At 39.3% G+C, this 72,089-nt stretch overlaps 1 protein-coding gene across 1 annotated transcript; it reads right to left on the reverse strand.

Moving 5' to 3' along the window:
* Positions 1-5,474: 5,474 nt before the first annotated feature.
* Positions 5,475-38,978, reverse strand: LOC115433198 (dual specificity protein kinase CLK2-like). Its single transcript, XM_030154482.1, has 12 exons — positions 38,957-38,978; positions 37,649-37,725; positions 35,027-35,108; positions 32,818-32,884; positions 31,450-31,563; positions 25,804-25,970; positions 22,885-22,979; positions 21,810-21,939; positions 21,048-21,130; positions 10,123-10,202; positions 5,721-5,811; positions 5,475-5,630 (listed from the first exon to the last, which is right to left on the reverse strand). Exons 2-12 carry the CDS (start codon positions 37,694-37,696, stop codon positions 5,475-5,477), a joined length of 1,113 nt encoding a protein of 370 aa, XP_030010342.1. The 5' UTR covers positions 37,697-37,725; positions 38,957-38,978.
* Positions 38,979-72,089: the final 33,111 nt, after the last annotated feature.

Raw genomic sequence — 72,089 nt, forward strand, 5'->3', positions numbered from 1 at the left:
AGAACTCGTTTATTGCAAGAAATATGGAAGAATTTTGTATCATATGATGTGAAAATGCCCATAAATGTAAGCACAAATGTTCAAAAGCCAATATGTAGCATAGTTCAGAAAGTTGACCTGATTGAACAAAATTAATGTGATTTTTGGATTCAGCACCAAAATGATCCTAAATCAGCTCAAAAAACTTCAACAATACATTTGTTGTTGACCAGTGTTATTAGACTTTAATTAAAAGTTTTCTTAATCAAAAAGGTTTGTTTTTTGCATTTTATCTCCATGAAGTGAGTAAGAACTAGTATTATAGATAGATAGATAGATTATTATTATACATGTTATTACTTTGCCTCTTGTTTCTTCTAGTTCTTTCTAATGTGCTATTGTAGTTTTTCCCTCCTGTTTTTTTTTTTTTTTTTTTTTCATTATTGTTTTGTTATTTTCTTGTGGTATTTCTTGTGAATATTCAGTGTTTGTGCTGCTTTTGGAACCTCCTCCATTTCCTGAGGACTCTGCCCTGTTCTATCTAATCTAATCTAAAATGTATGTTAGGTGTAACACTACTTTATAACAAGTGCAGTTTATGCTAGTTCAGACACCATGTAAGACACCAAACTGCAAAACATTTATTGACAAACTGCTCATATATACAAACAAAACTGCAAGTGAACAGATTTAAGTGTGGCTTTCACACAAACAGATGGACTGTTGGATGATGGGATGAAAACTGCAGATAATCAGGAATGTTCTCTGCAAATGCAAACACAAACCCTCCAGTCCGATGATGTCCAGTCTGAGGTAGATGTCAAACGTACACAGGAGTGAAGGATCAGCAGAGGAGGCAGCAGTACAGCCACAAGTACTGACACAGGGAACAGGAAACAGTAGTACTCCAACTAAAATACTGCAGGAGAACCCAAAGAATACAAGCTCTGACATGGACTCAAAGAGGAGAAGTACGAAGTAGGACAGTCAAAAGTACAGAGTCATTTTCATCCTAGTTCACCTTTACATGTTTTTTCTGTTCCTCTGTCCAGTGTGCCTTTTATGGGTCTTCATTATGTTGAACATGGTCGTCGTTAGGACTTCAAAACATCTGGGGCAAATGTCCACTGGTGACTAAAAACCAGCTACTGATCTAAACTGTTTAATTCCTGTTGATTCACTAATCCTATCACTCCATGTCAATAACTGGTGTCAAATACAGTTCTTCATCTTTTCATGGTCATCAGATATGACCATATTTGGACGTTCAGAGGCTCCGTAGTTACCGTGGAAACACTTTCATCTTCTACAACATTGATTCTCCAGTCAAACCCATGCAGTTGGATCAGTGCCAGTGGATGGACACACTGGGTTTAGGTTCAGTTCAGGATATCTTTGCTGAAAAAGCCTCTTTTTCTACAGTTTTATCTGTGTTTCATTTAATAACCTTTGAATTTACTCTGAGGTTTTATGAACATCTACATGATCAGTGAATTAAACATAGGAAAATACAAGGTTTACACTGAAAAACACAATATACAGAAGATAATATTACAATAAATGGTGACAAATTACTCAAGGAAGGCTAATTATAGAGAAAAAAAATATTTGGGAAGTGTTATAAAGGTAGCACTGGGTGTTTATGGGTTAATGTAGGTTTGTATTCCCCCTGCAGAGGCTGTAATATGAGGGGCCAGCGTGTCTGTCAATCACCTTTATGTATCCAAAGCAATACTGCAGAAGCATTCAGATGGGTTTCTCTGAACTCCTTTTATCTGGGGATATTTTCGTATTCTTCCAGTTAACAGCTTGTCTTCTATGTGTCAATGAGCCAGCTCAAACATGCGGCCCACGGCTCAAAACTGACCCACCAAAGGGTCCAGTCCAGCCCATGGGGTGAATGTGAAAAGTAAGAATTACACTGAAGATATTAAGGGTCAGTGGTGTGAAAATCCTTTTAGTCCAGGGGTCACATAGAACCCAAATCAACCTCAAAGAGTCAGACCAGTGAAATAATAAGTCAGTGCAAAAATTTTAAATTTACATGAAAATGTTTACATTTACAAACTATACTTTCACAAAAAAAATGCAAACAGCTTGAACAAATATGAGAAATGTCTAAAGAGAAGTAAGTTCAATTTGACCAGTTATTAAATGTTTGTGTGTTTGTAGATCCACTGTGATCTGTAGGTTATGAATGTAAATGAGAAGACGATGAAACTGCATTCATTTTTCTTAATAGATTTCAGGTTGTTTGTGGTTGTTCATGTTATTCACGTTTTTTGAAAGATACTTTGCAGATGTAAATCTTTTCTTCATATAATTTTACTTTTTTCACCCCTAAAAATTAGGCCTGTAACGGTCCACATACCGAACCGAACCGTTCCTGTTCAGTTCGGTCCACAGCTGAACCCACAGCATGATGAGAAAAAGAAAAAGGAACGAAAGACGATGTTCGATGTGGAACTTTAAATCCGTGCAAGTTCCACACAGACATTTTGAAGGAGCACACATTGACCTGAAATATGAAATAGCAGCTGATATAAGACAAAAAAAGAAAACACAAATCTGATGTGAACCTGGATGGAACAGACTGCAGACCCTCCAGCATCAGTCCAGTCCAGTTTGGATCACTGCAGGTTCAGGTGAAAGACAACCGCCCATGTCCGCTAGTTCTAAAACACTTACACTAACTCTGTCTGTCTCACAAACAAACACACACGCACGCACGCACGCATGCACGCACGCACACACACGCACACACACACACACACACACACGCACACACACACACACACACACGCACACACACACACACGCTGGATAATACAGGAATAGAACCCAGAGTTGGACGTTGAAAGTGTGTAAAGTTTCCCTTTTGTTTCACACCAGCGTTAGTTATGGACCGCACCCTCACGTATATTGATGTGCCCCCCCCCGCCCCCCACTCCGACCAAAAAAAAAAATTGCTTTTGACAAATTGCACCCTGCACACACACACCCTGCACACACACACGAGGGTGGTCCAAAAATGTTTTTCAGATTCTCTGGATTCGAACCCTGCCTTTGGTTCCATATCTGGCCAAATTACTTCGGTCCAAATTTGATGCAAATTAATTAATATTCAGAGGTGTCCCAGACAGGTGCAGATGTCTATATACTGTAACAACTGTCCAAATGAATAAGGCAGATTAGAAGAATCTGTCATTTTATTCTCCAAATCAAACTGACACTCACATAAAAATGTTCCTCAGAAAGTCCTCAACCACGTTTGGTTTACTGAAATGACCAAAAATGTTCCTGTGTTCTTTGACAACTTGTTGCCAGTACTGTTTGTGATCTGCATTTGTTGTTCGGCTCCAGATGAAGTCTGGAATAAGCTCCGCCCCTCTGTCAGTGACATCACTGACAGCTTTAGTGGAATGCCCAGTGTTCTCCTCCTTCTGAAAGTCTGCATCATCAGCCCAGTCTACTGGAGGAACTGTTCAGAATGTTTGTGGCAGATCCAAAGGTTCAAACAGACGCATGGTGCTGGTGGGGACAAAAGCCCTGATCTGCTTCCCTTCACAATCTGATGGATGAAGGACATCCCAACGCTTTAGAGGAACCAAAGAACCTGCATTTAACATCATGGTGTCCACCATCAGCTGCTTCTGCTCTGGTGTCACACTGGAGTCACAGAATGGACCACAACCAGTTCTACACTCCAGTACCACAGATGTGGGCGGAGTTACTTCATCCATATATTTACTCCAGTACCACAGATGTGGGCGGAGTTACTTCATCCATATAGTTCTAGCTGAATCCCTCAAACCTTGGTTTTGATAGTGCTGCTCTTCTCTTACAGGTCAGCTTGGCTCTGCTGAAAATGAACAATTAGTCCATTTACAGGAAACTTCAGAAACTTGTGCAACCTCTAAAACATCTCCTGTTTCTTCCAAATTTTTTCCCAAATCATCTTTTGAATGACAAAACCTAATGCAGGGTTTGAACTGAGGTGATCTGAAACTGTATTTTTTACCAGGATTGTTGGACCAGCCTAATACACACACACACACACGCACGCACACACACACACACACACACACACACACACACACACACACACACACACACACACACACACACACACACACACACACACACACACACACACACATACAAATACATATACACACAGTGTCCTAAACAGTTTGTTCTCTGTCCTAAAATAAATAATTTGGTTCATTTTGTTGTCAGTGTTTCTCTTCAGTTTGTTTCAACAGAATACCAGTTTACCCTCTTGTCAATGTTGCACTTCATGTGGAATTTTTTTGTTGTTATTTTTCTGTAAAATGTGAACTGACAGAACTGGGATTAGATTTGTGTTGTTTGTTTAAAACTACCTCTCAGGAAAGGGTGCAATACTAATGTTTAAAATACATTTAGTAATATTAATAATTTATTTTATTTTCTATTTGATTTATAGCCACAGAATTACATTACTCCTGTTTTTCTATATTCTATTGTCTCCAAAAACTGGGGGAAAAATGTTCAAAAATTCATAAGAAATGCAGTAACGCTTTCATGCATGAATTATGAGAACCTTAATCAAGATGTTTTTTTGTTCCTGAATGTTTTTATTCCTCTTTAGACATGAAAAAAAAAATGCAATTGAAATTTTTTTTATGAACCTATTTTTCATGGAGTTCCAAAAATGTCCACTCAGCTGGACAGACACCATGTGTTTAATTTTTGAAGCAAAGAAATACGTATTCACTCATATATTGTGTGAAAACTATGAAATAAAAACATTTGAATGCTGCCAATCTGCTGTTTTCTCACATTTTAACCTACTCTAATACTATACTCATGGAAATAATATGCAAAATAATAATAATAATAATAATAATAATAATAATAATAATAATAATAATGATAAAACTTTAAATTGCAGTTTAATAACAATAACAAGCTATTAATGTAGACTCAAACATGTCAGTGCAGATCAGGTTTATCTAGAACAGCAAAGTTACAGTACTGGTCTGAACGTCAGTGTATAGGATGGGGTAGAAGTGTCCACTGTGTTGGCTGATCTGGAACTAAAACAACAAATCCATGAATATACAAGAGAACAGCTGGAGAAGAACTGTCCACTGGACTGACTGCTGTGCATGAAAGGGTTAAAGACATTTTGAGGGGTGTTCGTTCTTCCCGTATCGAACTGAAAAAAAACGAACCGTGGCTTTCGCAACCGAAAACAAACCAAACCGGAAAATTTTGTGTACCGTTACAGGCCTACTAAACGTAGAGAAAAGTTTGGAGTTGACATTATTTATGTGTTATTATTTGACTGGTCCGGCCCACTTCAGATCATATTGGGCTGAATGTGGAGGTGAAATGACTTTAACGGCCTTTAAATCAGCTACCATCACTAACTAGTCCCCCTTTTGGATGTACTTTGGATGTGCCGTCCTCGTCGGTCGCCAGTCCGCACATGCGTCCGCACATGTGTCCTAGCTCCGCTGCTGTTTCTGGTTCCTCATGGGGCTGAAGAACGGGTGCCACAGCGCCTCCTCCATGGTGATGCGTTTGCACACGTCGTACTCCAACATGCAGCTGAGCAGGTGGAACAGCTGGCTCTCCTCCTCGCTCCTCGTCTCCATTAACTGCTGAGAGACATGTGGGTACTGTCACTTTCACCTGCTGCACCACCTGACCCGCTCGGCTGCAGCTGATTGGCTGATCTGAGTGCAGTTTACCTTCAGGGGTTTACAGTGTTTCCTGACGTGTTCGTTGGAGGGGCTCTGGTCTTCCCAGTTCAGACGGCCGTTGTGCACGTACTGCTGCTTTCTACACAGTCACACATTGTGTAATACACATACACACACACACACACACACACACGGGCTATAGTAGTACAGGGCTGTCAAACTCATTTTAGTTCAGGGGTCATATCCTCCCAGTCTGATCTGCAGTGGGCCGGACCAGTAAAATAATAACATAATAATATAGAAATAATGACAACTCCAAACATTTCAATGTGTTTTATAGAGAAAAAAGTAAAATTATATTATGGAAACGTTTATATCTCTCTAAACTGTCCTTTTAAAAATGTGAATAACATGAACAACCATGAAAAAGCTAAACTTTATTAAGAAAAATAAGTGCAGTTTTAACTCTATTCTGCCTCTGCTTATCATTTGTAAATGTGCATTACAACTTACAGATCACAGTGGATCTGCAAATACACCAAATATTTGAGTAACTGGCAGAATATTAGTAAAATTGCACTTACTTCTCTTCGGACATTTCTAGTTTTTCATATTTTTTGTGAAAGGCTAGTTTGTAAATTTACACATTTCCATGTAATTTTACTTTTTTACACTAAACAGAGGAAACATTTGCAATTGTCATTTTTTGTAGGTTTTTATGATAGTATTTTACTGACCTGACCCACTTGAGACTAAAGTAGGGCTTTATGTGGGTCCTGAAGTAAAACAATTGATTGTTAATATCTTTAGAGTAATTTCTGCATTTCATAAATTCATCCTACAGGCCGGATTGGACCCTTTGGTGGGCCAGATTTGGCCCCTGGGCCGCATGTTTGACACCTGTGTACTAGTAAAACACCTTTTATGTAGAGAGGAATTATCTGACAATGTGCAAAATCTGACTCACCAAAAAGTTTAGGACATCTCTGCCTTCAAGGTTTTTGTAATATACAGTGTTCACAAACTGTCAACTACACATAGACCAGCGGTTCCAGCCTTTTTTTACTCCTGACCCCATTTTAACATCACAAAACTCTGGCGACCCCAGACATTCAAAACAGAGACTTTTTTTTTTTTGCTAAAATTAATTTGTTTTTGCTCTACTATGTTTCAAATACAGGTTAATGTTAGAGGACATTTAGTCTGTTTATAATGTCTATTATTGTGGACAGAGGCAGTAAATCCAGGTGTAGATTACTGCACAAAGGCTCAGGATCTGTCCAGTCAGTCCAGCTGGGATTTACAAGGAGGACAATGAATACTGAACAAACTAGAACTGAAACTATGAATTATGAAAGAGCTGCAGCATCTGAAACTGACCACAATGAACATCTGACACAGAAACAGAACCACAGGTAAACAGAACCACACATAAACAGAACCACAGAGAAACAGAACCACAGATGAACAGAACCACAGACAAACAGAACCACAGATAAACAGAACCACAGGCAAACAGAACCACAGAGAAACAGAACCACACATAAACAGAACCACAGATAAACAGAACCACAGATAAACAGAACCACAGGCAAACAGAACCACAGAGAAACAGAACCACACATAAACAGAACCACAGATAAACAGAACCACAGATGAACAGAACCACAGATAAACAGAACCACAGATAAACAGAACCACACATAAACAGAACCACACATGAACAGAACCACAGATAAACAGAACCACAGATAAACAGAACCACACATAAACAGAACCACACATAAACAGAACCACACATAAACAGAACCACAGTACTGCAGTTTCAGCTTCACAGTTTGTCTGATATGGATTGAGATTGTCTCTGTCTACTCACCATATATGTTTATTAGTAAGTTTTTTTGTTTTGTTTTGTTTTGTTTTATCAATTACTAGAAATGTCAGGCGATCCCATTTGAATTTCAGGTGAAAGGTTGAAAAACGCTGACATGTAAAAAGTGAATGGGCATCTGTGGTGCACCCAAATATGTGCAACCACATTTGGTATAATATTTATTATATTGGAGGTAAAACCTTTTTATTTTCACTGTTTGTGTAAATCTACTCTCATAATTAAAAGCATTATTATTTTACATTTACAAAATGTAGCCCTGTGTTAATATTTGTGAGTGAAGGAGAGGAATGGTGAGTGGAACCTTTGGCGCTGTAGTCGTCCACCCCAGCTGCCTACTGCGGACCCATTTCCTGTTCCGCTTCAGACGCAATCTGGAGAAAGATCCAGGTGTTTCTGTTTTTCTTCCACTCAGACTCCACCTTTAGGTCAGTACTCAGTTAAAATTACCATGGATGAAAGCCTTAAGCTTTGTATTACCTTTATATTTGCTGGAAGTAATGTTGTGATGATTTATGTGAGTGTAAGGTCAGTTTTCTGGAAGTTTATTGAACTGTGGGAAAGCTGAGTCACATGGCGCCGTAGTCTCGCAGGAGTTCGTGTAGTTATCACAACAGTTGGCCAGTTGGTGCTTCATACATTTATTTCACTGTGATCCGTGTATAATAGGAATTATATACTGAGTGTATCTTGCTCCAGTTCATTTCTGAAGGCTCCTGATATGACTGTATAATGTTTTGAGAACCCAGAATGCACTATTTCTTTATTTAATGTTGAATATGTCATGTTAGATGCCTTAATGCGAATATATATGTTTCTTATATTGTAATATTGTTTAATGCAGTAACCTACAGTAACTTAATATACATTCTAAGGTGCTGTGTCCATTTTTGAATAAGTCTTATTCACTTATATGTATAGAAGCCTGGATGAGTAATCCTGAGTTTTGCTTCAATAGAAGCCAATGCAATATTAAAGAGGTCCTGTATGTCGTCTGTACCGCTATTATCCAGAGTCAGCTGAAAGTGTGGTTAGCTATAATAGGTGGTTTTGATGATGCATATTGGAAGAAATGTACGTCATTTATATTTTCATTGGTGTAATTTGACAAATGACATATGAATGTACTGAATGTAAACTGTATGTGAAAAAAATTTAATAGATACAATCTGGAGAAAGATACAGGTGATATTCAGAGATCTGAATATCTCATATTATTTATTTTTCACACTATTTATCCCACGATATTTATCTTTCATGTTATTTGCACTACTGAAATTCTATGTTTTACAAACATCTTAGTTTGCAATACTTTTTACTTTTTAGTGTAAATAACTGAGCCTTTCACTGGTATTTGTTGTCTGTCTGTAAATTCTTGCTCTGAACCTGAGAGCTTTGCCTCAATTTCGTTGTACTTGGTACAGTGACAATAAAGAGATTCTGATTCTGATTCTGATTCTGATCTGGTCAAACACATGTATGGTCACCATGGAAACTGCAGACAAACCCACATGGGACCCTCATATACAGCCCAGTCGTAACCCCTCTGGGGCCCACATGGACATGCTGGTTGGGATGTCTTCCCTCACGGACGACTTCAAAGTGCACTGCACCATAAACAGTCCGTTTGTTTACATACCAAACCATCACTTTGGCCTTTTCAGAATTCCACTCAGCTGCAGCAGCAAGAAGCAATGAAGCTGTTTTCGTGTTTGTTGCTGCTGCTGCCGTACTGCGGCTGCGTGGACCTCCAATTCCCATAATGCACTTCACCACAAAACAGGGGATTCCCACTAACTCCGCCCACAGCTGACTGCCGCAGTTTGTCATACTTATGTATTTTTGGTCAATGAACAGACTAGTGAAAACAGCACGTTGATAGAACCAATATTTTGGGAGATATTAGTCATTTTGAATACAGTCGCCTTACAATCATGTTGGTGTACCCAGAACACTTTGGCGGTGACTGCTGGACAAATGCGGTACAGGATGTATGAATACACACCAGCATAAAAACGACCACATCTACAACCTGTGGATCCACACGGGACAACGCACCAGTGATATTTAAAGGAAAAGTGAAGAAAAAAAAATACAGCTGTCACACATATGCTCCTTTGATTCACCTTTATATTTTAGTTCTACTGAAGTTCAAAATTAACTTTACTGTTATCGTATGATGCACAGATTGGATGGCATTCTGAGTTTGACTGGACTTGTTACAAAGACACTCATTCTATTCTATTCTATTCTATTCTATTCTATTCTATTCTATTCTATTCTATTCTATTCTGTTCTGTTCTGTTCTGTTCAGTTGTTTTCATGACCCTTACCGTTAGTTGGACTCAGTTTTCTCCCACAGATGTTTAAATTACCTCAAAAACACCTCAAAACAGAGTCATTCTTTCCCAAACCATGTGAATTTTTATGCATTTAACTCATCTTGACATTCGTTCTGTATTTTTTGTATTTGTATTAAAGCCACACATGTAACTGAAGTCCAGCCCAAAACGGACCAGTCCACTTTAGGTGATGGTTCTGGTTCCTGTGGGGACTCACCTGGTCTGCTTCAGCAGGTGGGACGGTATCGGTCCCAGAACTTTCTCCATCATGGCAAGATGTTCATGACTGTTATGTGTCTGAAATTACAGGCAGAGACAGGAACCGTATTAATTATACTAAGGGTTAGATTAGCTGTATGAAAAGAACCAACAGCTGATTTAACGAAAACAAAACAACTCCAACCGTGCACTAGTTTCACCACAGGGTTCCACTCATTAAGTTTTTCATTAGGTTTTCTGAACCATCTATATACATGTCATTATCCTCCTGTCAAAACTGTCTAACTCATACACAAATTGACAAAAGTATGTGGACACGTTGAATTCAGGTATTTCTTTTCTAACAGGGGTCTGGGATACAAAACAATAAGGACTAATGTCAGAATAGAGTTTTATATTATGGGATGAATATCAGTGCATTGGAAAGTTTGGGTTAAATTGTTATTTTTGTTTCTAAAATGAGTCAAATATGGTTTTGACTTCATTTAGATAGATAGATAGATGGTCCACGTTAAAAAATAAACAGATAAATACAAACACAACAAAAAACACACAAAAAACCCTCTATACTCTATACATTTCCCTCAACATTGATTTTTTTGTTTTGTTTTATCCCTGACTGTGATTTTAAATGTTCTTCCTCTAAATTTCTATAATATTTTTCCTGCTCTGAGTGTAAATAATAATTTTCTTTCTCATCTAACCATCTACTGTCATCATATCTGATTGAGGAAGAAAAATCTACCATTAAACTTTAACCCTTTCATGCATGAATTTAAAAAAAAATTTTTTTTTTAGTGGTTTTATTCCTCCTTAGGCATGAAAAAAAACAATACAATTGAGTTGTTTTTTTTTTTTCATGGATTTACAAAAATGTCCACTCAGCTACACCATGCATTATATTCTTGAAGTAAAGAAACAAGTATTTAAAACCCAATATCAGAAAATGACATGAAAACAATTGAATAAAAACATGTTTAATGCAGCTAATCTGATATTTTCTCACATTTGAACATATTCTAAGACTAGTTATTACTCACTTCATGGAGATAATATGCAAAAAATAACAATTAACAATTGATTTCCACTCAAGAACCAATCAAGAACAGCAAAGTTACTGTAATGGTATGAATGTCAGTTTATGAGATGATGCATAAGTGTCCACTGTGTCGGCTGATATGGAACTAAAATAACAAAACCCATGAATATATAAGAGAACAGCTGGAGAAGAACTGACCACTGGAGTGACCACTGTGCATGAAAGGGTTAAGGAAATATTGATGTTTGTAAACTACATGGACATAAATATGTGGACACATCATGTCTCCAGCTGTCAGATGTCCTGTTCATGAGGATCAGACACAGAAACATCAATATTAATAATCAATATGATATTTATCCCATAATATAAAACTCTATTCTGACATTAGTCATTATTGTTTTGGATCCCAGACCCCTGTTAGAAAAGAAACACCTGGATTCAACATGTCCACATACTTTTGTCCACTTTTGTATGAGTTAGGTCATTATGCTATGACAATAACGATAAATAAACATATACAGTAGGTTTAGACAGGGGTAAAAGTGGAGGCAGTTCCACCAGATGACCGATCACAAACACATACATGGTCAGTAGTATCACTGTACGTCAGGGGTGTCAAACATACGGCCCATGGACCAAAGCCAACCCACCAAAGGGTCCAGTCTGGCCCATGGGATGACTGGATGAAATACAAAAATACTGAAGATATGAACAATTATTAACCCTTTCATGCACAGCGCTCACTCCGGTGGACAGCTGTTCTCTTGTGTGTTCATGGGTTTTTGTCATATCAGTACTTGGACTCTTGTATGTTTTGTCTGTCTTGTGTGTCATTTCCTGTTTTATTTTGTTAATCCTCCTCTTGTGTCATGTCTGGTGTCTTTGCTTCCTCTCCCTGATTGTTTCACCTGTGTTGATTACCTGTCTCCGCCCTGATTTGTTCCACCTGTGTCTCATTGTCTTCCCTCCCTTCTGTGTATATAAGCCCTGTGTTTTCCCCTGTCCTGTGCCAGTTCGTATTCCTTCCTTGTGTTGTGTCTACTTACCAGCGTTTCTCTGAACCTGTTCGTCTGCCTGTCTGTTCGTTCCTGACCCGGATTGTTCCTCGTTGTTCTGAGCCTGCCTGATCCCCTCATCGGTACTTCTGCCTGTTTCTGCCACACTGGTATTCGACCTTTTGCCTGGACTCAGGGTTAGTGCTTTTGCATTTCCCCATGTACCGTTGCCTGTTTTTTGGACTTCCCGTGTATGACCTGGTCTGCCCCCTGACACTTCTCTGCTTGTTCCTAGTCGGGTTCCCCTCGTGTGCTCCCGACCCGGGCAGAGAGCTCCCTTTACTGGATTCGGACGTCGTGACGAATCCACACAGACTAACCAGCGAGGATTCATTCAAAAAGCCTTTTTGTGAACTGTTTTTCCTGTCCGTGTTTAATAAACACTCATTAACTGTATTCCTGTCTGTGGGTTGTGCATTTGGGTCCAAGTCTTGTGTCTCTGGTTCTAACAGTACGAACTGGCCAAGCATGGACCCAGCCAACCTAGACCAGGTCAGGGAGGCCCTTCGCTCTCAGGGGCAACAGTTAGGGGGGCATGAGCAAGTACTACACTCGCTTATGGACAAAATGAACCAATTATCAGTCCAGATGTCCCAAATTTCCAACACCCGGGCCCCTGAGCCTATTCAACCTGTCAAACCAGTGGCTTCGGCTTCATCGGGTCGTTCCGCCGATGAACCTAACATTCCCCCGCCTAATAAGTACGCTGGTGACCCAGAGACCTGTAGGAATTTTTTTACCCAGCTCCAGGTGATTTTTGAGGCTCAGCCTCGCCGTTTCTCCTGTGACGCAGCAAAAATAGCTTATGTTGCTAGCTTATTGGAAGGCCCCCCTTTAAGCTATTTCAACGCTCTGTTTGAGAGTGATTCTCCGGTTACACGCTCTTTTGATAGCTTATGCTCTGAATTAAAACGTGTGTACGATCACCCTGTTCGGGGCCAGCAGGCGGGTCAGCAACTCATGAGATTTAAACAAGGAAGTATGTCTATCAGACAATATGTGTGTCGGTTCCGGTCTCTGGCTGTCGAGGCCGGGTGGAACGAACAATCATTAATCAGTGCTTTTCAGTCGGGCCTTGACCGCACCATCGGCCGGGAGATGGCTCTCCGGCGGGAGCTGAGGTCGCTGGATGAGGTCATCGCTGCGGCCATCCACACCTCGGACCAGATGTCGGTTTGGCAGGCGGAACCAGCAGAGGAGCGACCGGCTGCCAGTTCATCCTATCCCCAACTCCCTCTGCCGGCGGCCAAGGCGGGTGACGGCGCTAGAGGGGAGGCCATGCAGTTAGGTCGCACCCGGCTTTTGGCGGAGGAACATCGGCGCCGGCTGGCGGCGGGTCTCTGTCTCTACTGTGGTCAGGAGGGTCATCGTGTGAATACCTGTCCCAATAAGAAAAGATCCGCTCCAGGTGAGGAAAAGCTGCTTAGTCGGACTGTGTGTATGTCTAGCCTGTCCCGTCAGCTTCCCCTGGTCTGCCTCTGCTCTGAATCTCTGTCCCTACAGCATCCGGTATTGATAGACTCCGGCTCGGACGCCAATCTGATGGACGATCAACTCGCCCTTAAGCTGGGACTCTCCCTGTCTTCTCTCGAGCGACCACTAGAGGCACGAGCTTTGGATGACCATATCATCTGCAGGATCACCCATCAGACCCAACCTGTGACGGTCCGGTTTGCTGACAGACATACAGAGGCTCTTCCTTTTCATATTTATCACTCTGAGGCTCACCCGCTCATCCTGGGTTTCCCTTGGCTCCAACGCCACAATCCTCAGCTAGACTGGAGTACGGGGGAGATTCGGTCCTGGGGTAAAGACTGTTTTTCTTGTGGTGTTGGACACAGTGACTCTGATTTTTTGTCCCCAGCTGATTCAGCTTCGGTGGCCCCGGTTCATATGGTCTCTGAAGAGGTGGCGGATTTTCCTGCTCTGAATAAAGTACCTGTACACTATCACGATCTGAAACAGGTTTTCAGTAAGTCCAGAGCCACCTCTTTACCTCCGCACAGACCCTATGACTGTGCAATAGACCTTCGCCCTGGTTCCTGTCCCCCTAGGGGAAGGTTATATTCCCTGTCTGGTCCTGAGACAGTTGCTATGCAAAAGTACATTGATGAATCTTTAGCAGCAGGTCTTATTCGGCCTTCCTCGTCCCCGGCGGGGGCGGGGTTCTTTTTTGTGGATAAGAAAGACAAGACCCTGAGACCCTGTATTGACTCTAGGGGTCTCAATGATATCACTATTCGGAACCGTTATCCACTTCCCCTGATGTCATCGGCCTTCGAGCTCTTACATGGAGCTCGAATTTTCACTAAATTGGATCTCAGAAACGCTTATCACCTGGTTAGAATTAGGGAAGGGGATGAGTGGAAGACCGCATTTAACACTCCTAGCGGTCACTATGAGTATTTAGTGATGCCTTTTGGTCTGACAAATGCTCCAGCCGTTTTTCAGGCTTTGGTTAATGATGTCCTCCGAGACATGTTGAATCAGTTTGTTTTTGTATATCTGGACGACGTCTTGATATTTTCTCCAGACGAAGAGAAACATGTCCAGCACGTTCGATAGGTTCTACAGAAGCTTTTGCAAAACCAGCTTTATGTCAAAGCTGAAAAGTGCGAGTTCCATCAGACATCGGTGTCCTTCCTTGGCTTCATCATCAGTGAGGGGAGCGTCCAGATGGATCCGGACAAAATCAGTGCGGTCAGGGATTGGCCAACCCCTTCGTCTCGTAAGGAGGTACAAGGATTCTTAGGATTTGCCAATTTTTACCGCAAATTTATTCGGGGTTTCAGCAATGTTGCTGCCCCTTTACATGCCCTCACCTCTCTCAAGACTACTTTCAGGTGGAGTCCGGAGGCGGAGGAGGCGTTCATTCGTCTTAAGAGGGCTTTCACTACGGCTCCCATCCTGTCCGTTCCTGACCCATCATTACAGTTTGTTGTTGAGGTTGATGCCTCTGATGTGGGGGTGGGGGCTGTTATTTCCCAGAGGTCCCCGAGTGATGGCAGGCTTCACCCCTGTGCCTTCCTGTCACGGAAATTATCTAAACCGGAGAGGAATTATGACATCGGTAACCGGGAGTTGCTGGCCATCAAGGTGGCGCTGGAGGAGTGGAGGCACTGGCTGGAGGGAACGGAGATTCCGTTTTTGGTTTGGACCGATCACAAGAACTTAGAATATCTGCGGTCAGCTAAACGGCTGAATTCTAGACAGGCCAGGTGGGCTCTTTTTTTTACCCGGTTCAACTTTTCTCTGTCCTATCGGCCGGGCTCTAAGAACGGCAAACCGGACGCTCTGTCCAGGAGATTTTCCCCTGCTAAATCTGTTTCTGAACCAGTCACTATTCTTCCTGATTCCTGTGTGGTGGGGGCTTTTCAGTGGTCTATAGAGAAGTCTGTTATAGACGCACTTAAGGACTGTGATGTGCCGGTGGGGGTACCGCCTGGTCGGTTGTTTGTTCCTGTGTCTGTCCGTTCTCAGGTTATTCACTGGGCCCATACCTCCAGGATGTCGTGCCACCCAGGAGTTCAGTGCACCATGTTTGTCATCAAGCAACGGTTCTGGTGGCCCAATATGGATAAGGAGGTAGCTGAATATGTGGCGGCATGTCCTACCTGTGCTTCTTGCAAGGCTTTGCATGCGGCACCTGCGGGCCTGTTACGCCCACTGCCGGTCCCCAAGAGACCCTGGTCAGACATTTCTCTGGACTTTGTAACTGGTCTCCCATCCTCTGACGGTAACACTACTGTACTCACTATAGTAGATAGATTCTCTAAGATGGCTCATTTTGTGGCTATGCCCAAACTCCCCTCCGCCAAGGAGACAGCGGAGGCGGTCATGTACAACGTCTGTAGACTCCATGGATTTCCCAGAGATGTGGTTTCTGATAGAGGACCTCAGTTTGTTGCCCGCTTCTGGCGAGCCTTTTGCGCCGTCATTGGGGCTTCTGTTAGTTTGTCTTCTGGTTATCATCCCCAGACCAACGGCCAGACGGAGCGGGTCAACCAGGTGCTGGAGGCCGGCTTGCGGATTCTGGCCTCTCACAATCTGGCGTCCTGGAGTCGCCAGCTCATGTGGGTGGAGGTCGCTCACAACACCCTTCCATGCGCCTCCTCAGGACTCTCTCCGTTCCATGTGGTTTACGGATATCAGCCACCCCTGTTCTCCTCTTCTGAGAGGGAGGTCAGCGTTCCTTCGGCCCAAGCCCTCATCCGCCGCTGTAGGAGGACCTGGTTGCGGGCCAGACAGGCCCTGTTAAGATCGACCGGTTACTACAAGACCATGGCTGACCGCCACAGAACCCCAGCACCGGCCTACCAGCGAGACCAGCGGGTGTGGCTTTCCACACGCCATCTGCCTCTGAGGGTGGAAAGCCGTAAGCTGGCCCCCAGGTTTGTGGGACCGTTTCCTGTCTCTAAGGTCATTAACCCTGTGTCTGTCCGCCTAAGGCTACCTAGGACCATGAAAATCCACCCCACGTTCCACGTCAGCCAGGTCAAACCTGTAAAGGAGAGCCGACTGGTACCCCCCCACCCAGCCCCCACCACCACCCCGGATCGTCGATGGAGGACCAGCATACACCGTTCGTCGTCTCCTGGCGGCCCGTCGCCGTGGTCGCGGCTTCCAGTACCTGGTGGACTGGGAGGGCTACGGTCCAGAGGAACGGTCCTGGGTCCCAGCGTCCTTCATCTTGGACCCGGACCTCATCAGGGACTTCCGTCAGCGCCATCCGGAGGTTCCTGGGCCGTCTGGAGCCGTCCCCTAAGGGGGGGGGGTACTGTCATATCAGTACTTGGACTCTTGTATGTTTTGTCTGTCTTGTGTGTCATTTCCTGTTTTATTTTGTTAATCCTCCTCTTGTGTCATGTCTGGTGTCTTTGCTTCCTCTCCCTGATTGTTTCACCTGTGTTGATTACCTGTCTCCGCCCTGATTTGTTCCACCTGTGTCTCATTGTCTTCCCTCCCTTCTGTGTATATAAGCCCTGTGTTTTCCCCTATCCTGTGCCAGTTCATATTCCTTCCTTGTGTTGTGTCTACTTACCAGCGTTTCTCTGAACCTGTTCGTCTGCCTGTCTGTTCGTTCCTGACCCGGATTGTTCCTCGTTGTTCTGAGCCTGCCTGATCCCCTCATCGGTACTTCTGCCTGTTTCTGCCACACTGGTATTCGACCTTTTGCCTGGACTCACGGTTAGTGCTTTTGCTTTTCCCCATGTACCGTTGCCTGTTTTTTGGACTTCCCGTGTATGACCTGGTCTGCCCCCTGACACTTCTCTGCTTGTTTCTAGTCGGGTTCCCCTCGTGTGCTCCCGACCCGGGCAGAGAGCTCCCTTTACTGGATTCGGACGTCGTGACGAATCCACACAGACTAACCAGCGAGGATTCATTCAAAAAGCCTTTTTGTGAACTGTTTTTCCTGTCCGTGTTTAATAAACACTCATTAACTGTATTCCTGTCTGTGGGTTGTGCATTTGGGTCCAAGTCTTGTGTCTCTGGTTCTAACAGTTTTGTTGTTTTAGTTCCATATCAGCCGACACAGTGGACACTCACACTGCAAAATCTGAATCTGACCAAGTGTATTTGTCTCATTTCTAGTCCAAACGTCTCATCACACTTAAAATAAAACAGAATTATCTAAAGAGGAATTTTTCAGTGAGACAGAAGAACTGATTTTTAGACGATAGGTCTGCAAAACCTCATTTCAAGAAATCTTACCAAGATCATTTTCACTTGTTCCAATGGCAGATTTTTTTTTTTTTGCTTGAATTAAAGAAAATATGTTCCTCTTTAGGTGATTATGTCTTATTTTAAGTGTGATGAGATATTTTGACAAGAAATGCGAAAAATACACTTGGTCAGATTTAGATTTTTGCAGTGCATGCACCATCCCATACACTAACATTCAGACCATTACTGTAACTGTACTGTTGTAGATAAACTTGAGCTGCACTGACATGTTTGAGTGGAAATCAGTTGCTTGTTATTGTTATTAAACTGTAATTAACAGTTTATTTGTTTGGTTTTTTTTGCATCTTATCTCCATGGAGTAATGGCTAGTATTAGTGTATGTTAAAATATGAGAAAACATCAGATTATCTGCATTAAAATGTTTTCATTTCATAATTTTCGCACAGTTTATCAGTAAATATGTTCCTTTTCTTCAAAAATTAAATGCATGGTGTCCAGCTGAGTGGACATTTTTGTAACTCCATGAAAAATGGGTTTATAAAAACTATTTCAATCACATTGTTTTTTTAATGCCTCGAGGGATAAAAACACTCAGGAAAAAAAAAATCTTGATGAAGGCTTGTATAATTCATGCATGACAGGGTTAACAATTATTAATGAAGTCATTTTAGTTCAGGTTCCACATTCAGACCAATATGATCTAAAGTGGGTCAGACCAGTCAAATACTATCATAATAACCTATAACCTATAAATATAATGAATATACATATAACCTATATAACCTATAAATAATGACAAATATATTTTCTGTGTTTTAGTGTAAAAAACTACATGGAAATGTTTACATTTACAAACTATCCTTGAACAAAAAATAACAAATATGAACTACATGAAGTGTCTTATGGGAAGTGAGTGTCATTTGACCGATATTCTGCCTGTTATTAAATGTTCTGTGTCTGTTCAGATCCACTCATCTGTAAGTTGAACATGTGTCTGTGATGAACTGAGGCATCATAATGGTGTTGAAATTACACTTATTAGTCTTACAACACTTCAGATTGTTCCCTCCAGCAGGAGGTGTTGGGATCACTTTGCTTTGTGTGTTTGCGTGTTTGTTTGTTTGTTTGTTTGTTTGTTTGTTTGTTTGTTAGCAAGATAACTCAAAAAGTTATGGACGGATTTTCATGAAATTTTCAGGAAATGTTGATACTGGAACACGGAGGAAATTTTGGTGGAGATCATGGGGTGGGGGTCTGTCTTGGTGGAGGTCTGCGCTCTCCAAGTGCTTTTCTTGTTTTTTGTTTTAAGTTACTCACATTTTTTAAAGCATATTACTAAGATGGAAACATTTTCATCATGTAATTTAACTTTTTTTTTATGTCATTATTTTGCTGGTCCGGCCCAGAGGAGATCATAATGGGCTGAATGTGGAACCTGAACTAAAATGAGTTCCACACCCGAGCTTTACATTGTGATCCAATACAGAGAGAGAGGAAGATGAAAAAAAAAAAAACAGCTTCCACTGACACTGAAACCTGTAGTTAAACCTGAACCTACCACGATAACACATTAGTCCTCCTCCAAAGTAGGAATTAGATTAGATTAGATTAGACTAGTTTAGATTAGATTGTATTAGATTAGACTAGACTAGACTAGATTAGATTAGATTAGACTAGTTTAGATTAGACTACTTTAGATTAGATTAGACTAGTTTAGATTAGATTAGACTAGTTTAGATTAGATTAGAGTACAGGGTGGGGAAGCAAAATGTACAATATTTTGAGGCAGGGATTGAAAGACAGTGTATGACCAATTAGTTTATTGAAAGTCATGAGAATTTATTTGCCACAAGAAAATGTCCATAATAGAAAATGTTTTTATTCTATGTGTCCTCCTTCTTTCTCAATAACTGCCTTCACACGCTTCCTGAAACTTGCGCAAGTGTTCCTCAAATATTGGGGTGACAACTTCTCCCATTCTTCTTTAATAGTATCTTCCAGACTTTCTGGTAATAGTTTTGCTCATAGTCATTCTCTTCTTTCCATTATAAACAGTCTTTATGGACACTCCAACTATTTTTGAAATCTCCTTTGGTGTGACGAGTGCATTCAGCAAATCACACACTCTTTGACGTTTGCTTTCCTGATTACTCATATGGGCAAAAGTTTGTGAAAAGGTATGGATAATAGTGTTAGGTATGATTATGACATCAGTATATGTTTGGGTTCAAAACAACTGACGTAGTGTCTGCTGAGAAAAAACAACTAAATGTTCAGGGTACATTTTGCTTCCCCACCCTTTATAATATATTATATTAGGTTAGATTAGATTAGATTAGATTAGATTAGTTTAGATTAGATTAGATTAGATTAGATCAGACTAGATTATATTATATTATATTATATTATATTATATTATATTATATTAGTTTAGATTAGACTAGATTATGTTATGTTATATTATATTAGATTAGAGTAGATTAGATTAGATTAGATCAGACTAGATTAGATTAGATTAGATTACATAGAACTTTTTTGATCCTGTGGTCAGAGCCCTCAGAAAATTGTAATAATAATAAGTATATAAATAAAATAAAAGTATAAAACAATAAAAGTACTAGTAGAAATAAGTAGCAAAGTAGTAAATTATAGATATAGTTTCATAATCTCAGAATGAAAGTTATAGTGAAATGATAACAGTAATAGTAGTCGTAACAATTATAAACAAATAATAATAATAATAATAATAATAATAATAATAATAATAGTTCAGGTCATTTACGGTGTTAAATTTATTCAATTTAACCTATGAATGACTTCAAGTAAATCAGATGAATTATTGTTTTAACTTGAGTTCAATATTCTATCAATAGGAAAAGTGGCCAACCCTATAAAAAAGATGAAAGTTGAAATAATAATACTAATAATACTAATACTAATACTACTACTACTACTACTACTACTAATAATAATAATAATAATAATAATAATAATAAGAAGAAGAAGAAGAAGAAGAAGAAGATGAAGAAGAAGTAGAAGAAGAAGAAGAAGTAGAAGAAGAAGAACAACAACAACAATAATAATAATAATAGTAATAATCATCATCATCATCATGTGTAGTTTGTTGTGTATTGTGTTTACCGGGAACAGGGTCCGTCCCAGGTAAAACTCCATGAGGACACAGCCCAGACTCCAGACGTCACAGGACTGATTCCAGCCCAGATCTGAATAAAAAACACACACAACTTTAAAACAATCCACTGACGGCAGGAATAATTATGCAACAAATGAACATAAAGTGTATGGAGGCCGAGGCTTTAATCACAGTGGCATTAAAACAGCTGTTCACTGTTTCACTGCTGTACAGTCGACTGTTTGGGATTAGTTTACATCTGAATTTCCCAAACCTAGGACCAAACATGGGTCAGAAGTTCTGTTTCTATTCAAGGTTCAAGGTTCAAGGTGACTTTATTTGTACCCATGGGTAGATTTGTTTTGCAGTAAGCTCTCGCTCACCGCCGGTCACTACGTGCGCATGCGCCCAACACAAATCCTTTGAAAGAATTACGGTCTACTGAGTCGCCACGTGGAAAATATACTATTCTAAATAATATGAAATCTGAATACATTTTCCTACAAAAACAAAGCCAAGTGAACTGCAGAGTATGTGTGTGTGTGTGTATATGTGTGTATATATATATGTGTGTGTATATGAGTGTGTGTGTATATATATGTGTGTGTGTATATGGGTGTGTGTGTGTGTGTGTGTATATGTGTGTGAGTGTGTGTATATATGTGTATGTGTGTGTATACGTGTGTGTGTGTGTATATATATGTGTATCTGTGTGTGTGTGTGTGTGTGTGTATATATGTGTATGTGTGTGTGTGTGTGTGTGTGAATACCTAGTATGACCTCTGGAGCTCGATAGTGACGTGTCGACACCAGTGACTCATGGTGTTCATGGTCAAATGTGGCGGTACCAAAATCTACCACCTTCACATCCAGACTCCTCAACTTCCTCTGTTTACGGTTCTGACACACACACACACACACGCACGCACGCACGCACGCACGCACACACACACACACACACACACACACACACACACACACACACACAGACACACGGTCATTCAGTGACAGTATAACAGTTTGGTTCATGAGCAGATGTCAGTCAGATGTAGATCAGATCAGATTAGATTAGATCAACTGGAACTTTATTGATCCTTTGGGGAGAACGCTCAGGAAACTGAGTTTCCTATAGCAGCACAAATACCGAGTAAACACACAAGAAAAAAGCAAAACAATAACTGTAAAAAAAAAAAAAACAGGAGGGAAAAAATGGCAAAAGCAGATTGGAAAGACAAAGTAGAAACAAGTGGCAAAGTAAGAATAATAATAATAATAATGACAATAATAAGTATCTTAATATTAATATAATATAATATTATAGTATGCAATATATATATATATATATATATATATATATATATATATATATATATATATATGTATCACAGTAGAGATTGAAATCCAGTAGGATTCGTAATCCTACTAGGACAGACTGAAATTTTAGTTTGTCCTAGGACAAACTAAAATCCTATCTGTCCTAGGGTTAGGGTTTTTTATATATATATATATATATATATATATATATATATATATATATAATGTCACTGCTGCTTATTATTATTATCATTATTATTATTATTATTATTACTTATATACTTACATTACTTGTATGTCATTGTTATGACTACTAGTACTGTCATCACTTTATTATAACCATTATTCTGTGATAATTAGATTATAGAAACTATAATAATAATAATAATAATAATAATAATAATAATAATAATAATAATAATAAGCAGTGGTGACAGAACTGGATTATCAACAGTATGAAGACAAACATTACACACTGGAGTAAACATTAAAGCCCGTTGCCCCACACAGGGGCACACGTGGGGTTGTTACCGTGGAATCGTTGAACTCCAGGTCGTAGTCGGAGCAGACCAACAGGATGTTTTCTGGCTTCAGGTCTGTGTGGGTCAACTTGTTACGATGCAGGACTGCAAAAACCGGGAGAATCCAGTTTGTATTTTGTGTCAAGTATAATTACACCAAGGTGACTGTCGAACTTCCTCATATTTATTTTTAAAAACATTTATTTTATATACTTCTTAAAACTGATTTATATTTTCACTCTGCTTGAATGTATCTGTTCGACTTTTCATTATTTAACCCTGTGACTGAAACACACATCACTTTTACAGCTGGTCTAAAATAAGGCATTTGTAAATTCACATTCCCTCTTAAATTCTGTTCCCCTTCTGTCTCTGAGAACTGTTTCTGTATCAAATTTAATAAGTTATGTCTTCTTTTAACCCTATAAAACCATTTGTATTGTATTTGCTGTGCCAGGTTCTGAGACCTTATGATCCCACTGCAGCCGGTGGAAGGACTTTTTTTGTCTTTTACAAAAAGGACGTTATCGTGTAATCATCCACACACTTTGTGCAAGAAAGTCTTTAGCAATTTTCAAAAAGTTATGTTAAGAAACATTTATATTGTTATTATTATTATTTTTTAAAATTAGTTCTTTATAGACTGAAGCAGTTCATAGTTACTTGATAATTGATTCTTTATAGTACAGTTCGATTATGTTCAAATTGTGTGTATCAAATTTGATACTGCAGGTATATAAGGTACTTTATAAAAATGCCCAATGTATCAAATGTGATACAAAAATATATCATAAATAAAATCATACAGGGATATGTTTCATTTGGATTTAGTTAAAAGGTCTAATAAACTTCTCACTTCCAAAAACAAAAAAAAGAATTTTGTGGCTAGTTTTTGATGGGTCAGGTTTTATAGGGTAAGATATTAAAGTGTGCTGGTTTAAACTGACTCAGTAATATAACAATGTACTGAGGCTGGGCAAGTAAACACGTTATTACTGCATTAACACATTCATTAAATAATACCAAATTTTTTTTAAATCTCCTGTTAATGCCGTTTTATTCTAACTCCTATTCTTCTGCTTGTGTGCGTGTAGCGATTAGCTCGGCAGATAGACAACAGGTTTAACAAGAAAAGCCCAAAACTTGTGTCCAAATCTGTTACTGCAGACTCACTGTAAAACTGACACATACAAACTAAATCTGTCTGAGTTCTGTTCACTGCCTTAGTACATTTACATGGCATTAGACATTTAAATGAATGGGAAAAAGATCACTAGGTTCGATGCTAACTTGAATGGGAAAATCCATTGACATGCTAACGATTAGCATTTACAGATTAATTTAAGATTTACAACGTGTTTTTTATCCAGAAACAAAGGTTCACATCAGAGATATTTAATACTGTTCATTCTGACAACAACTGAACAGAAAATACTCACAGACAAACGTTTTTGGGGCCATACAAACAGAGTGAATGAAACGTGTCTGTTAGTTCCTTCTTATGTCTGAACTGACTATGGGAACACCGCAAGGACAAAACATACGTTAGTGACACTTATTCCCACCACTAGAGGGCCCCCTTTGTTTACTTTGAACAACTGAACGTCACATATTATTGTTCTTATTAGTATTAGTACTGATTAGTGGGACTAAGACTCCTGTCAATCACTCACAACCTGAAATAAACATGTGTGGACATAAACATGTGTAACAGTAGCGGTCTGTTCCATGGACATTTTCATTTGAAATGTCTTCAGATGGTGGGGGGGGGGACACAGGTGTTTGGAAGTACTGACATGTGCAATTATTTTTATCACTGGAGTACTTCAGTCTGAAATATCACTGAAAGGAAATACACACTGTTGATGCCGGCAACCCCCCCCCCCCATATAACTATGTGATTAATCATGATTAATTGAAGAATCCACGCGATTAATTGTGATTAAAAATTTGAGTCGCTGCCCAGCACTACAATATGCATAACACTTTATCATATACCTGGAAAACAGCAGCAAACCAGCACTTTAGTCATTAGTTTAACAATTAATCTGATTAAAATACAGAAGATTTAGCACATTTAATCTCTGAGGCAGATAATTTTTTTAAAAAAATGGTCGACCAGTGTAACTAGGAGTGATTGGATAACTGTAATAATCAGATCTGATGCATTTACATGCACTTCAGAAAAGGGATAATCCACACACGCTGGTTCAGACACTCTAGTCCATTATTGGATTTCTTCCAGAGTTTGTACGTACGTAGTGATGGTAGAATCAAACTTCCTGTTATTGTCTTCCACTAGAGTTTGACTCTGTCACTTCTGTTTTCTATGATTACCTCCGCCAAGGAGGTTCTGTTTTTGCCAGGGTTTGTCTGTCCGTTAATGTGCAACATAACTCAAAAAGTTATGGACAGATTTGGATGAAATTTTCAGGGTTTGTTGGAAATGGGATAAGGAAGAAATGATTCAATTTTGGTGGTGATCGGGGGTGGGGGGGCCCACGGGGGGGGGGGGGGTGCAGACCAGAACATTTCATCCAAATCTGTCCATAACTTTTTGAGTTATGTTGCACACTAACGGACAGACAAACAAACAAACCCTGGCAAAAACATAACCTCCTTGGCGTGGGGGGGCCCACGGGGGGGGGCACTGATCAGCCTTGGTGGAGGTCTGCGCTCTCCGAGTGCTTTTCTAGTTTGAACTGTTTTTGCACATATTCAGATGTAAAAGACTAAATAAATCACATGAACCTGTGTCCAGGTGTGTTAATCTGATGTATTATAATCAGATTACTGCTGCTCTCTGATCAGACAGTTCAGTTTATCCTGTTCACATGGTCAGTAATAATCGGATAACTCCAGATATCAGATAATGATCAGAGTGTTGGTGTGGGTGTGAAGGGCCTCATTCACAGTCAGCTGGACTCACAGCACACGGCTCTGAAGATCTGGAAGGCCATGTGTCGGATCTGGTCCACGCTGAACGGCAGGAAGTGGTTCTGCTGAAGGAACTCGAAGGTGCTGAGACCGAGACGCTCGAACACGATGCACATGTGACCGTCGTGGTCGAACCAGTCCAGCATCCTCACACAGGCACTGGAAGGAGACAAGGAAAGGACGCAGTGAGGAAGGAAGGAGACGAGGAAAGGACACAGTGAGGAAGGAAGGAGACAAGGAAAGGACGCAGTGAGGAAGGAAGGAGACGAGGAAAGGACGCAGTGAGGAAGGAAGGAGACGAGGAAAGGACGCAGTGAGGAAGGAAGGAGACGAGGAAAGGACGCAGTGAGGAAGGAAGGAGACGAGGAAAGGACGCAGTGAGGAAGGAAGGAGACGAGGAAAGAACGCAGTGAAGAAGGAAGGAGATGAGGAAAGGACGCAGTGAGGAAGGAAGGAGACGAGGAAAGGACGCAGTGAGGAAGGAAGGAGACAAGGAAAGGACGCAGTGAGGAAGGAAGGAGACGAGGAAAGGACGCAGTGAGGAAGGAAGGAGACGAGGAAAGGACGCAGTGAGGAAGGAGACGAGGAAAGGAACACAGGACGCAGTGAGGAAGGAAGGAGACAAGGAAAGGACACAGTGAGGAAGGAAGGAGACAAGGAAAGGACGCAGTGAGGAAGGAAGGAGACAAGGAAAGGACGCAGTGAGGAAGGAAGGAGACGAGGAAAGGACACAGTGAGGAAGGAAGGAGACAAGGAAAGGACGCAGTGAGGAAGGAAGGAGACAAGGAAAGGACGCAGTGAGGAAGGAAGGAGACGAGGAAAGGACGCAGTGAGGAAGGAAGGAGACAAGGAAAGGACGCAGTGAGGAAGGAAGGAGACGAGGAAAGGACGCAGTGAGGAAGGAAGGAGACAAGGAAAGGACGCAGTGAGGAAGGAAGGAGACAAGGAAAGGACGCAGTGAGGAGGGAAGGAGATGAGGAAAGGACGCAGTGAGGAAGGAAGGAGACGAGGAAAGGACGCAGTGAGGAAGGAGACGAGGAAAGGAACACAGGACGCAGTGAGGAAGGAAGGAGACAAGGAAAGGACGCAGTGAGGAAGGAAGGAGACAAGGAAAGGATGCAGTGAGGAAGGAAGGAGACGAGGAAAGAACGCAGTGAGGAAGGAAGGAGACAAGGAAAGGACGCAGTGAGGAAGGAAGGAGAAGAGGAAAGGACGCAGTGAGGAAGGAAGGAGACAAGGAAAGGACGCAGTGAGGAAGGAAGGAGACAAGGAAAGGACGCAGTGAGGAAGGAAGGAGACGAGGAAAGGACGCAGTGAGGAAGGAGACGAGGAAAGGAACACAGGACGCAAAGAGGAAGGAAGGAGACAAGGAAAGGACGCAGTGAGGAAGGAAGGAGACAAGGAAAGGACGCATTGAGGAAGGAGACAAGGAAAGGACGCAGTAAGGAAGGAAGGTGAAAAGGAAAAGACGCAGTGAGGAAGGAAGGAGACAAGGAAAGGACACAGTGAGGAAGGAAGGAGACAAGGAAAGGACGCAGTGAGGAAGGAAGGTGACAAGGAAAGGACGCAGTGAGCAAGGAAGGTGACAAGGAAAGGACGCAGTGAGGAAGGAAGGAGACAAGGAAAGGACGCAGTGAGGAAGGAAGGAGACAAGGAAAGGACGCAGTGAGGAAGGAAGGAGACGAGGAAAGGACGCAGTGAGGAAGGAAGGAGACGAGGAAAGGACGCAGAGAGGAAGGAGACGAGGAAAGGAACACAGGACGCAGTGAGGAAGGAGACAAGGAAAGGACAGGAGCAGGACTGAAGGCCTGTCCTCCTGCTCCATGTGTGGAACATCTAACAGGGGTTCCTGGGTGTTGTGCAGGTGTTTAAGGTACTTTATAAACTGTGATACAAAAACGTCCTAAACTCGGGCTGTCAGACTCATGTTAGTTCAGTTCCACATTCAGTCCAGTTTGATCTGCAGTGGGCCCAACCAGTAAAAGAACACCAGTGAAAAAAGTAAAATTCAATTATGATCATGTTTACATCTACAAAGTTTAAAAATCTGAATAACATGAACAACTGGAATTGTCTTAAGAAAAACAAACGTAATTTGAACCATATTCTGCCTCAGTTTATCAGTTTATCAGTTTATCATTTACACATGTGCGTCACAATCACACAAAACATTTAGTAACAGGCTGAATATCGGTCAAATTACATTTACTTTTATTAAGACATTTCGTTTGTTCATATTTGCTCAGGTTATTCCCTTTTTTTTTTTTTTTTTTTTTTTAATAAAAGTATAGTTTTGTAATGTAAACATTTTCATGTAATTTTACTTTTTTACACCAAAAAAAAAAGAGAGAATTTGTTTTTGTCATTATTTATAAGTCATAATGGTAACATGTGACTGGTTCTGTCCCACTTGAAATCTAACTGGTCTGTATGTGTCTGTATGTGGAACCTGAATTCAAATGATTCTGACGCCACTGATTGTTCGTATCTTCAGTGTAATTTTTGTATTTCACAAATTCATCCCGTGGCCCAGACTGGACCCTTTGGTGGGCTGGATTTGGCCCCCGGGATGCATGTTTAACACCTGTGGACTAAAGGCAAAATTATTAATGAATTATAATAATGTTTACATCTACAAAAATCTGAATAACATGAACACCTGGAAAAGTCTTAAGAAAAACAAGTACAATTTTAACAATATTCTGCCTCAGAATATCAGTTTATCATTTACACATGTGAATTACAGCTGACATTACAATGACAAATACACAAAACATTTAATAACAGGCAGAATATTGGTACAATTGCATTTATTTATCTTAAAACATTTCAGGTTATTCACATTTTTTGTAAAATAACATTTTTCAAAATAAACATTTTCATGTAATTTTACTTTTTTACATTAAAACAAAGAGAAAATTTGCTGTTTTCACTTTTTACAGTTTTAATAGGATAGTGTTTTACTGGTTCTGACCTACTTGAGATCTAATTGGTCTGTATGTGGAATCTGAATTAAAATGATTTTGACATCCTCAACTGTTAATATCTTCAGTGTAATTATGTATTCTCACAAATTCATCCTACGGGCCAGACTGGATCCTTTGGTGGGCCGGATTTGGCCCCTGGGCTGCATGTTTTACACCTGTGTCCTAAACAAAATGATACGGTAAAATCTTTTGTTTGGACATTGTTAAAAGGTCTATAGAAGCCAATAATGTAATAAAAACCGATAACGTAATAAATTTGCCATTTTTAAAATGCAATTGGCCAATAATGTAATATCTGGCCAATAATGTAATAGAAGTCCTGAACCGATAATGTAATAGCTTTTGGCCCGTAATGTTATAACTTACTACGTTATTGGCTCAGTTATTACATTTGGAAAGAATGTTTTTTTTTACCAGGCCAATAAAGTAATAACCAGCCAATAAGTTATAGCATTATTGGCCAAAAGTTATTATGTTATCGGTTCAGGACTTTTATTACACTGTTGGCCAGATATTACATTATTGGCTTATTACATTTTAAAAATGGCAAATTTATTACGTTATTGGCCGTTATTACATTATTGGGTTCTACAAGGCCTAAAAAACATCTCAATTCCCCCCAAAATTAGAATTTTGTGGCTAGTTTATGATGGGTCAGGTTTTAAAGGGTTAAGTAAAAGGGGACTTCTGCTTGTATTAGCTGTTACACTGGCCCCATGTTCAGACTGAGGTTAATGTGCCTGATGGAGACGGAGCAACACGGAAGTTTATGAAAATAGGTTTATGTTTATGTTTATGCATTTGGCAGATGCTTTTTTCCAAAGTGACTTACAGGGGAAAACCAATCAAATCACTCAATCAAATTTTATTTATATAGCGCCAGATCACAACAAAAAACTTATCTCATGACACTATAGAGTTGGTCAAAACCAGACTCTAAGCCAATTTACAGAAACCCAACAGAATCCTCCAGGAGAAAATATTCATGAAGCAGAAGTTATGTGAGGTGCAGGGGGATCCTAATGTTCTGAGAGTGAAATAAGTGAACAACATTCAGGATTCACCACATACAGAGCATCCTGACAGACTGTTTACGGTGCACATATGTAGTACCACAAAATTCCAACAGATGGCAGTGTAGTACTAAATTTAACACCAATCTGTTTGGGAGGCGACTGAGTGTAAGACTACTTCTTTTTTTAGTTAAGAAAAAAAACAAAACTGTCTGGATGCAGCTGATCCAGCTCAAATCATTATTTATTTCCAGTTTAAAGTCTGATAATAACTGTTATTTTATTGCACAGTCCTATTCTGAATTAATTTCTTATTTCAACATACATACATATTGTTATCCTCATATCATTATGACCTAACTCATACACAAATGGACAAAAGTATGTGGACACGTTGAATTCAGGTGTTTCTTTTCTAACAGGGGTCTGGGATACAAAACAATAATGACTAATGTCGGAATATAGTTTTATATTATGGGATAAATATCATTGCATTGATTAGTTTGGTTTCAGTTGTTATCTTTGTTTCCAAAATGGATGAGAGATGGTTTGGACTTATTTTTCTCATTGATTTTTTTTTTTTTTATCATTATTATTTTTAATATCCATGACTATGATTTTACATGTTCCACAATATATAATTCTAAAATATTTTCCATGCTCTGACAGTAAATACCAATAAGTGTCTACCACAACTAACCACCTACTTTCTTTTTATTTATTTATTTAACCTTTATTTAACCAGGAAAAGCCCTAAGGTTAAAGTCTCTTTTTTGAGGGAGACCTGGCCAAGACAGCACAGCACAGCACAGCACAGCACAGCACAGCACAGCACAGCACTACAAACTTACAACAATTCTAAAACAAGAAAAGCACTTGGAGAGCACAGACCTCTGCCAAAACAGACCAACCCCCCCCCCCCCCCCCCCCCCCCCGACGATCACCACCCTAATTTAATCATTTCTTCCTTGTGCCAATATCAGCATTTCCTGAAAATTTCATGAAAATCCATCCCTAAATTTTTGAGTTATCCTGCTAACAAACAAACACACAAACAAACAAACAAACAAACAAACAAACAAACACATAAACACACAAACAAACATGCAAACACACAAAGCAAAGTGATCCCAAAACCTCCTGGCAGAGGTAATAAAACACGTCAAAAAGACAAAGGACCACAGAAACACACAACAGGGAACGCAATTGCACTCTTCAGTAACACTATTTATTTTTTTTTTATCAGAGCTTTGAATTCTCCCAGGGAGACCGGATCATTAAGCTGTAATGTGTTCATCACATCTGACTGAGGAAGAAAAATCTGCCATTAAACTTGAAGGAAATATTGATGTTTCTTAACTATATGGACATAAATATGTGGACACATCATGTCTCCAGCTGTAAAATGTCCTGTTCATGAGGATCTGACAGAAACATCAATATTAATAATCAATATGATATCTATCCCATAATATAAAACTCTATTCTGACATTAGTCATTATTGTTTTGTATCCCAGACCCCTGTTAGAAAAGAAACACCTGAATTCAACGTGTCCACATACTTTTGTCCACTTGTGTATGAGTTATGTAATCATGATATGAGGATAACGACATCAGTCCTGTATTTTTTTACTTACAATCTGTTGTCATCGTCCAGGCTGTTGATCTCTTCCAACACACTGATCTCAGACTTGGCCACTTCACGGAAAGTCTCAAAGTTCCTCACAATCTTCACAGCAACGCGGTCGTCTCTGTTGAGGAGAAAGTCAGTGAAGTCAGATGAAATAAATATGAAAAAGGAAAACAAATAACAAAGTGACTCTGTTAACCCTTTCGTGCGCAGTGGTCACCACAGTGGACATGTGTTCAAAGGTGTTCTCTTGTATACTCATGGGTTTTATTTGTTTTTCATCCCATACACTGCAGTTCATACCGTTACTGGAACTCTGCTGTTCTACATAAACCTGAGGTTACAAAATTACTGACTGTTATTAGACCAGTGGTTCCCAAACTTTTTTTACTCCTGACCCCATTTTAACATCACCATTTCTGGCGACCCCAGACATTCAAAACAGAGACTTTTTTTTTTTTTTGCTAAAATTAATTTATTTTTGATCCTGTAATAGTTTGCTCTACTATGTTTCAAATCCAGGTTAATGTTAGAGGACATTTAGTCTATATAATGTCTATTATTGTGGACATTTAGTCTATATAATGTCTATTATTGTGGACAGAGGCAGTAAATCCAGGTGTAGATTACTGCACAAAGGGAGAATTTTATTTTCCTTGGTCAGGATCTGTCCAGTCAGTCCAGCTGTGATTTACAAGGAGGACAATTAATACTGAACAAACAAGAACTGAAACTATGAATGATGAAAGAGCTGCAGCATCTGAAACTGACCACAGTGAACATGTGACACAAACAGAACCACAGTGCTGCAGTTTCACAACCACAGTTTGTCTGGTATGGACTGGGATTGGCTCTGTCAACTCAAGATATATTTTTTATTTGTAAGTTTGTTTTTTTTTATTTTTATCAATTACTATAAATTTCAGGCAACCCCATTTGAATTCCAGGTGACCCCACAAGTTTTTTTTTTTTTTTTAACAAAAAGTTGAGGTTTTTTTTTTTTTTTTTTTTTTTTTTGCAGATTATCTCATGGAGTTTTGTTAAAATGTGGGAAAACATCAGATTAGCAGCATTAAAAATGTTTTTTATTTCATAGTTTTCACAGTTTATCAGTAAATACATGTTTCTTTGCTTTAAAAATTAAGTGCATGGTGTTCAGCTGAGTGGACAGTTTTATAACTCCATAAAAAATAGGTTCATAAAAAAATCTGTCGCATTTTTTTTTGTTTTTTGTGCCTAAAGAGGAATAAAAACACTCAGGAAAAAAATCTTGATTAAGGTTCTATATAATTCATGCATGAAAGGGTTAAGCAGAGCATATTTGGATCTGAGAGGCTGAGCATGAGCTTTAGGATTATTCAGTTTATTCACTTACTTTTCTCGATCGATACATTCGACCACTTTTCCAAAGGCTCCGACTCCCAGGGTCGACACCACCTCATCTGGTAAAGACACATAAAACCATCAAACATACTGGTGCCTGAGTGTATCCTAACTACTGGGAAAAGACATGAACGTTAAAGAACACAGTTTAAGTCAAATAAAGATCATTTTCATTTAATATTATAATTAAACATCAATAAGTTCATTCACATTAAAAACACTTTTCCTCCATTTTAAACATATTACATAAAAAAATACACTGGTAATAAAATGTTGCCAGTGAAAAGATAAAAGAAGCCCTGATCTGTTATTGTTTTTGTTCCACATGAACTTTAAATATTCTGTTCAGCTGTTGGCTGAACACATTTTGAGTCATTACATAATTAATAAAGTAGAATATTTTGAAGCAACAAATAATTTATTTATTCAACTTAATACCTTAACATTGCCAGATATTATATTTATTAAAATATTAGAGATGATTTATAAAGTAAAAAAAATAATATTGTTCCAAATACCATTCCAGAGTTCTTTAAATTAAGAGAGCATAATTCTAATTTCAGAGGTTTTTATATTTTTGAATGTATGAAAGTGAGGACGAATGTGAAGTCCAGATGGATTTGGGTTGTGTATGTGAAATTATGGGATGGACTTGATGATGAATTTAAGTTGTTCACTTCTCTGACAAAGTTTAAAAAATGTCTGAAGTATAAAATCATTCAGGAATATTAAGTTGAGAGGGCAGATATGTTTTTGTTGTTCCTGATTCTTTTGTTATAATGAGAATCCTCAATGATGTACGCATTTAATTGAATGTAAACTGTGGATCAGGTGAAATGCAGAGGCTACAAATAAGCTTTTGCTTCTGGCCTACTTGTTTTTTGGTTTTTGTGTTTATTGTGGTTGTTTGTACTGTGTTTGGTGATTACTGTCCAAAAAAAAAAAAAGAAAAAAAGAAAAAACATTCATTCATTCATGAACATTAGTTGAGTTGAACCTGTTGTGTGTAATACTAAAGTCATCCACCAGATGCCACTCTGTCTTTGCCGTTTCCGTTAACCTCCTTAAAACTTCGAACATGCAGTTTGTCAGGGCCGTCACATGGGCCTGATGGGCACTGACCCATATAAGGGCGTAAGGGCCCCATGTTAATCTGTGTATGTCAACCCTTTAATGACCCTTGTATCATATATGATACATACCCATCAAAGGTGTATAGTTACTTCACTAGTTGCTCATTTCAGTTATTTTCTTTTTTCAATTATTTTTAAAGATTTTCTTACATTTTATTTTGCTTTCAAATCGCTAAATCATTTTATGTAGATTTTATTATTTTGTACTGACATTTTATTTATTTATTTATTTATTTATTCAGATTTGTTTTTTATTTTGTGCGAAAGTTTTTCAACCATTTTTTTAACATTTTTTTTCTTTTGTACTAGAATTTTCAGTCATTTTACAGAGTTTATTATTTTCTACTGCAATTTTTGTACTAAAATTTTTTCAATCTTTTTTTTTTATTATTTTTATTATTTTGTACCAGAATTTGTACAGAAAAATAATTTCTGACCAGTGTTTCCTGTGGAACTGATCTGTTGGTGTGGCGGTATAATGGGGGGGGTACATGCGCACAGTTCAGTCGGGTGGGTGGGGGGGCTCGGCTGCACATGTGCAGTCCAGCTGGGGGGGGGGGGGGGGGGGGGGGTACAGGCACTTACAGGTACAGGTACTTTTCAAGACTGAAACTTATAAAAAAAATCAGCTTCGTACACAACGGGGCAGCGTGGTTTGAACTGACTTTCACTTCAGTTCATGGACAATGACATCCTGAAGACCACCACTGACTTCAAACCAAGAATAGTTCCTGTAGTAGTTGTCATGGGGCCCCAGTACACTGCTTTACCCGGGGCCCATAATGCTGTTCAGACGGCCCTGCAGATTGTCTCATTATAATATTATACTCATGACTTTTCCTTTTCCAGTCCCACAGTAACATGCTTACATTTTAAACCATGAACCCTGAAACATTCTTGTTGTTTTTCCCCAAAAACACAGAGGTCACACTGCCTCTGTGCTGTTGGATGGAGTTTAAAACTGTACCGCTCAGACATGTTTGCCCCCCCCCAAAAAAAACCCCCAAAACAATCAAGCTCTACATGTCGAAGCTTTGACAAGGACAATATAAGTTTAGTGTGGGGTACATCTTGCTTTCAGCATGAGGCCGATGTGATAGGCCAGGTGACCCTCTTCATCATCCTCACAGCTCCGTGCCCTTTGACTCCCCTGGATACATCATCATCATCATCGACAGCATTGAGGAAAAAGGCCGTTTCAGGAGGTGGGGGTGGGGGGGGGTTGTCATCAGGTCACCAGTGGAGACGCAGGAGACATAGTGATGAAGGCAGGTGTCGGCGTAGGTGTCGTATTCAGATGCATCAGACACAGGGTTGATGAGATGATATGTGGATGAGACAACAGAAGGAAGAATGACAGGGTGAATATTAAAGAGGTACGGGGGGGGGGGGGGGGGGGTCAATGTCAGCTGGTGTCAAAACCAGACCCCAAAGGATCCAACTGGGTCAGTCCAGGGGTGTCCAAATCATTTAGAATAGAATAGAATAGAATAGATCTTTATTGTCACTGTCTCATGAACAATGAAAATCAGTTTACCTGTGCAAAAAAAAACAACTGTACAAAAATATCACAAAATATCGCACACATACTGAAAAATGTAGGCATGTGCGAACAGCTTTAGTTTTTACTGAATATTTTTAGACACTGGTAAAAGCCAACGCCGTTCCACCAGATGACCAATCACAAACACATATATGGTCACTAAATATTGCTTTATGTCAGGGGTGTCAAACATACGACCTGCGGTCCAAAACTGGCCCACCAAAGGGTCCAGTCTGGTCCATGGGATGACTGGGTGGAATGCAAAAATACTGAAGATATGAACAAACAGCAATGTCAAAGTCATTTTAGTTCAGGTTCCACATTCAGACCAATAGGGTCTGAAGTGGGTCAGAACCAGTAAGATAATAACATAATAATAACCTATAAATAATAACAATTACAACATTTTTCATTTTATTTTAGTGTAAAAAAGTAAAATTACATGAAATTGTTTACATTTATAAACTATCTTTTCATTAAAAGTGAATAAACTGAACAAATATGACCAGCCTGAACTGTTTAGTGTATCTGTAGATCCATCTGTCAGTTCTAATGTACATGTGTAAATAATAAAGTGAAGCATTCATTCATTCTTCATTCATTATGTGAAGCTGCTTTTCTCCTCACCAGTGTCACTGGAGTCTGTCCCAGCAACTTATGGACAAAGACATTCAGCCGTTCAACCTGCACTTACTTCAGGTTGTTTGGGATTGTTCGTATTATTCACATTGTATATTCTCATGTAAACCTTTTCATCATGTAATTGTACTTTTTCCACTGTTACTGTTTTACTGTTCTGATCCACTTCAGCTCATATTGGCCAGTATAATCATGTTTCTGTCATGAAACAGCTGATACCTGATTAACCCATTCAGACCCACAACTATATTTGTCACAGCTGAAAAATGATTTCTTTTTTCTTTCCCAAGTGATTTATCGCCATTTATTATAATATTGTCATCTGTATTTTGCATTTTTCAATAAAAATCACAGTATTTTCTTATAAGAAGTAAGCAGTTAAACATTTTGTAGGAATATTAATAATGATATTAATGATTACAAAAATGTAATTAATAAACAGAGACAGAAACTGAGATGTTTGGAGATTTTCCTCATTTTCTCAAAAGCAGTATGTAAATTCAAATTACAAAATTATTATTATTATTATTATTATTATTATTATTATTATTATTATTATTATTATTTACAGACATCTTTTGTGGTCTATGTGATAGGTGACAAGACTATACCTCGACTTGAAATGTGTGTGTGGACCTGTTTTGTTATTTTGTGAAGTCATTGATGACTCAGTAACTCAGTCTCCTCCTCTGCCTCATATTAAACCAGTGGTTTCCAACCTTTTTTGGTTCGTGACCCCATTTTAACATCACAAACTCCTGGAGACCCCAGACATTCAAAACAAAGACATGTTTTTGCTGAAATTAATTTGTTTTTGATCATGTAATAGTTTGCTATACTATGTTACAATTAAACATTAATTTTTGACGACATTTATAATATATAATGTATTGACTGATGTATTTATTTTGAATATGGATGTGAAAAAAGGAGAAAAAATAAACAAACAAAACTGTTAAACATAAGACATAAGACAAACAGTACATATTCGAAAAGGAGTGAGAAGAAGCGTAACTTATAAACCCCCACCCCTTCTCCTTACAAAGTTAATAACAATAATAAGCTTCCTAGTCTAAACATATCTATACTTATACTATACTTAATGTCTACTATTGCAGACAGAGGCGGTAAATCCAGGTGTAGATTACTGCATAAAGGGTCAGGATCTGTCCAGTCAGTCCAGCTGTGATTTACAAGGAGGACAATTAATACTGAACAAACAAGAACTGAAACTATGAATTATGAAAGAGCTGCAGCATCTGAAACTGCCCACAGTGAACATTTGATATAAACAGAACCACAGTGCTGCAGTTTCACACTCAGTTTGTCATGTCTGTTATGGATTGTGATTGTCTCTGCCAACTCACCATATATTTTTTATTAGTAAGTTTTTTTGTTTTTTTTTAATCAACTACTAGAAATTTCAGCCGACCCCATTTGAATTCCAGGTGACCTCACGTGGGGTCTCGACCCCAAGGTTGAAAAACACTGTAGTAAACTCATGGTACCTGGTCATTAGTTTGTGTAGATGTGTGTTCTTGGTCGTAAGTTTCCATGTTGTCAGTCTGTGGATCAGCAGGTCTATCTGTCAACAGAACAGACAGGTTTAGAAGAGACAATAGAAGATATGATAGAAGATAGAAGATGTTGTGAACTTCACAGAAAATCACACAAAGTCAAAGTTAAGATTAAAGAGGAAAAAAAGAACAGATGGTCGGTATTTTGTTAAAAAGTTGTGGTGTTAATCAATTTATCACCTTTTATTCTAATATTATCTGCTGTATTTTGCACTTTTTCAGTGAAAATCAGGTATTTTCCTATATTTAATTCACTGATTATGTCGATGTTCATTAAAGCTCAGATTAAAGCTGATGGTTATTTTATCAGAAACAGAGAAAACTGAAGAAAAAGTGACTTTTACAGTAAAATCCATCATTAACTGAACATAAACCCAGTGTGTCCATCCACTGTCATTGATCCAACTCCATGGGTTTGACTGGGGAATCAGTGTTGTAGAAGATGACGGTGTTTCCATGGTAGCTATGGAGCCTCTGAACGTCCAAATATGGTCATATCTGATGACCATGAAAAGATGAAGAACTGTATTTTACACCAGTTATTGTCCTGGATTGATAGGATTAGAGGATCAGCAGGTATTAAACAGGTCAGATCAGTAGATGGTTTAGGTTTCCAGTGACTGTTTGGGTGTTTGAGGGTTAAAAATAAGTCACATTTTTGCAGAATAAATCTAAACTTTTGGCAACATCTGTATATTCACAGAATCTGGGGCATTATTTGAAAAAATCCCAAACTCAGGTTTTGTACTTTTAAAAAAAGTCACTTTAAGTCACTGTAAACAGTTTCTATTAATTAGGATACGAGCTCTTCAGTTCTTCATCCTTTTATGGTTATTGGAAATGTCAGTCATGCATTCACTTATACGCTGGTATTCTTGTTTTTACTAAGTATGATTTTTATTTTATTGGGCTTCAAACTGAGCAGCTTTAACTTTGTGATCATGATCTGATGACAAACTGTATTTGACTTGAATTATTTCAACATATTGATAGGATTAGTGGATCATCATTAACAGAAGGTATTAAACTTTTACATCAGTGGATGTGGATGTTTGGGTTTTTATGGGTTAAACAGATGAAAATACAGTATATTTTTAAGAGACAAACAAAAGTCAGCTGTTGGTTTGTCTATTTCCTTTTTTTTTTTTTTTTGACAGTATAAAAGAAAACACAGTCGCTGTGGCCTTTATCTGCCCGGGTGCCCTTGAGCCTCAGTGCTTAAAGGTCACCTGTAAATACCTGTGCAGGGGTCACAGTTGTCGTCCTTCATGCCCATGTTGTCTGCTCTGAGCCCCGTGGTCCGGCCAGCGGGGGGGTGGATGATTACTGAGGAACACAGAGCAGAGCCACACTGGCCATTAAAACAATGACAGACGGGTACCTGGGTCTGGGTCTACGGCAGGGGGTTTCAACCATGGGGTTGGGACCCCATGTGGGGTCATCTGGAATTCAAATGGGGTCACCTGAAATTTCTAATAAATGATAAAAATAAGAATAAAAATTTACTAATAAAAAATAAATGGTGAGCTGAGAGTAGGGATGGGAATCGAGAACCGGTTCTTTTTGAGAACTGGTTCCCAGTAGCTCGATTCCTTGGAATCGTTTGCCTGCTTAACGATTCTGCTTATCGATTCCACCTTCATTGTGCATGCGCGATGACATCACACGTACGCTGCATTGTTTTGGTCAGAACGAAGACAACATGGTGATGAGGCAGAAACGGTCTAAACAGAACAGACCAGGTCCAAACAGACCACACCAGGTCCAAACAGACCACACCAGGTCTAAACAGACCACACCAGGTCTAAACAGACCACACCAGGTCTACACAGACCACACCAGGTCTAAACAGACCACACCAGGTCTACACAGACCACACCAGGTCTAAACAGACCACACCAGGTCTACACAGACCACACCAGGTCCAAACAGACCACACCAGGTCTAAACAGACCACACCAGGTCCAAACAGACCACACCAGGTCTACACAGACCACACCAGGTCTAAACAGACCACACCAGGTCCAAACAGACCACACCAGGTCTACACAGACCACACCAGGTCCAAACAGACCACACCAGGTCCAAACAGACCACACCAGGTCTAAACAGACCAGACCAGGTCCAAACAGACCAGACCAGGTCCAAACAGACCACACCAGGTCCAAACAGACCAGACCAGGTCCAAACAGACCACACCAGGTCCAAACAGACCACACCAGGTCCAAACAGACCAGACCAGGTCCAAACAGACCACACCAGGTCTACACAGACCACACCAGGTCCAAACAGACCACACCAGGTCCAAACAGACCAGACCAGGTCCAAACAGACCACACCAGGTCCAAACAGACCACACCAGGTCTACACAGACCACACCAGGTCTACACAGACCACACCAGGTCCAAACAGACCACACAAGGCCCAAACAGACCACACCAGGTCTACACAGACCACACCAGGTCCAAACAGACCACACAAGGCCCAAACAGACCACACCAGGTCCAAACAGACCACACCAGGTCCAAACAGACCACACCAGGTCTACACAGACCACACCAGGTCCAAACAGACCACACCAGGTCTACACAGACCACACCAGGTCCAAACAGACCACACCAGGTCCAAACAGACCACACAAGGCCCAAACAGACCACACCAGGTCCAAACAGACCACACCAGGTCTAAACAGACCACACCAGGTCCACACAGACCACACCAGGTCTAAACAGACCACACCAGGTCCAGTTGAACTCTGTCAAAGCTTCCATTTCTTCTAAAGGTGGAATCCCTCCTATCTACTCAAACATTTGTCCACATGTGACTCATTTACAGGAATGTCATGTATTTGATTCTCTACTCAGCGGTGCTTGTGAAGGTAGCGGCAGAGTGAACACTGGGCTGGTTCTGGTTCCAGTGTGGGCAACAAACATCGTAACTCCTCGAATACAAGTTTCCGAAGGTAAGAAGGGAAAGGAAATGAGGAGCACAACAACTGGAGACGAGCTGAGCCGAACCGGTTCCACGTAGTAGAAATGCGGCAATAGAGGAATTACTAAAGAGTCAGTTTCATAGATGCATCCAAATGCAAACATGAAATGCAACTTTCTGATTGTTCTTTCTCCATCATAAATATGAACTCCCCAGCCTGACTCTGCCGTCCAAAATCCGTCTCCACCTCACAGACATTATTTATGGAGCAGAGGATTCATGGAATCACAGACTGACCATGAGTTCAGGGTCCTTCTCTGTGGTCACAACACTGGACTAACAGTTGGACTGGACCTGGGTTTGTTCTCTGACCAAGGTTCTAATAGTTTTGGATTTTTCATTATAGTTTAGTTTTATTTAGTTTGGACTTTTTTTTCTCTGATTCAGTTCGTTTTAATTCGTTTTTAGAGCAGGTTTGATAGTTTTTATTAGTTTTCGTTATTTTCTAAATGTTTAGTTGTAGTTCAGTTGTAGTTCAGTTGTAGTTCAGTTGTAGTTCAGTTGTAGTTCAGTGGTCTCTTTTCTCTTCTTCTCTGTGCTCCTATTCAAATCAATCCCAGACAGGACTCTGCTGCTTTAGTCTCCATGTTTCCAGGTAGAGTGGGGACCAGAAGACGACTGGAAACCACAAGTGAACACAAGTGATGGACCCTTAAATATCAGATGGTGACAGCACAGAAAATTGCTTGAGTGAAATAAGTTGATTTTTTTTATCAATCCGACATTGACAAAGACAAAAACGAAGGGAATTTTACCCATAATTTTTTTATCCGTTTTAGTTAGTTTTGTAAACACACAATACAGTTTCAGTTAGTATCATTTTTTTCTTTTAATTATAGCTTTTATTTATTTCCGTTAATGAAAATGTTTTTACAATTCTAGTTTTCATTAGTTTTCTTTAGCGATAATAACCTTGTCTCTGACTTGGTCATCCATCTTGGACAGTGGTCCTGCCTGATCTGGACCTGATCTGGACCTGATCTGGACCTGATCTGGACCTTATCTGGACCTAATCTAGACCTAATCTGGACCTTATCTGGACCTGATCTGGACCTGATCTGGACCTGATCTGGACCTAATCTAGACCTAATCTGGACCTTATCTGGACCTGATCATGACCTGATCTGGACCTGATCTGGACCTGATCTGGACCTGATCATGACCTGATCTGGACCTAATCTGGACCTGATCTGGACCTGATCTGGACCTTATCTGGACCTTATCTGGACCTGATCTGGACCTGATCTGGACCTAATCTGGACCTGATCTGGACCTGATCTGGACCTTATCTGGACCTAATCTAGACCTAATCTGGACCTTATCTGGACCTGATCTGGACCTAATCTAGACCTAATCTGGACCTTATCTGGACCTGATCTGGACCTGATCATGACCTGATCTGGACCTGATCATGACCTTATCTGGACCTGATCTGGACCTGATCTGGACCTGATCATGACCTGATCTGGACCTAATCTGGACCTGATCTGGACCTGATCTGGACCTTATCTGGACCTTATCTGGACCTGATCAGGACCTGATCTGGACCTGATCTGGACCTAATCTGGACCTGATCTGGACCTGATCTGGACCTTATCTGGACCTGATCAGGACCTGATCTGGAACTGATCTGGACCTAATCTGGACCTGATCTGGACCTGATGTGGACCTTATCTGGACCTGATCAGGACCTGATCTGGACCTGATCTGGACCTAATCTGGACCTGATCTGGACCTGATCTGGACCTTATCTGAACCTGATCTGGACCTTATCTGGACCTGATCATGACCTTATCTGGACCTGATCTAGACCTGATCTGGATCTTATCTGGACCTGATCAGGACCTGATCTGGACCTGATCTGGACCTGATCTGGACCTGATCTGGACCTGATGTGGACCTTATCTGGACCTGATCAGGACCTGATCAGGACCTGATCTGGACCTGATCTGGACCCTAAACTCATGGTCAGAAATAATGTCTGTGAAGTGGTGGCAGATCTACCACAGTCGTGTCACGTTGGTGAAAACATATTCCTGATGGAGAAAGAACAGTCGGACGGTTGCATTTTGTGTTTTTAATTCTTGTCATCATATCACCTTATACCTGTTCATCATATTCTGATAAAATACACACAATACATTTAATGTATGACTGAACTCATTCAGGAGTTTACCCATATATTTATTTTTGCTCAACTCCAGGCTAATATGCACACATATCTGTCTGATGCACTTGAATATTTGGACAGTTTCTTTAGCTCATAGGATTTACTGAAGGGAATGTGTCAGTACTGAACAGCTGTTGAGAGTTAAAGTTGCGTCTGGAAAATGCACCATGTGTCAAAAATCAAAACATGCTCTTAATGAGACCATCATGTTTTATTTTTATGGAGTAAAGAAACTGTCCAAATATTCATGTGCATAAAACAGATATACATGCATATTAGCCTGTAGCTGAGCAAAAATAAATATAGTTGTGCAGAAAATAAATATTTGTAAATTGATTAATTAACAAACTCAGATTAAATAAATCTACCAAAAAACTGTCGTATCATAAAAGCTGGTCTTATCATAAATTACAGATACATTTTTCTCTCATATTTAATATTTCTACTCATTTGTGTGTTTTTTTTTTTTTTCTACCTGTGTTTTTCTTTTCACTTGCTTTTTGTTTGTTCCTGCTATTAACTGTGAAATTTCCCCCCAGTGGGATAAAAAAAGTCTTATTTTAACTTAACTTAACTTAACTTAACTTAACTTAACTTTACTTTACTTATCTTGTCTTATCTTATTTTAACTTATCTTATCTTATCTTATCTTTACAAATCTTGTCTTATCTTAATTTAACTTATCTCATTTTATCTTATCTTGTCTTATCAGGTCTTCTCTTCTCTTCTCTTCTCTTCTCTTCTCTTCTCTTCTCTTCTCTTCTCTTCTCTTCTCTTCTCTTCTCTTAACTTATCTTATCTTAACTTAACTTAACTTAACTTAACTTAACTTAACTTAACTTAACTTAAATCCATTCCCTCACCACTGGAAGAACAATGGTTACAACGACAGTGTGACAAAAATTTCACAACTTACGAGGTTGTTGAAGTTGAAGGAAAAACTTGATATTTTAGAGGACAAATCTGTCTGTTTTGTCTCGGTGTTCTCTTCCTCTTTGCTACACGTCACACAATGAAAACTGGTCGTCTGGACCGCGGTACATTCCAGTGAAATGCGTTTGTCTGCAGAGGGAAGGACCTTCACGGCCTGGAATCCAAAGCCTCCTCCACAGCTCCTCGTCTAAAGGGTTAAAGGTTTCCCTCTCTCTCCTCTAGCGCTCGCTCTCTCGTCTCTGTTTTCAAAGCTATTCATAGTTTTCGACCCTTCCAACCACCTAAAAAAAAAAAGATTGGCACTTCTATCTCCAGGGCTTCCCCTGGCCTTTGGGTGGGAGGAGGATGGATTACGCCCCCCCTGTGGGGCAGGTATGAGGCGTTAACATGAAACTAAAGTGAAATTAGGTCATTAAGGCTTCCAGATGACAGTGTTCAGAAGAAGACAGGAAACAGTCCATAGAAATATGTCACATAGATTTGGAAGGTGAAACTGTGCAAACCCGTACGGCAGCATGTTCAGAACCACTGGTTCCACTGTTTATTCAGGGACGTCATGTAGGCCATCATTTGTGGGGGTGGGGGCAGAGGGCAGGGTGGTGACGCACTTTTACATACGAGCCACGGCCCTGAGTCAAGTTCAGCTGCTTCAGGTGCTTCAGTTTTTTCCATTTGTCTCTGAGGAACACTGAAGAAGAATTATGAGTTTAACCTTTCCCAAGTGTTTTATCAGCATTTATTCCACTGGTTCCAGCCTTTTTTATCTCCTGACCCCATTTTAACATCGCAAATTTCAGGCCACCCCACACATTCAAAACAGAGACATTTGATTTGCTAAAATTCATTTGTTTTTGATTGCGTAATTGTTTTCTATACTATGTTGCAAATAAACGTTAATTTTAGACAACATTTAGACTATATAATGTACATTTTTATTAGTAAGTTTTAACTTTTTTTTTATTTTTTTTTTTTTTTATAAATTATCACAAATTTCAGGTGACACCAGACATTCAAAATGGAGACATTTTATTTGCTAAAATTAATTTGTTTTTGATTGCGTAATTGTTTGCTATACTATATTGCAAATAAACATTAATTTTAGACAATACTTAGACTATATAATGTGCATTTTTATCAGTAAGTTTTAACTTTTTCATTTTTTCTTTAAATAAATTTTCAGAAATTTCAGGCGACCCCAGACATTCAAAATGGAGACATTTTATTTGCTAAAATTAAATTTTTTTGATCATGTAATAGTTTGCTATAATATGTTGCAAATAAGCGTTAATTTTAGACAAAATTTAGACTATATAATGTGCATTTTTATCAGTAAGTTTTAACTTTTTTATTTTTTTAAAAATAAATTTTCAAGAATTTCAGGCGACACCAGACATTCAAAACAGAGACATTTGATTTTCTAAAATTAATTTGTTTTTTATCACGTAATTGTTTGCTATACTATGTTGCAAATAAACGTTAATTTTAGGCAATATTTAGACTATATAATGTACATTTTTATTAGTAAGTTTTAACATTTTTAGTTTTTCTTTAAATAAATTTTCAGAAATTTCAGGCGACCCCAGACATTCAAAATGGAGACATTTGATTTGCTAAAATTAATTTGTTTTTGATCGCGTAATAGTTTTCTATAGTATGTTGCAATTAACCATAAATTTTAAGCAAAATTTAGGCTATATAATGTAAATTTTTATAAGTAAGTTTTTATTTATTTATTTATTTTTTTTTTATCAATTACTAGAAATTTCAGGCGACCCAATTTGAATTCCAGGCGACCCCACGTGGGGTCCAGACCCCAAGGTTGAAAAACAATGGTTTATTGTAATATTATCCTCTGGATTTTGCATTTTCTCAGTGAAAATTCTGTATTTTCCTACATTAAATTTACTGATCATATAGATGTTTATTAAAGCTCAGATGAACCCATAAAGACCCAAACATCCACTGACTGAGCTTTAATGAACGTCTACATGATCAGTGAATTTAATACAGGAAAAAACCTGATTTTCACTGAAGATAAGAAGATAATATCAGAATAAATGGTTTTGAATTACTTAAAGGTTAAAAAATAGAGAAAGTTCATTTGGGATCTGCCAGGTTAAATGCTCAGAACTGTTCTTCACAGTACTTCAATCCATGTCAATAACTGGTGTCAAATACAGTTCTTCATCTTTTCATGGTCATCAGATATGACCATATTTGGACGTTCAGAGGCTCCTTAGTTACCGTGGAAACACCGTCATCTTCTACAACATTGATTCACCAGTAAAACCCATGGAGTTGGATCAGTGACAGTGGATGGACACACTGGGGTTATGTTCAGTTAGTGATAGATTTTGTTGAAAAAGTCACTTTCTCTTCAGTTTTCTCTGTTTCTGATAAAATAATCCTCAACTTTAATCTGAGCTTTTATGAACATCTACATGATTAGTACATTAAATATAGGAAAATACATGATTTTCACTGAACAAGTACAAAGTAAAGTGGATAATATTATAATAAATGGTGATCAGTTACTGAAGAAAGGTTAAATATAGAGAACAAAAATATTTGGGAACTGCCACACAAGTAGCACTGGGTGTTAATGGGTTAAAGTTGAGGGTTATTCGATCAGAAACTGAGGAAACTGAAGAAAAAGTGTCTTTTTCAGCCAAACTATCAATAACCCCAGTGTGTCCATCCACTGTCATTGATCCAACTCCATGGGTTTGACTGGTGAGTCAGTGTTGTAGAAGATGACAGTGTTTCCACGGTAACTACAGAGCCTCTGAACGTCCAAATATGGTCATATCTGATGACCATGAAAAGATGAAGAACTGTATTTTACACATGTATTTCAACATATTTCCTTAGTTTTGTTCAGTTTGTGGTTTATTTTGTTGCTGATTATTTTTTCACTTTCAAATTCATTTTGTTGTTTTTTTTGATGAATTTTTTCTTCAGTTTTGTTCAGTTTGTGTTTTTTTCTGTTAATATTACTTATTATTTTGTTGATTAATTGTTCAGTTGTGTTCCATTTATTAAGTACTTTGGCTGTTTTTGTTCATTTTGTGTTTTATTTGATTATTTTTTACTTTATTTTACTGCGATTTTTGCTTAGTTTTCAAATTATTTGTCATTTTGTATGTTTTGTTTTGTTTTGTTTTTCTTCATTTTTCTTCATTTCATCCACTGTCATTGATCCAACTCCATGGGTTTTACTGGTGAATCAATGTTGTAGAAGATGGCGGTGTTTCCATGGTGACTGCAGAGCCTCTGAACGTCCAAATATGGTCATATCTGATGACCATGAAAAGATGAAGAACTGTATTTGACACCAATTATTGACATGGATTGATAGGATTAGTGGATGAGCAGGTATTAAACAGTTCAGATCAGTAGATGGTTTAGGTTAAAGGAGGATGTTTGGGTCTTTATGGGTTAATTAGGATTCAAGCTTTTAAAGCAGATATTTGTGCTTTTATGGTGATTGGAAATGTCAGTCCTTCTCCATCTTATACACTTGTGTTCTTTCTACTTTCTGATCATGATCATCCCTTTACTGGTCTGACATGGTTATATGAAAAAGAGGGCAAATATTTCAATTAAATCTGCTGGAAAACTATCCTGTCACTATAAATCCCACCATAACATGAACCTGAGTGTGAATGTGACTGAGGACAGGACGGACTTTTAAAAGAATGATGACATTTTCTTATGTAACGTGTGATAGTAAAGGTAAAGGGTAAAAATGATCACTGCCGTTACATTCCACATGCACCTCTTTTAGATAACATATATGGACATGTTCTGGTCTCCGATCTGTTTGGATTTATTTTATAAATAGGTGTGTGTGTCTCAGTCAAATGCATAATTATGTCTGTAAAATCCTTTTGGTCCATGTTCACTGATGCATGACTCAGTTCCTGCAGTAAAACAGTCACATCCATCATCTACACTGTAAAAAAAAAAATCTGTAATTTAACAGAATTTTCACTGTTTATTTTACAGATTTTTCCTGCATTTTTAAGATACAGGAAAATATCAATGAAATGACAAAAATAGACTGTGATTATACATGTCAAATGGAAAATAACAGGAAAAAAATGTAACTGTGAATAACCAAAAAATTTCAATTTTTTTCACAGAAAAATACAGTTAAAATAAATTTGGAAATGTATCGTAATTTCACAAATATTTATTTTCTATTTATGAGATTAAACCATTAATTTAAGGTTTAATACTGTAAAAAAAAAAAAAAAAAAAAAAAAAAAGATAAAATCACTGACAATTAACAGTAACAGAAGTATCTGTTCTGTCAGTTGAACCAGACTTGTTTGTTAATTGACAAATATCTTGTGTAATTACAGGAGGTTTCACAACGGAAATGTTGAATAAATGTATTTTTGTGAATGTATAACATGTATAAGCACTGATAAACTGTCCAAATACAGTTTTTATCAGTGGATTGGACAACTGAGTCTCACTGAAAATTATTTATATATGTATTTATTGGTAATTTGATTGTTTTAATACATGAAAATATTCTTTATTAAACATTAAAAAGTAAAAAAAAAAAAACAAAAAACAAAATCGCATGTAAAGTTAGGGCAAAAAACTGTATTTGAATGATGGAAAATTACTGTATTTGTATGAGATGGTTATTTTCTGTTATTTTACAGTATTTTTTTGACACCCCTGCTGTCAGAATAATACGGGGTTTTTTTTGTTGTTTTTTTACAGTGTATAAAATGGATCCTTTATCCTGATAATGTCTGTAAAACTAAAAAGACCATGGATGGAAACAAAAAGGACATGTGACATTTACTAAACAGTAAAACTCTATTCTGTTCATACTTCTTTCAGACATGTTTAGGTGATCAGTTGGATGTTCCACTCACTTCTACATGGAATGGATCATTTTTAAACTTCAAACTGAACACGTGTCCCTCCTCGTAGATTCAACAGCTGATATATGTGATGGATAAATATAGTGTGTTGAACAGATTTACACCAATAGAATCTCCAAGGTGGACCAGAAAATTGTGAAATTACGATACATTTGCAAATTTATTTTAATTTAATTTAAAATTAATTTAATTTAATTTAATTTAATTTAATTTAATTTATTTAATTCAGCTGAATTCACTTAATTCAACTTTAAATGTATTTTTCTGTGAAAAAAGAAAAAAAAGTTCTTTTAACAAATGGACATTTTACAGTTATTCACAGTTACAGTTTTTTCACGTTATTTTACATTTGACATGTAAAATCACAGTCTGTTTTTGTCATTTCATTGATATTTTCCTGTATCTTAAAAATACAGGAAAAATCTGTAAAATAAACAGTGAAAATTCTGTTAAATTACAGATTTTTTTTTTTACAGTGTATGAGAAAAAAATGGAGAAGGAAGCAGAGGAAGAAAGGGAGTAAATAGGATGAAGAAATAAAACAACAAAAACGAGAGTAAAAGGCTTCGGAAGCCTGACACTGCACTGTAAAAACAAAACAAAATAAAAAAGTAAAAAAACAAACAAACACAGGATTATCCCAGCAGCAGGGGTGCCGAAAAAATACTGTTAAATAACAGAAAATAACCATCTAAAAAAAAAAGGTAATTTTCCATAATTAAAATACATTTTTTTCCCTAACTTTACATGAGATTTTTTTTTTTTTTTTTTTTTTTTTTGACTTTTTAATGTTTAATAAAGAATATTTTCATGTATTAAAACAATCCAATTACCAATAAATACATATATAAATAATTTTCAGTGAGACTCAGTTGTCCAATCCACTGATAAAAACTGTATTTGGACAGTTTATCAGTGCTTATACATGTTATACATTCACAAAAATACATTTATTCAACATTTCCGTTGTGAAACCTCCTGTAATTACACAAGATATTTGTCAATTAACAAACAAGTCTGGTTCAACTGACAGAACTAATACTTCTGTTACTGTTAATTGTCAGAAATTTTATTTATTTATTTATTTTTCAGTATTAAACTTTAAATGAACAGTTTAATCTCATAAATAGAAAATAAATATTTGTGAAATTACGATACATTTGCAAATGTATTTGAACTGTATTTTTCTGTGAAAAAAAGAAAAAAAATTCTTTTAAAAAATTTAAATTTTTTGGTTATTCACAGTCACAGTTTTTTCATGTTATTTTACATTTGACATGTAAAATCACAGTCTGATTGTGTCATTTCATTGATATTTTCCTGTATCTTAAAAATACAGGAAAAATCTGTAAAATAAACGGTAAAAATTCTGTTAAATTACAGATTTTTTTTCACAGTGCAGACTTGATTTCTAAGCGGTTGGTTATAAAACACTTCTTTTCATGAAGTTAACAGTCATGTATTCTAACCTTGGTTCATACTCAAAGCCTTTCTTCAGTTTGATTCCGTGCATAGACCATCTCTTTACACCTCTTTTTAAACTGGCAGATGTTTGGACTTTCTTTGAGCTCCACCTTCCGTCTGTTCCATACTTTTGCTCCACACATTGCAGTACAGTGTCCTTTATCTCCTGAAGGCTCAGGTTTGGTCGAGCTGACGGGCGTCCTGACAACAGTACTGTCCGCACACTTCCAGTTTGCGGTCGAACATGTGATGGAATGCGGCGTCATTCGTCTTGTCAAAGCTTCCACCTCCATCCACACACAGCCTCTGCTCCCACTGCTCCTCATCTCTTCCACAAATAGCAGACATTCCTCTCGTGGCTGGAGACTTTCTGCTGGTGTGCTATTTCTTATTCATCTTTTCATCACCTGCTGCTTTATTCTGTTATGGATACTGGGTTTTTTATTTCTGTACAGCAGATGGTTCATAAAATCACCAACTATCAAGTGAAGTGACACATTTAATGTGACAGTTACAGTCTGTGGAGGGAATCGGCCTCCAGTGTCAGCTGATTTAATATTACTGTAGTTTGTGGAACATTACTGGATGTAAATCGTAACCTTGATATTTGACTAACCTTAACCTTGACTCTGAGGTGACTTTATGTAAAATCCTTTTTTTTTTTAATTTAACCCTTTCATCCATGAATTATGAGAACCTTAATCAAGATTTTTTTTTACTGAGTGTTTTTATTCCTCTTTAGGTATGAAAAAAAAATAATACGATTAAATTTTTTAGGAACCTATTTTTCATGGAGTTACAAAACTGTCCACTCAGCTGGACACCATGCACTTAACCCTGTAAAGCCTGAACCATTGAATCATTGACAAAAAATTCAAATTCTTTGAAACTGGAGCCATTATTGGTCCTTCTGAACACCCCCCCACCCCCCACCCCCCACCCCCCCCCCAAAAAAAAAAAAAAGTTTCCACGTATGAGTTTCAGTTTTGTATCATATTTGATACATCAGGTCTCAATGCTCAAATATTATTATTTCTGAACAAACAAAAACATAATAGATTTGGCCCATGGGCTGCATGTTTGACACCTGTGCTGCAGGGGGCTTCAGAAGTCATGTATCAAATATGATACGTCTGATGTTAAAGGGTTAATTCTGGAAATAAAGAAACATGTATTTACTGATAAACTGTGTGAAAACTATGAAATAAAAGCATTTTTAATGCTGCTAATCGGATGTTTTCTCACATTTAAACATACTCTAATACTAGTTATTACTCACTTCATGGAGATAATATGCAAAAATAACCCAAAAAACTTTTTGTTTAAAAAAACCCAACTGTTAATTACAGTCCAGTAACAATTAGCAGTTTTTTACACTAAAACGTGTCAGTGCAGATCAGGTTTTTCTAGAACAGCAAAGTTACAGTAATGGTCTGAATGTCAGTGTATTATTATGGGATGGTGCATAAGTGTGCACTGTGTTGGCTGATGTGGAACTAAAACAACAAAACCATGAATATACATGAGAACACCTTTGAACTGCTGTCCACTGGAGTGAGCACTGTGCATGAAAGGGTTAAAATCTCATCAGCTGATTGGCCCTGAACTGTTGTGAACGTGGTCTTCATTGTTGTCAGCTTTGTTGTTGTTCTCATCGTTGTCTTCATTAGCGATTTCTTCTATCAGCTCTGATTCATTTCTAATTTTATATGTATCTTCCTTGGGACAATGCCTACAAAGTTTGTTCACAGTTTTGATAAATTGGGATTTTTGAAGAATTTTTGAAACATTAAAAATGCGCCTTTCCTTAAAATGCTCCTTATTTTGATGGTTTATAACACAGGTGTTAAACATGCATCCTGCCGAAGGGTCCAATCCAGCCCCTAGGATGAATGTGTGAAATGCAAAAATTATACGGAATATATGAACAATCAAGGATGTAAAAACCATTTTAGGTCAATTCAACCCAAAGTGGGTCAGAACCAGTAAAACACTATCAGAATAACCTAGAAATAATGAAAAACGCACATTTTCCTCTTTGTTTTAGTATTAAAAAAAAAGGCAAATACACCAAAATGTTGACATTTACAGACTAGCCTTTTACAAAAAATGTGAATATTTCAGTGAGATACCTATAAAGGGTTAAGTGGGAGAAACTTCTGTTGGAGCTGCATGAGGTTTAAAGAGATTTAAATGTACACAGTCTAGTTGTCACGTACTGACGCTAAGGCTGGACGTCCTGTTTTAACATTTGGGTTCCGTTAGAACAGGAGCTCTGGCAAAAACACAAGAAACATTTTGAGATGAACTGAATGAATCTATGTTTTCTAATGTTGCTGTAGGCCTTAAACATTTGAATATTGTCCATCTGCTGCAGTACGGCCGTAGCAGCAACAAACACAGAAACGGCCTCATTGTCTCTCACTACTGCAGCTAAATGTGAAAAAACCCGAGTGACGGTTTGGGTTTTGATTTAGTTTGTAAACAAATGGAGTGTTTGTGGTGGAGTACTCTTCAAAGTTGTTCACCGTGAGGGGAGTGAATCAGGTGGGTAATCACAGAAAGACTAACGGATTCATCATACTTAGGCTATGACTCGGGTTTAACAGATCTGATGAAAAATTGGTGACAAACGTTTAGCTTTAAAGTGTCCAACTCATGTTAGTTCAGTTCCACATTCAGCCTAATCTGATCTAAAATGGGCCGGACCAGTCAAATCATATAAATAATAGGATAAGAACTTATAAATAGTGCCAACTCCAAAGTTTTTTTCTCTGTTTTTGAGTAAAAAAAGTCAAACTCTGTGATGAAACTATTTACATCTACAAACTGTACTTGAACATAACATGAACAAATATGAACAACCTGAAAATTCTGAAGAAAAATCAGTGCAATTTTAACAATATTATACCTTAGTTTATCATTTATACATATGCATTATAACTTACAGATCACAGTGGATCTACAAATACACAAAACATTTAGTAACAAACAGAATATTATTAAAATTCTACATCCTTCTCTTAAGAAATTTTAGGTTATTCACATTTTTTTGTAAAAGGCAAGTCTGTAAATGTAAACATTTTTGTGTAATTTTACTTTTTTTATGCTACAACAAAGAGAAAAATTTGTAGTTTTCATTATTTATAGGTTATTATGATCGTATTTTACCAGTCTGACCCACTTGAGATTGAACTGACCTAAAATGATTCTAACATCCTTGATCGTTAATTTCTTCAGTGTAATTTCTGCATTTCACAAATTCATCCCAGGGGCCAGACTGGACCCTTTGGCGGGCCGGTTTTGGCCCCTGGGCCACATGTTTGACACCTGTGGTCTAACTTGTCGACCCCAGTGCTAGAATGTCATTGCTTTTGACATAAGGGATAATGTGAAAGACTTCTGGACAATGAAACAATGGAAATGCAAAAATGAAAGTCAACATGAAACAGGACAGAAACTCTCATCGGTGTTTCTATAACCCACCACACCACCTCCTGATGGACCCTCTTCCTCCTGAACTGGACATCTCCTGGCCCTGGTCGTCACTTCTGAGTGTCTTAGGACATGCAGTGACGTCTGTGACCTGCATAAGTCAACGCCACGGTGGTACCGCAAATATTGAAAACTGACGCCAAGGGCTCATGACCGAGTGTCAGAATGTGACGACTTGCACCTTTTTTTTTTGTCTTGCTTTTCTCCACTGTCCTCCAGTCATTATGAGACTGGTTCCATCCATCGGTCGACCGACCAATGAGCAGCCTGGTTTTTTATAGCCGACAGCGGGACACGCCTCCTCGCTCTCTGGAATCTGGATCCGTCTCCTCGTGCCTCGTGGCTCAGCTGTCTCTAATGGACCGTAAATCAGCGCTGTGGACGACTCACTCCTGCTGACAACATGCAGGACCGTTGTCACTCACTTAAGATCGTCCAACACTCAGTCCTCAGCAGCCAGCGCCAGGGTGTAGATGAGCCCCGTGGGTCGGATAAGGAGGCGAAAGAGGCACAACAGGGGGCCGCAGGACGACAGAATGTAGGCCTCGAAAACCAACAGGAGCCTCCACACATCTGCATTTAAGCACTCCATTTATACGAATAAGAATAAGAATAAGAATAAGAATAAGAATAAGAATAATAACTAGAAAAGCACTCGGAGAGCTCAGACCTCTGCCAAGGCAGATCAGTTGCCCCCCCCCCCCCCCATCACCACCAAAATTACATCATTTCTTCCTTGTGCCAGTATCAACATTTCCTGAATATTTCACCTGAATCCATCCATAACTTTTTGAGTAATCTTGCACACAGACAAACAACTATATCACTTTTGCTACACATGATGAATCCATCTTCAGGATCTTGTAGAACCTGTTGGGAACTTATTTTGTTTTTTTTTTTTTTTTACCAAGCACTCTGACCATTCACTGTGGAGCTACACATACATATGTTGAAAATATCCCAATGATAAAGAATCCTTCTAAAAATTCCTGGATCCAGGCAGTGATCCGGATCATTCCCATAATCTAATCATTTGTTACTCGTCCCATTTCGGACATTTCCTGAAAATTTTATCAAAATCCGTCCACAACTTTTTCAGTTATGTTGCTAAATAACCAACAAACAAACAAACCCTGGCAAAAACAATAATAACAAGAAAAGCACTCGGAGAGCGCAGACCTCCGCCAAGACAGATCTGCCCCCCCCCCCCCCCCCCCCATATTTGTTTGTTTGTTAGCAAGATAACTGAAAAAGTTATGGACAGATTTTCAGGAAATTTTCGGGAAATGCTGATACTGGCACAAGGAAGAAATGATTACATTTTGGTGGTGATCAGGGGTGGGGGTGGGTGGGGGGTCACTAATCAGCCTTGGCGGAGGTCTGGGCTGTCTTTTCTAGAAAAGCACTCGGAGAGCGCAGACCTCCACCAAGGCCGATCAGTGGGGCCCCCCTGTGGGCCCCCCCACCCCCAGTCACCACCAAAATTTAATCATTTCTTCAACTATCAACATTTCCTGAAAATTTCCTGAAAATCCATCCATAACTTTTTGAGTTATCTTGCTAACAAACAAACAAATAAACACACGCGCACACAAAGTAAAGCGATCACAATACCTCCTGGTGGAGGTAGTAATAATAATAATAATAATAATAATAATAATAATAATAATAATAATAATAATAATAATAATAATAATACTTTTTTTTTTTAACCCAGAAAAAAAAAGACTCAAGATTAAAAATCTCTTTTTCCAGAGTGCGACTGTCCTACATTACATTTATTGTGACTTGTGAATTCCACCCTTCAGAGTATACTTCAGTTAAATGCACTCAAACGTCACCACCACTGATGACCACTGGCCGGTCTGATGTTTCTAAAGTCATCGATAGATAGATCCGATCTGTAATGTACATGTATTTGATAAGCTGAGGCATAATAATGTTAAAGTTGTACTTATTTTTCATCAGAAGTTTCAGGGTTTTTTAGGTCTTTCACTTTTTTGTGAGAGGATTATTTGTAAATGAAAATGTTTTCATGATTTGGATGTGTCACTATTTGTCTGCTGTTATCTTATTATTTTATTGATCCAACCCACTGGAGGTCAGATTGGACTATATGTGGCTCCTGAACTAATATGAGTTTGACACCCCTCATCTAAGTAAAGTAATCTAAGTATATATGTAGAAGTATATACAAGTATATACTGTTGGCAGTACTGAAAAAGCAGATATCAACTTTGGACTTTAACTCAACTCTTTAAATCACTTCAACAGCAAATATAATGCAGTCTAAAGTAAATCTGTCCCTATTCTTTCTGCCGTTCTGTATAAATCCTGCTTTTCCTCCTCTGACTGTCATCTGCTACAGTCCATCCAATTAGGACAGATGAGTCCACTTTAACTGAAGGTCATGGTTAATTCCTGTCATTAGTCTGACTGTTCATCTGATATGACTAAAAATACACCCACAGGAAATTTAACAACACTGCAGCTCTGAAAACAATGTTCCATATATATATATATATATATATATATATATATATATATATATATATATACCAACCACACTGCATATCCCAGAATGCAACATGCTCCTTCATGCTACATAATAAGGATGCTGATGATCTTTCTGTTCCCATGTGCTATGGGTTGTCTGTTCACAGCAGCACAAATAAAGTCTACTGCTGCTCTGAAGGGACTGTTTCAGGATATGTTATTATATAAAAATAGTCTTTGTCTATAGAAAACAGCTGACTGCTGACTCATTCACCACATCTTCCTCATTATTTACTATAATTGTACCGGCCTCTAAAGCAGCCTCTTAGTTCAGAACCCTCAGTCTAAAACAGGGGTTTTGTGGACCCTCCTGAAAACCTCTGTCTCTAGTGATTTTCCAGCTGACTGGAAGCCAGTGAACCCATCCTAACGTGAACCTGTACTGGTCTGCTTTAATTGTGCTTTGTATATTACTTATAATAGAGACGCAAGACAGGTGTAAATTCAGTTAAAAACATCCCCATAAATGCACCACACTGGACCTTTTTATTATGTGAGTTAATGTGGGCAGAACCTAAGGGAGCAGCCACTGGCTGTAAGTGATGCACTGTCATAGATTCCAGGTGATGAGTGTGAGTAAACCAGCAGCAGTCAGTGAGACAGACTGAGTTCAAGTACGTGTTTGTGTTTGTTCAGTCGTATCCTTCCCACTCCTCCATTGTCCCAGAGATGGGACCCAGCACTGGGCCATAATGGGTCATCTTAGACTGGGTCAGTGACCAGTCCATCTCAGCCAATACAATACAACCAGTACAACCAGTCTGGGTCAGTACTGGTGCTGGAACAGCCCGTGAAGGAGGAACATGTCTGTGACCATCACTAACTAATAGTGGTTCTAATGTTAATGACTGTGAAATTAAAATTGTAATGTAACATGTAGATGTGGCTTTTGTTTTTATTCAATGCAGATCAGAAATATGTCTTTCTGACTCGCTGTCAGTTTTGATCATTTTATTTAAATTTAGTGTTCACAGGAGATAAACTGTGGTTAAATGTATGAAATATATTTTTGAAAAGAATTTTCATTTAAAATTACTTACTTTGTATTTAATCCACATACGCAATGTAATATTTACATTTAAATATTAATTCTTTCAAGCTTCAAATTCCTGATTATTATATATATGACAAAACATAAGAAAAAAAAAGTGATAGTTCCCCGTTGATATATTGCTAGTGTCTTTTTTTGCACATGGTACATGACTATGATGAAGAGTAAGTGCTTAGTTAACGTCATGCTCTGACTCATGATTGTGTGTAATCATTTTGTTTATTCACACTCAAAAAACATATTTGCCAGTGCTGTTTCCTCTTGTGTGTACACAATACAAAAAAAAAAGCTTATTTTGTCTTTTTACACTTAAGTTGCTATTAAAATATTTGTGAAAAATAGTTCCAATGTCCACTCTGGCTCCTCCCACCACCCAGACATCCACTGATAGGTTAATTGGTTAACCAAAAAACTGCCCATATGTGTGAATGTGACAGTGGTTGGTTGTTTGTCTCTAAATGTCAGCCCTGTGATGAACTGGAGACTCGTCCAGGGTGAACCCCGCCTTCATCGGTAGCTGGGATAGGCTCCAGAAGCCCCACGACTCTAGTGAAGATAAAGCAGGTTCAGAAAATGAATGAATGAAGGAGTTCCTGGGTCCCTGTATGTCAGCGTCCTGTTCTATGTGAATCAGTCCCAGTTGAATGTGTGAGTTTGTCAGGTTCTGTTCTGTGTTCCAGTCCTGTGGTCTGGATGCAGATCAGTCTAACAGTAGAAGTGGGCGGGACTTTCACTAGAGGAGAACTCAACTCATCCAATCATAATCCATCTATGACTTCTATCAGTGATCAATAGGAACTAGACTGATACCTGGAACCATTTACATGTCCTAAACCATCAAAATATAAAACATTAGAATGAAAGGAACATTTCTAATAGTTCAAAACTTCTTCAAAAAAATCTAAATTTGTCAAAACTGTGAAAAAACTTTGTGGACATTGTCCCGAGGAAGACACATATAAAATCTGAAATGAATCTGACCTGTAGTTTCAGAGAAGATGTTTGAAGAAACTGATAACAAAGTCAAAGATGAAGACAGTGTCGGACACAACGCCTTCACAGCAGCTCATGTCCTATTGGCTGATGAGCTACAAATTGGACACCATCTTAGCTACTCGCAGTGTTATTTCAGACTAGTGTGTAGACCCGTGGAGAACCATGGGTTCTAGATCCTGGACTTCATCATTTTCAATACTGAGGGTGGGATGTGAGAAGGGGGGCTGTTTTTAAAATCCTCATCCCTACTCTGAGGGGCAACATCCCAGTCCCCAGCACGAGTATTTGTTGTGTATTCACACATGCTGTACCGCATTTGTCCAGCAGTCACCGCCAACGCATTCATGTGATTGTGTCCATAGCAACACGACTGTAAGGCTATTGTATTCCAGTGGCAGCTGCTCGTCTTTCAGAGAGTCGAAGCTCATTGTCGGCTTACATCAAATAAACTGTCAAGTCCCAAAATCAGGTCGACATCATTAGCATTGTCTGCTATCGTGTGCACTTTGCTAGATATCTAGTTCACTCCGACCTAGCCAACAGTATGACTGATTTAACTATCTACAAAACCATATTAAACCAGGACAAGAAATGATTAAATTATGGAACTGAAACAAAAAAATATTGAAATTATGTTAAATTGAAACAAGTTAGTCCAGTGGTTGTGTTTTCTTTCAGGTCAGTAAATGAACAGTTCATTTGGTTTCTGTGATTTCACAGCAGAATGTGTGACGGTATTAAACTGTAGGAGCAGATCTGAAAACAGCTGTCAATCAAACAGGATTCAGCCTTTCGACTGATCCTCCAATCAGCACGAGGAAGCTCAGCCGAGCTCCGCCCACAGCTCCATTCACCCCCAGAGACGCCGAGCGTCCGGGGGCGGGACAACATGGTGTCATTTATCCAATTAGTGTCCAGTTTAGAGTCAGTTTAAAACAGTTCCACTCAGTCCCATTGAAGTGCATGGACACTGAGCGTCTACGGACAAATGCACTGAGCAGAGATGGAGGAGAAAACACAGACACGGGAATGGAGGAGAAGTGAACAACATCCAGTCCACTGATCTGGGATCAAACTGATTCTGAACCAACTGGTCAATGAAATGAAAACAACTGAACAGATTTAACCATTTAATGAGTGTCATTTTAGGGCAGATGAGCTTCTGCTGCAGTCTGACACTAAACACCTGTGGTGTATTCCAAAATGACTAATATCTCCCAAAATATTGGTCCCATCAACGTGCCGTTTTCACGAGTCTGTTCCTTGACCAAAAATACATGAGAATGACAAACTGTAGCAGTCAGCTGTGTACGGATTTAATGTGATGGCACACACACACACACGCACACGCACACACACACACACATACACACACACACACACACACACACACACACAAACAGAATCCACTTCCTTTTTATGACATCAGACATGAAGTCCCTCCTGAAGGACCTTTCTGTTACTTAATAGTGTTTTGTTTCTTACCTGTCTCCGTCCTTGATGATGTGACTCGTCTCCTCTGATTCTGAGCTGATCCGTTTGCTACTTCACTTCTTCTTCTTCTTCTTTTTTTTCTTCTTCTTCTTCTTCTTCTCCTTCTTTTTTTTCTTCTTCTTCTTCTTCTTCTTCTTCTTCTTCTTCTTCTTCTTCTTCTTCTCCTTCTCCTTCTTCTTCTTCTTCTTCTTCTTGGCCCTGCTCACTAGTTGTCTGTTTTTGTAGCTGCAAAACAAGTACAGACAGAAATGGGATGTGCTGTGCAGTAAAACATGATGTCCTTCAGAAAACCAAGACGTGGACATTCCATTGCACCTCTCTCAGTTGTAAACGCCTCAGCCAGCTGCAGTGAAAAGAGACCCGGACATGTGCAGTGCAGCCTCGACCCCTGGCCTGACCCAGCAGGGGGCTCTTCTTTCAGACCACAGCAGAAAACATACTGTACTCTGTCTGATGTGGAGGATGAGGAGGGATGAAGGCCCACTGGTACTTCTGATCACTGAGTCAACACAGACACATCTTCTGCAGTTCACACCAGACCATCAGTGAGCTGACAGATACATTTACCTGTTACAGTTTCCATAGTTTGTTCCTTTATACTTCCACTTCCAGTGCTGTCACATACTGTGGACTGTAGTACATTTATCTGACACATACTTTACAGAAGAACTGGCCTGAGTTCTTCAGTTCCATAAGAATCAAAGGATAAGAACCTGACCAAATTAAACCCAAGCATTTAATGAATAGAATAGAATAGAATAGAATAGATCTGTATTATCAATGTCACAGGAACAATGAAAATCAGTTTAGCAGCAAAAATAATGAATGCAAAAAAGAACTGAATAAAAATATCACACAGCATATTAAAGAAAATTGTAAGCATGTGCAAAAGCTACAGGAGAAAATATTAAATATGCATATATGACTGTAGAACTACAAAAACTATTGAATTATACAGTCTGGATTTGACCAGCTCTATATGTAGAATAGAATAGAATAGAATAGAATAGAATAGAATAGAATAGAATAGAATAGAATAGTGTTGGTGAAGGAGGAAACCGAACTGACTCAAGCTGAAGAAGGAGTCTTATCGAGCCTTGTTGGCCCGTGGGACTCCCAAGGCAGCTGATGGGTACCGGAAGGCCAAGCAAGCTGCAGCCCGAGCAGTTGTGGAGGCAAAAACTCAGGTCTGGGAGGAGTTTGGGGAGGCCATGGAGGAGGACTATCGGTCGGCCTCGAGGAAATTCTGGCAAACCGTCCAGCGCCTCAGGAGGGGAAAGCAGTGCGCCACCAACACTGTTTACAGTGGAAGTGGGGAGCTGCTGACCTCGACTGGGGATGTTGTCGGACGGTGGAAGGAATACTTTGAGGATCTCCTCAATCCCACTGTCACGTCTTCCATGGAGGAAGCAGAGGCTGAGGTCTCAGAGGTGGACTCATCCATCACCCAAGCTGAAGTCACCGAGGTGGTTGGCAAGCTCCTCGGTGGCAGGGCACCGGGGGTGGATGAGATTCACCCTGAGTACCTTAAGTCTCTGGATGTGCAGGACTGTCTTGGCTGACACGTCTCTGTAACATCGCGTGGCAGTCGGGGACAGTACCTCTGGATTGGCAGACCGGGGTGGTGGTCCCCCTTTTTAAGAAGGGGGACCGGAGGATGTGCTCCAACTATAGGGGGATCACACTCCTCAGCCTCCCGGGGAAAGTCTATTCCAGGGTACTGGAGAGGAGGATCCGACCGATAGTCGAACCTCGGATCCAGGAGGAACACTGCGGTTTTCATCCCAGTCGCAGAACGCTGGACCAGCTCTATACTCTCCATCGGGTGCTCGAGGGTTCATGGGAGTTCGCCCAACCAGTCCACATGTGTTTTGTGGATCTGGAGAAGACGTTCGACCGTGTCCCTCGTGGTATCCTGTGGGGGGTGCTTCAGGAGTATGGGATCCGGGGCCCTTTGCTAAGGGCAGTCCGGTCCTTGTATGACTGAAGCAGGAGCCTGGTTTGCATTGCCGGCAGTAAGTCAGACCTGTTCCAGGTGCATGTTGGACTCCGGCAGGGCTGCCCTTGGTCACTGGTTCTGTTCATTATTTTTATGGACAGAATTTCTCGGCGCAGCCAGGGGCCGGAGGGGGTCCGGTTTGGGGACCACAGGATTTCATCTCTGCTTTTTGCGGACGATGTTGTCCCGTTGGCCTCATGGAACCTGGACCTTCAGCGTGCACTGGGGCGGTTTGCAGCCGAGTGTGAAGCAAGCGGGATGAGGATCAGCACCTCCAAATCCGAGGCCATGGTTCTGGACCGGAAAAAGGTGGTCTGCCCTCTCCGGGTCGGTGGGGAGTCTTTGCCCCAAGTGGAGGAGTTCAAGTATCTTGGGGTCTTGTTCACGAGTGAGGGAAGGATGGAGCGTGAGATTGACAGACGGATCGGTGCAGCGTCTGCAGTGATGCAGTCGCTGTATCGGTCGGTTGTGGTGAAGAAGGAGCTGAGCCGAGAGGAGAAGCTCTCGATTTACCGTCAATCTACGTTCCTACCCTCACCTATGGTCATGAGCTTTGGGTCAGGACCGAAAGGACAAGATCCCGGATACAAGTGGTCGAAATGAGTTTCCTCCGCAGGGTGGCTGGGCGCACCCTTAGGGATAGGGGGAGGAGCTCAGTCACCAGGGAGGAGCTCGGAGTAGAGCCGCTGCTCCTCCACGTCGAGAGGGGCCAGCTGAGGTGGCTCGGGCATCTGTTTCGGATGCCTCCTGGACGCCTCCCTGGGGAGGCGTTCCGGGCATGTCCCACCGGGAGGAGACCTCGGGGAAGACCCAGGACACGTTGGAGAGACGATGTCTCTCGGCTGGCCTGGGAACGCCTCGGGGTACCCCGGAAGAACTGGAGGAGGAGTCTGAGGAGAGGGAAGTCTGGGCATCCCTGCTTAGACTGTTACCCCCGTGACCCGGCCCCGGATAAAGTGGTGGATAATGAATGAATGAATGAATGAACTTTTAAAATCAGAGTCATAGATTTAAAAAAACATCATTGTTGAGAGAAATTAAGTCAAAACCATCACTGAGTCATTTTGGAAACAAAGATAACAATTTAACCCAAACTAACCAATGCAATGATATTTATCCCATGATATAAAACTCTATTCTGACAGTAGTCATTATTGTTTTGTATCCCAGTAGGGCGTGTCAAATTTTGGTTGAAATCCTAAAATTTTGGAAATTGAAAGGGCCTTAGTGAAAATATAGTGTATTTTTGGGTGCTGAACACGAATATGGCATTTAAATTTGGATCAAATTACATCTAGCTACCGGGATTTTGATTTGAAAACTCAAAGAAATTATAATTTTTTATCAAAAACTGTCATGGTATAGCTGTGTCTATGAGACCACCAGAATCAAAATCAAAGGTTTAGAAGCAATTAGTTAGTGTATTTCAGGGCTATGAATAATAAAATTTATGCTTCAGACAATTTAAAGTATTTCTAGTGGAATGTAGAAGTGCAGAGACATTGCAAAATAGCCGTAAAAATCAAATATGATAGCTGGTGTGTGAGTGAGTGCGCTCTACACTGCAAAAATTGGAAGCTGAGATGACTCATCAAAAAGAGTGAGATGGTTCAAGAAGATCACAACTGCTTCCCCACTCCCACAGCTCAGCCAGGATGTCATCAGAGACCTCAGTACAGATCAGGCATATGCCTACAGAATCACTTCTGCCATCAGTACAGGTGATCTGCCCACAGACCTTGCCCTCCTGGAGATCGGGCCAGTATGTCACAGTAGATGGCTCACTACAGCTCTCAGGTTTTGTAGGATATGGGTTTCAAAACATGGCCTGAAAGGTGAAACACTGAAAAACCTGAAGAAGATCGTTGAATTCATAGTCGGAGTCTACATTCCAAGTTGGTTTGAGATCAAGATCAACTGTAGCTGGGTAGAAGGTCTCAAACATCTACTAAAGCAGTTGCAACTTCTTAGGAGCCAGAAGAGAGAGGTGGTGGACATTGTAATGCCTACTGTCAGAAGATCAGCCTGGTACGCTCACAGTGAGGCCATACTCCAGACAATGCTCTGCAGCTCAATCCAGTCTGAGAGGAAGAAGGCTGTGAACAAAATTCTTGAGATCAGGGGCAAAGGGAATCAGCTTGGAGACAACAGTGCTAGACCTAGGAAGACACCTGTCATCAATCCAGCAGCTACCACTGTGTGGGAGCTCATCACCTGGGACTCTGACATCAGTGAGCCTCCTCTGACCTGCCAGATGACATCTGCTGAAGTCAAGAAGTTAGTAAACAAGCCTATGGAAGTACCGGCATGGCCCTCTCACACACAGTCTGTGGAAAGGTGTGTCAAGATGACCACAGAGGCTGCAGCTCATGTCTACTCCTATGACAGAAGGATGGCATACATCAGAGGGCAGGCACTGAGCAGGGAACTCATGTCACAGAACAGGAGCAAGGCTGACATGATGGCACTTGGGCAGTTCCACTAAGTTTATGATGTAGGTATGAAGGGTGGAGGGGATAGTCATGTTCTAGTTGATACTCTGTAATGGCATGCATATCTATTAAATGTGACAAAGGTTAGCTCGAAGACTTGTTGAGTTTTGTGAATTTGCTGGTTGTTTTGAAAGTTTGTGTTACTGTTGCCATTCTGTATAAGCTTTAGGTGTTAGTACATGATTCTAAAATTAATGAAGATGTGCATGATTCTACTCATTATAAACAAGAATATCGTGTCCTTTCATTAGAATAAGTGTTTTCCAGTTAGGACTAAGTGTTGCTAAAAGCTTTGCACTGTTTCCTCTTATTGGACTAGGTATAAGGGTTGAGTCTTTTTCAAGGGCTTTTGAACATATTTGTTGATATTTCCAGTTATAGTATGTTTTGTTTGATTACAGGGAAGGGCTGGTAAGGTGCATTAGCACAATATTGTGTAGCATTTGGTTGGTTTTGAATTGCTAGTCATAAGTGAATATCATATTTACGTTGCAATCGTTCAGGGTGTATAACGCTGTTATACATTGTTTGTTTTCCATATAGATATTCCAGTGTTACATATTTCATAGCTTGGTAGGAATGTTGAAATAACTTTGGAGCAAGAATATGGTTGACAGGAGGACCAACAGCATCATTATCATGTCTAATAACCCTCAAGTTGAATAGCCAAGTTACACTAAATCGCACCGAAAAATAGCAAAATTTCCCGATTTTCAAATCAAAATCCCGGTAGCTAGGAATGTTTTAATCTAAAAATGAATGCCATATTCGAATTCAGCATCCAAAAATACACTATATTTTCACTAAGGCCCTTTCAATTTCAAATTTTGAAAAAACTGACTCACCCTAGTATCCTAGACCCCTGTTAGAAAAGAAACACCTGGATTCAATGTGTCCACATACTTTTATCCACTTATGTATGAGTTAGACAGTTATGCTATGAGGATAACATTAAATATTTAACCTTTAATATGTTGTATTAACATGTATTAACATGTAATAACATGTACTAACATCCGCAGGAGCCAGTAAACCTATTTAAGTTTAGTATTTTATTTGGGGTACATTTTGTGGACAGTACATTTTAAAGGCATGAGTAAAACAGACACTTTATCTTATCTCATACCTGACATTGTTTCCATGTACTTAAGATGACATCTAAACTGATTAAAAATTATTTGTTTTTTCTTCACACTTTGCTTAATGTGGCCTTGATTTTTTGATAACAGAAAGGTTCAAAGTTCAATGTCTTGCAAACAGCCAGATGTTTGTTGCAGTTCGGTGGGCGGGCAATTAAACGAGACATGTGGAATTTCTACTGCGGTTTTGATGCATGTTAACCGTTGCTGCAGGTTTATATTTCCTTCCTAAACATAAAAATAAAAATACCCTCACATTTAAAAGCTGGCTAGTTCAAATTCTGAAATAAGACACTGAGTCGTTATAAGGCAGGGGTGCTCTTCTCACATTAAAGGGCAAAGAAATAATGTCACATATATAAAATGTATATTATTTGCGCATCGTATTTCTCTCTCATTCATAATTATTATATTTTGCAGGTTAACATAAAATAACAGGCCTCAGTGTTCTTTAGCTGAAGACAGCAGGCATGGCTGTACATGTGACCTACTGGTCCTAATAAAACTAGAATTACAGCGTCATGGTTACATGTCAGGGTGCTGTTTATATCCATGTGTATCTTATGTTATCGCCAAAAACATGTTTGGTCACATGTCACAGTAACCTTGAACCTTTTACATTCGAACACCATATTGTAATCAGTTCATTCTTTAGTTTAAATGTTCCATTTTTGGAGAAATTTCCTCGACACATTTCAGACATATTTCATCCAATTAAAATCCAAAATGGCTAAAATTTACTTAGGGGGTCAAATGAGTGACCATTTTTGTCAACAAAAAAAAAAGTTGTAAGAAATGCACAGAAGTGTGTGTAAATAATGCTAGTCCATTTGTGCACAGACTACCGATATTCTCTGACAGTGGAAGCTCTATTTTCATAAATATTGGATTTGGAATAGCACGTGGATGTGAAAACTTTTGCTGGTGGACGGACGTGACATTACCCATGATGCTCTGGTCAGTCCCAGTACTTTATTAGGAATAAACTTCTAGACTTCCTATTGCTAATTGTGCTCTTCTTCATAAATGTTGGTATTGTGGATCTAAAACAATCCCAGCTGACACAAAAACACTAAATGTGTCAGTGGACGGATGTGACATGGTTGTTGTGGATCCCATCATACTGATGCTCTGCAGCCATGTCAGCGTTTACACTAATGATCCCTGTGCAAAAACTAGGAGCACTATTATTTATTGGATAGTTTAGCATCAGACTAAAGAGGAAAGAACAATATAGAATTGTTCTTTGTGTCTAAAAATGCTTCTTATTGTAAAAGTGTTGATGTAAACAGTGCTGTGTGCCATTCTTCATGTATGTATTGGTGGAACAGAAGCAGGATGGATCAGCACCATACTCCAGATTGAACCTGTACAAATAAAACATGTGATATGGAGGAGAGAATCTGGGAAGAAAAACTGGGGAATCCAAAAGAAGAGAAGATTTGTTTTTCAGCTCAGTTCAGTTCAAATAGAACTTGTCCATTTGTGACATGAAAATATAGCATTAATTGTGCTGAAATGGTTCATTTTGGAGCTGAAAACATAGTTCATATGAGCATCAACATGTTGAACAGAAGTGAAATCCTGTCCATTTGAACAACTGTCATTTACCAACACAAAGTTCCTTTGGATTCACTGAGACTGATTTAATATGAACACAGACACAAAGAAGAGCTGTGAACACATGTGAGACAAAAAGCATTGTGCATAAAGACTCAAACTGTAGGTGGAATTAAAACAATAAAATCAAATAGAAAAACTGTCAAAATATATATTTAAAAAAATCCATATTTTAATGAAAGTAGTAGTTGTATTTAATGTACTACATTCATGTTCACATTCCACTGCACATGATGTCTCATGATTGAGTTGTTCACTGATTTAAAGTGTAGTTCCAGTGTGTGACCACTTGGAGTCGCTGCTGCACATACAGACAGTGAAGGAAGAGAGGAGGCGTCTGCTCAGCCTGAGCAGTATTTACATGTGTGGGATTGATTTCAGACATGCAGTCTGTGAAGGAAGGAGGTTACACATTTCATTTAACAGAGAGCACACACACACACACACACACACACACACACACACACACACACACACACACACACACACACTTTGTAATGAAGACTGTGGTGTTCGGTGCCAGTCGTATTGACAGACAAATGTGGAAGCTCTCAGCTGTGATTAGAATCCAGACAGACAGACAAACACACAGATAAACAGACAAATGCACACACACACACACACACACACACACACACACACACACACACACACACACACACGCACACACATAACCGTCTGAACTGGAAATATGACTGCATTTAACTCCTGAACTTGTGATTCAGTTCAGTTCCACTTTATTCATCGTGCACATTTCATGCACAGGACAGACTCAATGTGCTTCATAACAGGTTTATAACATAAAAACATAAAAGTACAATTTAAAATTTAAAAAAAATTGTTGGGTTTGAAAAAGTGCTGGGCAACAATTAAAATTTTTAATCACAATTAATCACGTGGATTTCTGCAATTAATCACGATTAATCATATAGTTATATGGGGGGGGGGGTTGCTGGCATCAACAGCGTGTATTTCCTTTCAGTGATATTTCAGACTGCAGTACTCCGCTGATAAAAAAAATAATTGCACATGTCAGTGCTTCCAAACAACTGTGTCCTTCTCCCCCCCACCATCTGAAGACCTTTAAATGAACATGTCCATGGAACAGACCGCTACTGTTACACATGTTTATGTCCACACATGTTTATTTACACTTGTGAGTGATTGACAGGAGTCTTAGTCCCACTAATCAGTACTAATACTAATAAACCCAATAATATGTGATTTTCAGTTGCTCAAAGTAAACAAAGGGGGCCCTCTAGTGGTCGGAATAAGCTGCACTAACGTATGTTTTGTCCTTGCGGTGTTCCCGTAGTCAGTTCAGACATAAGAAGGAACTAACAGACACGTTTCTTTCACTCTGTTTGTATGGCCCCAAAAACGTTTGCCTGAGTATTTTCTGTTCAGTTGTTGTAAGAATGAATAGTATCAAATATCTCTGACGTGAACCTTTGTTACTGGATAAAAAGACATTGTAAATCTTAAATTAATCTGTAAATGCTAATCGTTAGCATGTCAATGGATTTTCCCATTCAAGTTAGCATCGAGCTAGCGATCTTTTTCCCATTCATTTAAATGTCTAATGCCATGTAAATGTACTAAGGCAGTGAACAGAACTCAGACAGATTTTCTTTGTATGTGTCAGTTTTACAGTGAGTCTGCAGTAACAGATTTGGACACAAGTTTTGGGTGTCCGACTTTTCTTGGTAAACCTGTTGTCTATCTGCAGCTAATCGCTACACACACACAAGCAGGTAAAGAAGAATAGGAGTTAGAATAAAACGGCATTAATGTGAGATAAAAAAAAAAAAAATTCGGTGTTATTTAATGAATGCGTTAATGCAGTAATAACGTGTTAATTTGCTCAGCCCTAGTTTGAAAATGAGCAATAGTCAAATAAACAGTAGAAGAAGGGAATGGATGAATCTCCTGGGCATCCCCTGTCCTTACACCCTCCTTCTCGGCAAAGAAAAACCCCAAAAACTAATTGTCAGAGGATGACTCTGAACATTTACCACAAAACAGATTCACTAAAGTAAGAACACTTATGTGTTCTTCAGTAGTGTTTAATAGTTTTATTTTCTCATCAGCTGAATTTAATAAGCTATATGTAACAAGAATCATGAAGTTGCCTTGATAACTGGACACCCACCCCTGGTGTAGGAGAAACAGTAGAAACCAGAGGACATCATGAGATCATGTCTTGCAACCTTTTCATCATTTTTGCCATTTGAAAATATTATCCTGTTCAGAAGAATTAAAGGAAGGACAAAAGGTAATGATACCTGCTCTGGCCAAAAGGATATAAGATAAGATAAGATAAGATATTCCTTTATTGATCCCACAATGGGGAAATTCACAGTGTTATATATAAATAAATAAATAAATAAATAAATAAATAAATAAATAAATAAATAAATAAAAATAAATAAATATATTATGCCGCGTTTCCACTACATGGAACCGGCTCGACTCGACTCGGTTCAACTCCACTCTGGTACCAGGTCCTATTCTTGGAGACCATTTCCATTACAGGATACTACAGACTTTACAGTACCTTGTCGTCATAGCGATGTGTTGCGTTACTTCTGTGTCATCTGCTCAGAGTTGCTGATAAACTCGCTCATTTCTTGTTGTCTCGTCAAACTCATGCTGAAATTTTACGTCTGAACCTCCTGGACAAACCATGGTGTAGTTTTACAGACTGTCATCATGTGGATTCACCTACTGACAGATTTACTGTAAACCTCTGCATCTGTTTTTTGTAAAAGGGCGGGTCACAGAGACGACTCTGACCAATCAGTGGTCTGCAGTGTTTACATGTCACATTTTAGTATCTGGTCCCCAGTCCTGGAACCTTGGCGGAGGTGATACCAAAAAACTAGTACCGGGTACCAGATTCCAGGTCCTTCTTCGTAATGGAAATGCAAAAAGGCCGAGTCGAGCCTTTACCACGTAGTGGAAACACGGCATTAGAAGGACAAAGCCTGGACCTTTGACCTCCAAAATCCACTCATTTCATTTTCAGTCTACACTTTGCCACTTTGGTGTGTGTGTGTGTGTGTGTGTGGGGGGGGGGGGGGGCAGAGACAGGACTAACACACCTGTGAACTTGACTTTATGTCTATTATACATCATATGAAATATCAGCTCAGTATCATATTGTTCAATCACACAGTTCAGAGAAATGTTCATAAACGTCATAGAAATGATGGAGTAACAACATGCAAACTCTAATGACCTGTTATTGTGCCCAGGGGGATGCCAAAGAAATTCACTCTTTAAATCTATCTATCTATCTATCTATCTATCTATCTATCTATCTATCTATCTATCTATCTATCTATCTATCTATCTATCTATCTATCTATCTATCTATCTATCGTTCTATCGTTCTATCGTTCTATCGTTCTATCTATCTATCGTTCTATCTATCGTTCTATCGTTCTATCGTTCTATCTATCGTTCTATCTATCTATCGTTCTATCTATATCTAAAATTGTCTGATATGTAAAAAAAAAAAGACAGTTGATGAAAATGCGATAATAGAAAATGTGTCAGGTGAGTTTCAGCTGTTAATATTAAATGGCTGTTATTGATTAGTATGAATGCAGTCGATACTGTATTGTTCTTCAGACCAATAAGTCTCATTGCACTAGACTGTATTGGACAACAGAGAGAGAGAGAGAGAGAGAGAGAGAGAGAGAGAGAGAGAGAGAGAGACAGAGGTTCATCATCATCCTCATACTTTAATTGAGTTCAAAAGTTGACTGGACCGACCTGCCTCTCTCACTTTTATGTCAACTTGAATCATGGCGACAGTGTGTGTGTGTGTGTGTGCTGCAGTACACCATACTTCAGCAGCAGCAAAAATTTGAGCCAGACCATCCCATCCTCTTTCTCTCTCTCTCTGTCTCTCTCTCTCTGTCTCTCTCTCTCTCTCTCACCATCAGCTGTGATTACTTTGGTAAAACAGCGCTGCGTCGCAGAGAACCAATTTTCCTAATGCACAGCCTTTACACACACACACACACACACACACACACACACACACTCACGGCATGGTTATTGATGAGGTAAATGGGGAGTGGGGCAACAAGGGGGCACACACACTGCTGGGAAATGGGGAGAGAGAGAGAGAGAGAGAGAGAGAGAGAGAGGGAATGAGAAGGAAGGACGAGCTAGACAGGGACAAAGAGAGGGACAACGGGAGAGAAAGACTGAAAGGGAAGGAGTGAAGGAAAAGACGAGGAAGACGAGGGACGGGGTGATGAAGACCATGGCGAGGGTGTGTAGACGGCATTTTGGAGATGGAGCAGGACGACAGTTAAAAAGCCCATAAATCTGAGGACAGACAGACAGACAGACAGACAGACAGACGGAGGACGGAGAAAGGAAAGACCTTCCATGTGGACGGTGGAGTAGTTGGAGTCGCTGGACGGTGGACGACAAGAAAATGAGTTACATGTTCAGAGATAAAATGTACAGAAGAACAAACAGAGAGAACAATCATAGGAAGATGTGAAATAAGACAGAGAGAGAGAAAGAGACGGAGAGAGAGAAAAAAGACAAAGACAAAGACAGAGCGCTGCTTTGGTCTCAGACAGTGAAGTCCGTTAAAAAGCCCACAGACAGACAGGCAGGATGTTCTTCTGTTCATGAATGAAGACTGATCCCACTGTAGCTTCAGGCCTGAATGACATGAGATCATCAACATCTGAGGAACAGCTGGACCAGGATGGACCCGACGTGTCCACCATGAGCAGAAACTTCAAGCACAAATGAGCCGTTTTGCTTCCATGAAGCCGTAGAACACTCACATCTGCTGTCATCGCACTTGCTCCTGCAGGATCGTCGAACTGTTGGGAATGATTCAACAGTGACGTGGACATGTGCTCTCTAGGAAACATGGCTGATTGGGAAGACGATTTGGGAAATAATCCATGAGACTGGTGACCCTTTGAAACTCCAACTGTCACCATCATGTACCTCACCCTCCTGTGGGAACCTCTTTGGGTCAGTTCTGTTCACCAGGAACTCTGTCATAAGGTGGATGATCGACCGA

Source organism: Sphaeramia orbicularis, chromosome 14 (genome assembly GCF_902148855.1).
Source record: "Sphaeramia orbicularis chromosome 14, fSphaOr1.1, whole genome shotgun sequence".
Lineage (NCBI taxonomy): Eukaryota > Metazoa > Chordata > Actinopteri > Kurtiformes > Apogonidae > Sphaeramia > Sphaeramia orbicularis.

Coding starts and splice junctions, on each gene's coding strand:
- LOC115433198 (XM_030154482.1), bottom strand. CDS start 37,696: ATGGAAACTTACGACCAAGAACACACATCTACACAAACTAATGACCAG. Junction 21,131..21,809: donor AGCTCCAGAGGTCATACTAG/GTATTCACACAC, acceptor TTTTTTATTCAG/ATCTGGGCTGGAATCAGTCC. Junction 10,203..21,047: donor TGGGACGGACCCTGTTCCCG/GTAAACACAATA, acceptor CTGTAATTTCAG/ACACATAACAGTCATGAACA.